Source organism: Impatiens glandulifera, chromosome 5 (assembly GCF_907164915.1).
Source record: "Impatiens glandulifera chromosome 5, dImpGla2.1, whole genome shotgun sequence".
NCBI classification, from domain to species: Eukaryota; Viridiplantae; Streptophyta; class Magnoliopsida; order Ericales; family Balsaminaceae; genus Impatiens; species Impatiens glandulifera.
In genome coordinates, this window is record NC_061866.1 from 18,786,451 (window position 1) to 18,858,539 (window position 72,089).

The 72,089-nt window shown below is 34.7% G+C and overlaps 4 protein-coding genes across 4 annotated transcripts; all 4 read right to left on the bottom strand.

The window, feature by feature from the left end:
- Positions 1-3,846: 3,846 nt before the first annotated feature.
- Positions 3,847-4,392, bottom strand: LOC124939091 (agamous-like MADS-box protein AGL62). The gene has a single exon (XM_047479602.1). It carries the CDS (start codon positions 4,390-4,392, stop codon positions 3,847-3,849), a length of 546 nt encoding a protein of 181 aa, XP_047335558.1.
- A 22,863-nt stretch (positions 4,393-27,255) lies between these two features.
- On the bottom strand, positions 27,256-28,575 carry LOC124939092. Its single transcript, XM_047479603.1, has one exon. The coding sequence runs from the start codon at positions 28,573-28,575 to the stop codon at positions 27,256-27,258; it is 1,320 nt and encodes a 439-aa protein (XP_047335559.1).
- A 3,212-nt stretch (positions 28,576-31,787) lies between these two features.
- LOC124939093 (agamous-like MADS-box protein AGL62) lies at positions 31,788-32,333 on the bottom strand. Its single transcript, XM_047479604.1, has one exon. The coding sequence runs from the start codon at positions 32,331-32,333 to the stop codon at positions 31,788-31,790; it is 546 nt and encodes a 181-aa protein (XP_047335560.1).
- Positions 32,334-65,634: 33,301 nt separating this feature from the next.
- On the bottom strand, positions 65,635-66,180 carry LOC124939094 (agamous-like MADS-box protein AGL62). Its single transcript, XM_047479605.1, has one exon. The coding sequence runs from the start codon at positions 66,178-66,180 to the stop codon at positions 65,635-65,637; it is 546 nt and encodes a 181-aa protein (XP_047335561.1).
- Positions 66,181-72,089: the final 5,909 nt, after the last annotated feature.

A 72,089-nucleotide genomic window follows, 5' to 3' on the forward strand; every position in this document is an offset into this window, starting at 1 on the left:
TCTTAGTGCTTTGATGATTGTCTCCTTTTTGTTGTAAGTTTTTCCCATAAGGGAAAGTTCATTCACAATTCTTGTAAAACGATCACAAAATTCATTCATGGTTTTTTTAGGGCGCATCTTTATGTTTTCAAATTTCTGAGTGGCCACCATGATTTTGTTTTCCTTGGTTCGCTCGTTTTCCTCATTAAGCTGGTTGATTTTCTCCCATACTTCCTTGGCAGTAGCACATGCTCTGATTTTTGCGAACGTATTTTTATCTAGGGTGTTGTAGATGGCGTTTCTGGATAGATGGTCAAGATTGTTCTTCCTCTTATCCTCATTTTTCTACTCGCTTCGTTCCTTATCAATCTTTATTAGACCTTCAGAGATAACGTACATCTTGTAATTGTCTACTAAAGCTAAGTACACTTGCATGCGTAGCTTCCAATCAATGAAGTCTTCACTTTCGAACATTTGGGCCTTGTTGACGATAGACATGCTGAAATCTGATTACTTGTGAGTAGAGACACCTTGCTCTGATACCAATTGTTAAGAACGAGATCTCCGAAGGAGACGGGGGTCTCACAACGTTGAACGCTTACACATACACGATTTGATAATAACCCTGTTAGAGGTTGATTATCTCATCTTCAATCTACATAAACCGTCAAAAACTCTTGACAAAGTCAAGTTCTGAAGTGTTTGTTTGGGTTTGAAGTAACAGATGATTGATATGAATGATGAGATAAAGAAGAACACACAACACAAGACATAGATTTTATAGATGTTCGGAGATAAAGCTCTTACGTCACCCCTTCTTCTCAAACCTTTGAGAAAGATATTCACTAGAATATTCAGTCTATTTACAACATGTATACAAACTCAGTCGAACAACTAGGGCTTAGTTGCTGCCTATTTTCGACCTTCCAATACACTCACTTTGTTGAGTATAAACGAATTCTGTCAACTTGTAATGCTCACAACTCACACAGAATCGGTAGTATTGTAATACACTTGAAATTCTAACACACTTGAAAGGCTTGTAGAACTTTTAAAGCATGAAAGATTTGATAGAAAAGATCAATAGCGGGTTGCCAAAAGGTTAAAGGTTGCCAAAACGTTCGTTGCTTAGTTGCGGGTGCTGAAGAAGATTAACTTATGTCTTCTTAAGTAGGCAAAAATATCAACAGATATACTTGCAATTTCAACGGCTATATTTGCTTCATAAGACCATTGTCTTCACTTTGATTGGTTGAAGTCCAAAATAGTACAACGTATGGGATATTCTTTGACATTGTATGTACTTTGAATGATAAGAAGCCAAATTATTCACTTTGATTGGTTGAAGTCTAGAATAGTATAGCGTATGGTATATTCTTTGATCTTGTCTGTACTTTGAATGATAGTAAGCCAAATTCTAATTAATGCGATTTCAATCTTTAATGAATGTATGATTCAGACTATTGACCTGTCTCTGGTTCTGCTAGAGTGAGAAGATCTTCATCAGTCTTTGAATTTAAAAGGAAATGCTCATCTGGGAAGTGTAAAGATGGTGTCTGACTTTTCTAGAAATATCCAAATATATGTTCCCCAGATTGCCTAAGTATGGAAATTGTGAGATATCGGGTGCTAAAATATGGAGTGTCGAAGTGTGGAAAGCCGAATATGGGAAAGTTGGATTGGGAAATGACGGATGTGGAAAGTCGATCTATGGAAAACTGGAATATGGGAAGCCGATCTATGAAATACCGGAATGATCCATATGCCGATTTGTGGAAAACTGGAATGTGGGAAGCCGGTCGGTGAAATACTGGAATGGTCCAAATGCCAATTTGCACAAGAAGCCGATATGCTACAAATTCCGATGTCTCCAAAAGTTGATATCCGCCAAATGCCGATATCTCCAAAAACCGATATCCGCCAAATACCAATATCTCTAAAAGACGATATCCGCCAAATGCTGTTATCTCCAAAAGCTGGTATTTGTCAAATGTCGATATCTCCAAAAGCCGATATTATGACAAAACCGACTTTAATTTAAATACTGATTTGGTTTAATCCTCACATAATTATTTTGACACAATTAGATTTTCATTTAAATAGTTAATTAATACTACTATTTAATTAACTATTTTTAGTTATCAGAAACAATATTTAGAAGCAAACTTACTCCATTTTTACTTATGATGAGCAACCAACTTCTAAACTCACAAAGTGCAAGTTAAGTGGAATGTTCTTCAGAACTAGTATAAAAATATACTTTTTCGTCTAAGGCCTTGTTTGATTAGATATTTATTTTAAAATTGCCTTGATTTATGTAGGTTATGAAAAATCATATTATTTGGATATGTGAAGTATCATTGCAGCTATTTTTCAGTTGTGTTCATTTGTTATATTTTATTGTGTGAATATTAAAATTTATGTCAAATATTGTAGCAATAGATGATAATGATTCCTTCACAAATAAGATTCAAATTTTGTGGTATCAAAAAAGTAGATAAGGATAATATTGAGGCAGTTAAACTAAGTTTGTATTTCATTTGTTAAATGCCCGTATATTTTGCTCATTGTATAAAAATTTATATTAATTTTTTTATCAAACTAATTGTGTATTATCTTGAATTCATTGAACACGATTACAGGTCTTGTCATTTTGTTTCTGGTACATATGTGAAGCATTTATTATTTCATGAGGTAATTTTGAAACTCTTATTTGTGGAAACTAGTAGTACCCTTAAGCTGAATAAGTATACAAAAATATTTGGTTGGTTGTGGTTAGTTGATCTTATTGAGACTAAATAATTTTGACCATAGTTAGAGAAAAAGACTAATCTTTTATTATTATAATTTTCTGTTATGACTTTGTAATTTTTACTTTGGTTATACTTTCATTGAACGACATTTATTTTTTTATTTCCATTCAGGTCACATGCAAGTTGAGCTTCTTTTTTTTGTTTAGATTGCAATTAACTTTACTACCGATAATAATTGCATTAAATAAATCTTGATTTGCTTTCCATGTGATTTTATATGTCTGAAAATACCTTTTAGATTTAAAACGAATTCAAGAGAATTTATCTTGATAGAGAAAATATATTCAAAATTATACAAGAATCAGAATAGAAGGAGAAGGAGAAGGAGAAGGAGAAGGAGAAGGAGAAGGAGAAGGAGAAGGAGAAGGAGAAGGAGAAGGAGAAGGAGAAGGAGAAGGAGAAGGAGAAGGAGAAGGAGAAGGAGAAGGAGAAGGTAGGAAGAATTATTACAAAAATAAAATTTTGAATTATTGGAAACCATCGTCATTCACTAGTACTTATTAGAGCTGATGAAAGACAAAAACTTGCAAAAGTGTAGTACTTATTAGAGCTGATGAAAGACAAATACTAGCAAAAGTGTAATACGCATAAAGAGAGTTAGTCTTCTATAAGTGTAATATTTCAATTGATTAACAAATTTTATACCATCTTATTAGTTTTAGGAAGAGATATTTACATTGATTAACAAATTTTCTACCATATTAAATTAAAAATAGTTTTTATTTATATTATATTAAATATGAAAACGAACTTGTGATATATTAATTTTCATACTGGTAAAAATGTCAATTTAAGCGCAAAAAATAAAACAAATGAACCTATGTTACTTGAAATTCATATTAATATTTTATGTTGTTTGTAATAAAAAGCTCATTCAAAAATCCATTATAAGTATTAGTAACAAGAAAATATAATATATGTTTCATTCATATCGCATTTTCATTCTTAACACATTACAATTGTCTTGTTGTTTAATAATATCATTTAATTTAAACTTAATCCGATGTCTCATTTTATCTAAACAGAGACAAACACCTTTCAAAAATAACGCACCTTAGTTTCCGCTGAGTTGTTTCATCCTTGTATTTAAATCACTCTGAACTTTCTTGAGCCAATCCTTTAACATTTGAGCATCACCCTCATTGAGATCCGAAACAGGCGTATCAATAATTGATTTTATTTTACGTGCTCTTACCATTTTATCTATTTGTTTTTCTCTTTCTTTTTCCTTATCCAAAAGATTCATCACCACTACAAGTTGGCTAGTTAGTCTAGCCATATTTTCTCGAAATGACTCATCCATAAGAGAATTGGTTACCGTATTCCTCTCGAGTTTCTTGTTATTAAGTAATTTCATTGCAATTAACTCCATGTTCGAAGAAGAAAAAGAGAAGAGCTTCCCTGATGGAGATAAGATCATGACAATAAACTCGATAGCACAAACGATGCTCAATTCGCTGATCTTTTTGTACAATCCACTGCGGAGTTTGGAGAAAGTGATTTGTTGATCTTCTTCCCTTTCCCGACGTCGGTCCTTGAGAATTCTCTTGCAGCCTTTTGAACGCTTGGTTGCTCTAGGGTTGCTAGGGATGTTCTCCATTACACTCTCAAATTTCAAGATATTTTCTATGTGTCTCCAGTTCACTAAATACGAATTCTATTTTATAGATAAGAATGCAGAAAAAATTTCGATAAATAGTACTTTAAAAGTTGACACAAAAAATATCATTCGCAATCTAATTTGATTATATTCTACAAGTTTCAAATATAGAAAATTAGATAAAAAAAATACTATGTTATTGTAACGCTTTCCACTAAATTGACCAAAATCAAATAATTTTTTTCACCATCATTACCTATTTTTATTGTGAGTATTGACCACGAAAATTATTTGCATTCGTGTTGGTTTGACTAATATATATTTTGTAAATCTTACTAATATATTTTATAATATAAATATGAATTATATTTAATATTGTTTTTTATTACTTAAATTTAAATTATTATACTTTCTCTCATTTTACTCAAACATACAACATAACCATAGTAACAATTTATTCAGATAGTGAGCTAGATTGTTTTAACATATAAGCAAATATAGTTGCGATTGCCTTACTAATACTTCATTATTATTCAATTAGAGTAAATATCAAACATGCTTGCAAATAATTGAGTGAATTAATAAATAATTTTCTTAAGAATGAATAAATATTTGGAGTATATAAAATCATAATATTTTTGTTAGATTTTACATCTTTTGTTTAAATTTAACTATTGGGGTGCACATTTTTTTAAATTACGTACCTAAATTCCTAATAAATAATATTATGAAAGAAACAAATAATATCAATTATTTTAATACTTTGTTTTAGTATTTAATTATAAAAACACTATAGAGATATGGGCTTCAGTTTTCGATACAATATTGTTTCCAATAAAAAATGAATTTATTTATGAATCTACCACTAAGAAGCACGTTGTTTCTTTATGGACGCAGAAATAATACCTAGTAATTTTCTGTTGTTCTTAGTTCTTGTAACCATTTGGGACATGTTTAGGAGGGAAATATGTATTTTGATAAGATGGTGAATGTTGACGACATTAGCCCCAAAATAGAACATTATGGTTGCGTAGTCGATATACTCAGATGAGCCAGGATGATTGTAGAAGCGTATCAGGTAATCAAGAACATGGATGAGGAACCCAACTTCATTGTATTGAGGAGCTTTGTATATGCTTGTAGAAACAATGATAATGTGGTATGGGTAGACAAGAATATAAGGGAATTGATGATTGAGTTAGAGCCCGAAATTGGAGTGAATTATGTAATGGCTAGGAGTGTTTCATATATATTAGAGAATTGGAGTGAAGTTACTAGAACAAGGATCACAGTGAAAGGAAGAGAAGTAAAAAAAGTTGTTGGTCAAGTTCGGTAGAACTAATATTATGTTAAGATTGAGAATTTGGGACATTGATGGTTGATCATGCAGTATGAAGAGAGAATGTCAAAGTTTAGAGTTTAGGGTTAAACTTAAAATTGAGAGTGATATATTATTTTTTGCAATTGGCATATGATTTATTATAAATCATTATTCAAAGTAGTGCTTTGTTGATGTGGTTGATCTAAGATTATTTATAGGAAGAAAAAGTATTTGAGTGGAGAAGAAGATGAAAAATCTGGTTTAATTGCATATAGTTATATTGTTGGTTTTTTTTATAATTAATATTTATTGCTAAATTCAATTAACAAAAATTTATTTCAGGTTATTTTATCTTACGTTGAGTTGATGTTGGTGAAGGTTTTATAATTAATATTTAATGTTAAATTCAATTAATGAGAAATTTTAATTAATGTTAATATAGATAATTATATATATATAATATATATATATATATATATGGTATTTGTTGGAGATTTTGTTAATTAATATTTAATATTAAATTCAATTAATGAGAAATTTGAATTTATATTAATATAGATAATTATATGTTAATATAAATAATTATATAATATATATATATATATGGTATTCGTTGGAAGTTAAATTCAATTGAATTATTGTTTATATAGATAATTATATATATATATTATATATATGGTATTTGTTGGAGGTTTTGTTAATTTATATATAATGTTAAATTCAATTAATGAAAAAAATTGAATTAATATTAATATGGATAATTATATATTGTTAGGATCGGGATCGCCGAAGTTGACTAGGGGTCTCGCTAGAGAGAACGCTTACACAACATGCCGGGTGATACTAACCCTATGTTAACTCAATACTACGAAAGTTGTCACAAACTCTTGAACCGAGTTCAAGTGCGAAACTGTTTATTTCAATTTGAAGTAATACACACATGGTTTAGATAGTGATAAGAAAATATGATGTAAGAAGAAACACAACACATGGTTTATGGATGTTCGGAGATAAAGCTCCTACGTCAACCCTTCTTCCTAAACGTTGAGAAGGATACTCACTTAAAATATTCAAAATAGTTTATAATACGTCGAACAATCGAGGTTTATCACTACACGTTTTCAACTTACAACAGTCACTACTCACACAGAATAGATGAACTTGTAATACACGTGAAATTCTAACACACTTTGAAATGCTTTACACAATATATCAATAGAGATGATTTGAGACTTCTAGTCCGGTTCAAAGGTTGGTTCTGTGTTCGTTCGTGTATGTTGTTGTTTCTTCTGGTAGTGTTATGTTCTCTTAAATAGTAAATATGACAACGGTCAAATTTTAATCTTCAACGAATACTTGCATGGTAGCCCTTTATTTCTTGAATCTGATTGGTTGATTTGGGAGGTACATCAAGTACCTTGATAGATCAGCAGGGCATTTAATGAGTTTAATACTTCCCAAGGAGCATATCAACACGTATCTTTGACTTCTACTATTTGATTATCTGGAGTAATGTGACAAACATCTGCTCCAAGTAAACTGTTGTTAGACTTATACCAAAATTAGTATGTGAATATTTTGACAGTCTTCTGCTTCCTAAAAGATATTATCAGACTTGTATTAAAATGGCAGTAATACAGTTTGTACGTTTGAAGGATCTTTTCTGTATTTTCCGAAAGTGTTCTGTATTGCACTGAAATGGAAATTGTCGGACGCTCTTAGTTTAAATTTCTCTTAGAATACAACTAGTTCCGTCTCTTGGATCTGATCGGTCAAACTACTGATAATTTTACAGAATGTCTTGTATGATAGCTTAAGGTTATACCAAGTAGTTTATTGGGCAAACCATCGGTTGTGCCGTCTTTCTAATATCGGTCAACCGGTCATACTACCGAAGTATAGAAGCCATTTTCTCTTTATATGGAGGGAGACCGATTTCTCTTCCTGAGACATAACTGATGAGTTTACCGATCATGAAGCTGAGCGGTAAAACCATTTTCACTAAAGAGCCGATCCTCTACTGGTTCCGTTTCTTATAAAGATAGATGAAAATAAAGTTTATTTAGATGATCTTGGTTTGCGCCTTCTTTTTAATATCGGTCAATCGGACTAAGTGCTAAAACCGATATTGTAGATATGGAGTAAAATCGATTCCTGCATTTCTGAGCTTCTTTGGTCTTTCCAGATTTTTTTATCCTGCACAGACAGTGGATTTGGTTAAGTTCTTTAAATAGTTAATTACTTACTAATTAACTATCTATTTTATCTAACAATTTCTCCCTTTTTTATTATTTAATTTAAATATTAAAAACTTATAATTGTTGGCCGCTTAAGTTTAGTTTTGATTCAAAATTTTGTGAGTTGATTTCTTTAGCAATTTCTCCCTTTTTGATATTTTTAACTTATAAAATTATCAAAACCAGAATATTAAAAATAAAACAGGATCATCAAGTGGCATTCCTGTTTAATAGTCATAAGTTTAGTGAATATACTTGAAAGTCACGAAGCTACGCATAGAACCGACAACTGGTTGTCCAGGGGTATTGCATTTAGGACTCCTTTACGGTTGACCAGGAACATTGAACTCGACATTTCTTTCACTTGGAATAGCATTATCAACCGAGCTCCCACCACCTTTATGGATTCTCTGGTTTTACCGAGAACTGTGGGGAACAACTTGTGGAGGTTTTACCGGGAGAGGTTGGGACATTGTTCTAGTTCTTCGAGTCAGTGATTCTTCATCTTTTTCATCTTTCTCAAAATTCGGCCTTTTAGTTTTGGAACAGTAGTCACCGGTGTTTTAGTTTCCGGTATCAATTTTAGCGCTTCAGACTTCATAGTTCTTTTTTGTTTAGCCTCCCTAGTCTTCTTGGCAGTAGGAGCAGGCACATTATTTTCTTTATGAATGTCCTCCTGAATTTTTTGTGCAACTTCTTCATTGGCCAGTTCAACATCTTTAGCTTTCGCATCTTCTTCCTCTTGGAACTGGCGGGCAGCCTCTTCATGCACCCTTAACCTTTCAGCACCGGCAGCACCTTGAGACTTTACTAGCTCATAGAGCTATGAGGACATAAGTTTCACTGAAGTTAGTGTCTTAGAGATGATAGGTTGTATTTGGCCTACTTCCTCCCATACTTGCACCAATTTGTGATCGTGGGACTTTGATGACGATGCGTGCTCTTTGAGTGCTTCGGTTACTTAAGCTTCCATGGATGCTTGCCATAAAGCTAAAGCTTTTTGAATCAACTGATCAATGATCACCCTTAGGAATTCTTCAAAAAAGGGTCGCGGTGAGTCGAGAGCTCGGGATTCCAAAGGAATGGCCCCATGAGAGTTTACGTGGAGGGACATTTCAGTGATGGCTGGTCTTTCAATGCTATTCACTATTGTTTTAATTTGGTCACAAGACTTACACGATGGAGATTTGTCCGTTTCATTTCCTGAAAGAGATGGGTTAGAGTTTGCATTGTCCTCCCCTTCTTCATTATCGGACTCATTGTCAGGTTATTACGGTGAGCCAGAAAAGTGATCTTCTTCTGACTCAATTCGATGTTGTTCTTCTTTAGCGTCGAACCCGTCAAACATTTCTCTTTCTTCTGATGGAGTCCATGTAGGTTTAGAGGATTGACCTTTTTCAAAACATGGCTTCACGACTTCATCCTTTCATGTTTCATCTTGTTTAATATGCTCTTCTTTAACCGGTATTTCCTCAACCGTTACAGGCATGTTCTCAAACTTGGATATAGACGCCAGAAGGTCCTCCATAACGGTTTTTAGCAATGTGATTACAATTTCATCCACTCTCGTGTTAGCCCCACTCGAAATAATATCGTCCTCCATTTTTTCAATGATTGGAAACAATGCTCTCCGTTTGACATTTGCTTCGGCAATATTGATTCTAGATAGAGATTCATGTACATATGTAGTTTTTATTAAACCGAAAACAACCTCCTCTAGGGACAGAATTGATGACCACTTCTTATCTTCCGGAACTTCAGGGAGTACTTTTTTAACCAATCTTACGTTTGCCCATGCATAGAAGAAATCGATGGTCTCAATTGCCTTCTCATCAACTTCTTTCAGAATATTATTCACAATGTTCTCAGCTTCTTTCTCATCTCTGTGGAGTTCCGGTGTTTCATCAGAGTCTGGAACAATTGTTTAAATTTCCTCCTCACTTAGACTTGGAATGGCCCCGGTTTCGGTCTAGACTTTTTCTCGATTTCCTTCATTTGAGTGATCAGTGAAATCGTTCTCTGGATGACCGGTGACATCATTATTGGCCAACTGATCTGCTTCATTAACAAAATATGTCCGGTCGGTTTCAGCAATCCGACCGGTCTCACAGATATCATTTATCTGATCGGTCTCAGTCAACCGATCGATCCCAACCACAACACAATTTATAATGTCAGATACTACCGATTGAGCTTCTAAAACCGCAAGCTCAAGCGGAAGTACTGAGGCATCCTTGTGAGCGATAACAGGAGATGGAGTGGGTATATTTACCTTAGGTAGAGCGGTTTGTTCAAGAAAAAAAGTCCCCTTTGTCTTCTTTTATTCTCTCTTAGTTAGACTGAAAGCGCTGAAAGTGGACTCGGCATTAGCTTGAAGGTTGAGCAGTGATTCATAGAGGTTTTCTAGAGGGGGGAGTTTGGAGCCAATATTGGTATTATCACTTGCAGTTCCATTAAAGGTCGGTTTTCTCACAGGTACCTTGGACACGGATCCTTTATCCTTTCTGGCTTTAAAAAAGTATTTCCAAATATTACTAGAGTTTAAGATTTTGCAGTTCATGAGGGGAATACCTGGACCAGTAGGGATGTTCAGATGACCTAGAATCTTGTCGGTCTTGAAAGCATAGCCAAAACTCTAGGTGAACTCAGGAGTGACAATTTCACAAAGGTTTCTGAATAGAATGCGCCGCAATTGATTCGGTCACCTCTCAGAATACCACCAATCATGTCAAATTTTAACCGAGTAAGACTGTCAAAATTTCCTCCTCTCGCCTGAAGCGACTTAGATATGACATTGCATAGAACCATATATTCTCATCCCAAGGATTTCTTCTTTCTATTGAACTGTACCGGCACACTAGTGTCGGAGAGTATCATCTGAAGGTTGTATGTTGATGCGTTTGATAGATCCATGGAGAAATCTCTTCCCTTCGTCGGAAGTTTTAAGGAATCTGCAAATACACTTTCAGAGATTGAGAACTCTACCCCGTTTACCTTTGCATTGATAACCTTGTTCGTTAGCTTTGTTGTTTTGAAGAAATCTCGAACAGCCTCCTAAAAGTATATCATTGGTTCGTCAAGAAAGTGCTGCAATCCGAACTCCTTGATATCCTCCATAACCTTCTGTATCTCGATCGAACCTATATCCTCGATGGAATTGAAATCCACCTGAACAATATGGGTAAATAGTTTATTATCCCTTACCATGGTGATGGATTGAAATGAGATTTTTACAAAGAGAGTTGAGCAAAGTCGAATATCTAGGGTTTTTGAAGAGAAGATAGTGATTTGGGATTCGACGGTTCTGCCTTTTTAAAGGATAGGAGTGTCGGTTATTTCTTTAATGATCACCGAACCATCACTTATGGTTGTACGATCCCACGTTCCCCCAAAATAGGCAATAAAGGCGCGTTATTCAAAATTTTGTCCCTTTTCAATGTATAAATGGAGGTTAAAATAATAATGATGATTTAATGAGTAAATAATACTTAATATGATAAATGACCGTTTTGAACAGAGCCAATTTAAATTCTAAGTATTGAAAGACATTTAATAAATTCAACTAAGTGTTAATTTTATTACTTCTAAGATAGGACATTCGGTTTTATGATGCATAGACCGGTTTTGGAACAAAATAACCGCTTTTCATCACCAAGGATTAATACAAGATGAAGTTAATTAAGACAACTTTCTCATTTTGTATTTAAAAATGATACTACCGAAATGTTCACATAAATAACCGGTCGGCTTTCTACATATCCTTTACCCAAGGGACTGCTCATTTTCTTGAAGAAAAACCGAGCCGAGCGGTTTTTGTTTAACCTTAAAACGATTGGTCGGCTTGAGCTCCAGATTGTTTGAACTGTCCAGTTTGTTTTAAATGTATCTCGATTGAATGATTTTTATTAATTTCAAAGGTGGAAAACTGTTTGGTTTTATCTGCTTAGGATTTATTTTCTTCTGTACTTATGCATGTGAGAGATTTTAGAAAACCGAAAATCTGAAAAACCGACCAGTTTAATAAAATACTAAAAATTTGAAAAGCCGATCAGTTTTTAAACAAATACTAAGATTAAAACTTGAATGCAATTGAGACATTTTCAGAAGCGAAGGCTTCTACCTAAAAATATGCCCAGTTTTTCATGAAAACAAATGTGATGAACCCTTTTTGAAAAACGAGAGAGGTTCTCCTTAAGTGCATAACGTACTTTAGAAGTGTTTAGTTAATATCTGCAAGACACAAAATATTTCTAAAGTAATAAAACTTAGTCTCTTGGAGTGGCTTGGTAAAGATAACAACCACTTGTTGATCAGTTGAGACATATTCTAGCCGGATATGTTTTTGTGTCACATGATCTCGAATGAAATGGTGTCTGATGTCTATGTGCTTGGTCCTTGAGTGCAACACCAGATTGTAGGTTATGGCAATCGCGCTGGTGTTATTACAAAAGATTATGGACTCCACATCCTCGATATCGAAGTCTCTTAGCTATTGTTTTTTTTTTTTTTTGGGGAAAACGACTTAGCGTCATTTCATTAAAAATTCCTAAAAACGGGAAAAAAAACCACGAGTTTAAGAGATCATTCTAGACAGGCCTAGAATGATTTTGAAGTAGTAACATTCTGAATAAAAACTAAAAACGTAAATGAATTATCTGTTTACAATGCTTTTAATTCTAGTGAGTTTAAAAAACGGTAAATTCCAGTTCTTGCAGATATTCCAGTTCTGCTCCGTGCTTGGAATTCCTCTCCACGTTCCCGCGAGGGCGCTGCAATCCGATACAATATCTTTCCATAACTCGTCAATGCTCCTGCGGGTTCTGTCATATACCCTTGCATTCCGTTCTTGCCAAATGTTGTACACCACTGCTCCAAAGCCGCACTTGAACACGCTTGTTGCAAATCTATTTCCCTTGGCTTTGAGTAGTGCCGCTTCTTTGATTTTATTCCATTCGCTCGGGAAACTGATCAGCTCCAGGCTTTTATAGAATCTGTCCCAAAGCTCCGAAGCAATACAACAGCTCCCGAATAGGTGATCTATGGTTTCTTCATTTCCTATGCATAGAAGACAGCTCGCGTCCGGGATGCTCATATACTTACTGATACGATCACGTGTGTTGAGTCTTTCCATGAAGGCGAGCCATAGGATGAACTGGTGTCGAGGGATAATCTTCGTTGACCATACAAGAGGAGCTCATTCTACTTTCTGTGCTTTTTCCCGGATTACCTCCCATATTTTCTTCAATACCAGCTTCCCATTGTCCTCAGCTTTCCATTCATGAATATTCGGTCTGTCGTGTAGTTGTATGTTACTTATATGATCAAATATCCTCTTTCCTTCTGGAATTCTTCTCAAGAGCAAGTTTCAATTCCCGTATTTGATGTCTCTGATTTTCGCTTTTGTGCAGTCCCTTCTGATACGAGTATTTTGAAACTGCTCCTTGTCGATGATGGGCTGGTTTTCAAACCAAGGGTCGTGCCAGAATAGAGTGCCTTTCCCGTCCCCTAGTCGGATGTCATAAAGATCTGCAATATCGCTTCTTAGTTTAAGAATCTTTTTTAGAGACCAGCTCATACCTTCGTGAATTTTGCAGGTCCAGATGCTGGTTTCGTGTTTCATAAATCTCGTATGCACCCATTTGATCCATAGTGACTCCTGATTGCGCTCCAAAGCCCACAAATGCTTGAAGGTTAGAGCCTTGTTCCACTCGATACAGTTCTTCAAGTCGATGCCTCCCTCGTCCTTCGGTTTGCAGAGAGCGGTCTATTTGACTTTCTTTCCTCCTCTTTCACTATTTCCCCAGATAAAGTTTCTCATCAGTGTGTCGAGTTCCTTCATTACCTTCTTCGGAATGACCATTTGCTGCGCCCAATAGCCAACTATGCCCATAACCACGGTTTTGATAAGTTCGATCCTCCCTGCATAAGAAAGTTTTTTCGCTGCCCAGCCAGATAACGTGTTTTTTTACCTTTTCAATCAGCGGCTTGCAGTGTGAGATCTCGATCTGCTTTGCAGTTAACGGAATTCCTAAGTACCTTATGGGAAATCTGCCTTCCTTGATGCCCATGATGTTGAAGATGTCCTGTTTTGTTTCGTCCTTCACGCCTCCATAAAATGCCACACTTTTGCTTTCATTAATAGTTAAACCTGTTACCTCAGAAAAGAACGTTAGTGCAGCCCTAATAGTTTTAATGGAATCAACGTCTGCGTGCGCTAGAATGAACAAATCGTCAGCAAAGCATAAATGTGTTACCCCCTCTACCTCACAGAATGGGTGAAAGATGTATGGACGATTCTTTCGGAACATCGCGAAGATGCTCTCAAATATCGCCATGATAGCTACGAAAAGGTAAGAAGAGAGGGGGTCCCCTTGCCTTACCCCGTTTTCACCTTTGAAATAGCCTCTGTGGACTCCATTGACGCTAACAACAAAGCAGGATGATGAAACGCATTGCATAATCCAATCGATAAAAATCATAGGAAAAGCAGAAACAACCAGAAAGTCTCGAATGGCTTCCCATCTAACAGAGTCAAAAGCTTTCTTGATATCTATTTTGAAAGTCACTCTCGGGGATATTTTCTTTTTCCTGTAGCCTTTTAATAGGCTCTACATGAGAAGAATATTATGAGAGATTGTCCTACCGGGGATGAATGCAGATTTATTAAGATTTATTATTTTTCCTATAACATTTTTAAAACGTTTAGAAATGATTTTGGAAATTATTTTATAAATCACATTGCAGCAGGAAATTGGTCTGAAATCTTGTACTTTCTCAGGTACCGCAGTTTTGGGGATCAAGGTTAGGACCGTTGTATTCCATTGCTTTAACATCTTCCTGTTTTTGAAAAACTCCAGAACCCCATCAGTAACATCTTTACCCACAACCGACCAATTATCTTTGAAGAACTGTGCATTAAACCCATCAGGACCCAGACTTTTATTCCCATCAATACTAAACAGAGCTTCTTTAACCTCAACCTTCGTGACCACCCTTATCAACTCGCGACTATCTTCTGCAGAGATTTTCCTATCAATAATTTGATACAAGGTATTCAGGTGACTTTGATGCTGCTTTCTTGTACCCATAAGCTGCTTATAGAAATCAATAGCCAGATCTTGGACACCCTTTTGACCCTGAACATATTCACCATCATCATTCTTTAGCCTGTACACATTGTTTCTCATGTTTCTAGCCTTGCATTTTCTGTAGAAGAAAGCTCTGTTTTTGTCACCCAACGAAAGCCAGCTCTGTCTTGATTTCTGTCTAACAAAATTCTCTTCAAGCAGACTCAGCTTCCTGAAGTTTTCAAGCGCATATCTTTCTGTTTCATTGAGTTGTTCATCACTATCATCCCTTAATAACTTTTTCTGAACCTCTTCCAGTTCTTCTCTAGCAGCCAGAACTCTATTGGAGATATTGTTGAACTTCTTCTTGTCAAAGCTTTGGAGATGATTCTTCAGGAGCTTAAGCTTCTCAGAAACCCTGTACATGTTGGAACCTCTGACATCTGTTGACCATACACTTTCGAGGATACCCTTGAATTTATCGTTATCCATCCAAAAATTGAAAATTTTAAAGGGCCTTTTGAACCTTTCTTCCTTTTCCCAGAACAATTTAATCGGGCAGTGATCAGATATACCCGGATTCAAAACATGAAGTTGACTTCTCGGAAATTGGTTAATCCAGTTCTCATTTACCAGACATCTGTCAATTCTACTTTTTCTAATTTGTTCATTCCCTCTCGTAGAAGACCAAGTGAAGAAGTTCCCAGAATTGGTAGGCTCGATACAACCCATATCTCTGATGCAGTCATTAAATTCAATCATATCCCGAGTAATTTCAGATTCTGGGCTACGATCAGATTTGTTTCTAGTTACGTTGTAATCACCGAGGACAGCCCAAGATTTATCAATACCGATCCAGTTTCTAAGACAATTCCAGAGGAGTCTTCTTTCCGTGCTTGAGTTGCTACCATAGATAATAGCAAGATTAAACACGATTCTTGTGATTCTGTCTTTAACCTCCACCAGGATTGCTTGATCATTCGAAATAAGAGTCATCACCTCAACAACTTTGTTATCCCAAATAACCCAGATTCTGCCCGTTTTGTCATTTGAGTTATGAATGATTTCCCAGCTACTATCAATACACAGTTTGCTAACCTTCTCAACGTTCCGACTTTTGACTTTTGCCTCAAGAATACCCATAATAGTGATCTTCTGATTCTCAATGATCCTCCTGATTTCTTTACATTTTAGAGGGTCATTGAGTCCCCTTATGTTCCATGTCACTATATTCATGAATGAATATAAGTGTTGGGTTCCTGACTTTCCAGACTGTCCTGGACCTCTTCATCAGAGAAATCATAAGCATCACTTGCCTCACTATCCTCAATGGCTACAGTTTGATTACATGGAATACTATTGCCATTGAGTGAGGGTTGCCTCATGTAGATCTCATCTTCTCCCGTGATAGATTTAGTAGCTTCTGGATCCAGGATCTTTCTGCTTTGTCTTCGATTTTCATCTTGTTCTGATTTAGTAGATTTTTTCTGACTTTGAACCTCTTCACTACTAGATTCATGTTTGTTATCGGTTTTTATTCGCCCTACTTCAGAATTAAGGCTCACTGCCTTATTCAAGACCAAACTGTCTTCTTCTGCACTTGATCTTTTGATTTCACAAAACCTAAGATTTCCCAGTCCATTTTCAAGAGCTTCTTTATTACTTATTCCAAGATTCTCCTGTTCATCATCTCGAAAGGTGGCTCTGAGCCCAAGGGTCAGGTCATTTCGAATTTTGATGACATTGTTTTTTAGGTTCCTGCTTGCATTCCTAGAACTGTGAAGAGTAGACTCACGACCTATTAGTGTGCCTTCAGATCCAATTTTGCTTGTTTCATATGGGCCAAGTATTCCCCGTCCCATAGATCTTTGAATTTCAGAAATTTTGGAACTAGGACATGTAGTTACTTCAAGACTAGTTCTTTGATCAGTATTGGGATCGGTGGAGTTAGGACCAACAATAGTATCATCCACAATAATAGGACTTGTGCCAGTATTAGGACCAATATAGCCGGGATCAGCAATGGTTGCACATTTTTCATCAGGACCTGTAGTAGCAAGTCTGGTAGCTTGAGTAGTTTCATGATCAACAAGTCCAAGACCAGACTTAATATGGTCAATATGGCTAGGAACAGTAGCTTTATGAGAAGCTCTAGGACCGGTGTGTCTATGTCCAGCTTTATCAGGACCGATACCCTGACCAGGACTGACATTTTGAATAGGACCTATTCTTGAGAAAACAGAATCCCTAGGACCGGTGCCCTGAACATGACCAATATGATCAACGTTAGTAGGGCCAGCTTGTACCCTTACCCACTTCATTCTTTTTCCTATCTTCTTCCTTACCCTTATCTGTTCTTGCTTTTGGTTGCCCATCTTATCATCCTTAGTGCGTTCATTGCTCTTAAGTTCAGACCTGTTCACATTTCTCTCAACCTGAGCCTGGTTAGAGTCATTGATATCGCTTACTTGAGTGTTGTTATTGGCCTTCGATTTTAGATTATTATTGACTGGACATTTATTCGTAGCGTGTGTGAAAGTGCTACACCATATACATCGATTTGGTTTCCATTCGTATTGTACTCCAATGTCAAATAAATTTCTCAGTCTATCTTTAAGTTCAAGCTTGATTGGAAGAGAGCTACTTGGATGGATTTCGACACTAACTCTGGCCACAGATGCACGCTCATAACCTTCCATTGCTGGGTCAAACATAAGTGGTTTGCCTATAATGCTTGAAATATAGGCCAGGCCCATCGGGTTGCACATGTGTGGTGGAACATTCTTGAGATTTACCCAGATTTGTTCAAGTTCAGGCGGTCTATGATTAGTATTAAGTTCCTCGCTCCACTTGTACAACTTGAATCTTTTTTCCCCTGATAAAAGTATATTCGCTCTCTATGATCGACTTTATTTCGCTTCCATTCCTGAAGGATAGAAAGTAGAATCCGTGATCATTGATTGTGATCCTCTCTAGACCAGAGGATTCCCACTGACCCATCAACGTTCTTTTAACCTCAGCAAATGGTGCTTTCATGTTGCCCATAAAATGACCAACTATGACAAACTCCCATGCCTTGACACATTTTTCTTCAATTTCGGGTGGGAGCTCAAATCGGTGAGGATGATCATGTGTAATTACCTTTGGGAATAAGGAGTCTATCTGGAATTTTCCCTTTTCTGGATCGCTCATGGCATTTCCATTCCACACCTTTCCTTCTTGCCAAGTTTTATTTGGGTTGCTCATGATAGTGTACACCTTTGTTTTATTACATTTCGAAATTTCCTTCATGGCGTCAACCGTCCACTTGATCACTTCATCATATTGGTCTTTGTTGAAGAGATTCCAATTCTTTAGATAGTGAGTTTTGAATTGAGCATTCAACTGATCATTTCTTTCTTGGGGCATCGTAATCTCTTGTTTATTAATTTGGAAAAATAGCTTCTTCATCTGGTTTCTCAGTCCTGCCAAATTTGCTATTTCGTTTTTCCTCATTGACCACGTTGGACCAGCAGTAAGATCCTTGTTATCAGCCTGAGTATTTTCTTTGCCAGGAATTGCAGCAGTAGGAGGAGCTGAGGAGGTGACTGTTTCAGGGATGCTATCTTTCCTGACTTGTTTGTTCTTTTCGGCCCATCTAACCCTTATATTTCCCACAAAACCGTTGCCTTCAATTGTTCCGATCTTCTTTAGAATATCCCCTTTAGTGCTCTTCTCTTGTGTATCAGTTTTCCTCTTTTGAATACTATCAATTGGCATTTCAGGATCCAGATTAACGAGTGGAGAAAACGCACCAGGTTCAATATCTCAGGGTTAGCCTCGGGTGTCACAGTTTCCTTGGGATTTACTTCAGCATTCTTCTTAGAACTTGAGTTATTTGCCTTCATGTTTTTCCTTTCTTTGATTTTCGATTCATTCTTACCCTTCTTAGCTGTTTTAGAATTATTCGATCTAGTTTCTTGATCGATCTTTTCAATTTCAGCACTTGTTTTGGAAGAATTATGCCTCTTTGCTTTTGGTTTGATCTTTGTTGCCGATATCTTCTTCATGGATTTATGATATTCGAGGTCGCATATTATTGTTTCATCATAGTCAGTGCTATCGTCTGATTCCAAATCAACATCTATGCTTTGGTTCTTTTGATTCGACCGGTGGCTCATAGCTTTGTTAGTAGATTTATTATCTTGGCAATTAGGACCGGTATAAGGTGGATATGTGATGTCAGGACCGACATTTAAAGAGATAGGACCGGCATTAGAAGAGTTAGGACTGAAATTAGAAGATCTAGGACTGGCATTAGAAGAGCTATGACCAGCATTTGAAGAGCTATGAACGACGTTTGAAGAGCTAGGACCGGCATTTGAAGAGATATGACCAATGTCATGAGTAGTTTTAGTGTATCCAGGACCGGCGTGTTCAGGATCAATGACTTGAATATTCATGTTATCCACCCTTGTTAGACCCAACTTTTTTGCAACCAAATTATCTTTTTCAGACCCAGCCAAGCGAAAACCGTTGGCTAACCCCATATTAGACCCGGCCAAGCGAAAACCGTTGGCTAACCCCTCATCAGACCCGACCAAGCGAAAACCGTTGGCTAATTCTTCTAGTTTCATACATTCTTCACCTCTTATACCCTGACTTAAATTCTGACCCAACTTATTTGTAGCTTCCATGAGATCCATACCCAGACCCAGATTGTCATTCATGATGTCATCAATCAACGAATCAATATAATTTCCAGTCAAGCTTTCACCATTGGCAATACCAATCAAGTTCAGTTCATCATCCTTTATATCTGTATTATTAGGCTTTTCTAATTTAGCTGAATTTATTTCCATGAATAGCTCTAACTCAGATCCAATTTTTTCAGTGTTTCCAGATTTTGTTAGACTATGTCCTTTAATAGTTTCAGCTAGATGTGCATGTTGTTTAGAAGATCCTGCAATTTTAGCCTCAGTTTCAAAATCCTGGGCGCATTTAGTGTCTTCTGTCCAACCTTTTTCAAGTCTAGTACATAGTTTGGATATCTGACTTTCCATTTGATCCTTAGCAGGACAGGTAGACTTAGAATTCTGATCATTAATGGAACCTGAGACTTTTAGATTTGTAAGATTTCTCATTGTAGAACAAGACTCTGAAATTATATCCTTCTTTGGACCTAATGGACTCTGAGCAGCTGATATCTCCAACCCTGTAGAGGCAATTTCAAAATGATCTATTTTGCCCAGTTTAGCATCCTCTTTAGTAGGACCGGTAAAATTTGTTTTCTGATCTTTCTCTGCACCTGAATTACCCAAACTGTCATGTTTTCCTGCTTCTGACACTGACCCCGACCTTGTAATATTCTTTGAACCTATTAATTCTCGATCAACAGTCTTATTCAGCTCTGTCATACTTACCTCAATAGGAACACCAGTACCAACTTCAGTAGGATCATTCAAAACAGACATAAATCTCAGCATAATGTTTTCACCCGATTCAGAAACAGACCCCAATTTTGAGCTTTCAATAGGACCCAATAAACCTGTACAATTTATGTCATTTTCCTGCATTATCTTAGAGCCTTTTTGACAGATTATCTCCAACATTGGGACTGAATTTTCAGCACAAGCGACCCGATTGTCATCAATTTTAACAAGACAAGATTTCAAATCCAATTTCCCAACAGAATGACCGGTCAGGTCTAGGGTACCAACCAGCGACTCTAACGGTCCATTCTGTGCAGCAAGTCCAGTAACAACAGAATTTTCTGGAATTAAAGTCCTATCATTTCTATATGCAGTAATGTCTTTTCCTATCAATTCAATCCTATCATTTCTATTATGAACATGCATATTGTTACAGTATGAATCCCAATAGAACTATTCTCATGTAATTCATCAGCATGTGGAAAAGAACACATACCCGATGATGTATTTGGCATAGAATCAATAGGCGCATCTTCTCCGTTGTTTAGGACTTCATCCATGATTTCTGGCTTCTTCTTCCTGGGATTGTTAAGAGACCTGCGAGTTCGTCTATCAGACCTAGCCTTGCTGCTTGTCGACGGCCCCTTCAGCACCTTCTTGGGATCATCAGGGCGGACTTGAAGGACGTCCCTTGCCCGAGTAACTACACTGGACGGGCGCGTACCAGTCATTGGAAAGATCAAGCGCAAACTGCCTAATCTTCAAAGGAGCCACAGAGGTTGGAATTCTGCAGCAAAGGGTGGGCGCAAACAGCACGATTGGAAACCAATCGCACCGGAACAGGGGCTTGAAAATAATTGCTCAAACAAGAAAGGGTTTAAGCAATTTTGGAACGGTCTGTAGCTACGAAAGCTTCCTCTAGACCGAACACTTGATTCAAACGGCGATAAAGAAGTTCAATGGAGACCTACCCGCGCCTCGCGGTGTGGTTTGATGTCCCGACCGAGGTCCGAACTAACCTGTAAACGAAAAGTGAGAAGAGGAGGGCGACCGACGCCGATTTGACGTCAAGTCTCTATAGAAGGGGGTTTGACGAAATGTTCCGGTAAACGGTAAGAGAAGATGACCGTGACCGTTCCTTGCACAACAGAACACGTTCCAGAGGGCGCACGACAACCGATCGAAGGTGCTGGAGGATGGCGGCTGACTTCCAATGTAGAAGCGCGGTCGCGGCAAGAATCCGTGTCGTTTGTGTTGTTCGTGCCGATCGTGCCGAATGTGCTGATCGTGCCGATTGTGCCGATCGTGCCGAAAACGACCTAAATATCCGATCTAGAAACTATAATCGTGATTTCTCCCGATTCCTCCGTTCAAATTGAAATTCCTTCAGTCAGATTGTAGGGGGGAAAGAGACGCACCTACTGGAGAAATTTGAGATCATTCCGACGTCAAAAGCTCCGGCGGCATTGATGTGCCGGTCGTGCCCGATGTGAGAAAAAAATCTCCAGAGAAAATTTCTCTCTCTAAGTGCGTTTTTTTCTAAAACTCTCTCTTAGCTATTGTTGAATCAAAAGCATTTGGACACAACAACTTCCTGCGGCGAGGTACTCTGCTTCAGATGTTGAGGTAGCTATTAAAGTTTGCTTCTTACTATGTTCCATAAAACAAGTCTATCCCCATAGAATTGACAAGTTCCACTTGTACTTTTTCTGTCCACTTTACAACCTGAGTAATCTGCATCAGAGTAGCTAGTCAAATTAAAACTAGAATCCTTCGGATATAACAATTCCACATTTTGAGTGCCCATACGATATTTTAAGATTCTTTTAGCAGCTACATAATGAGATTGTTTAGAATTAGCCTAGAATCTTCCACAAACTCCAACAGCGAATAAGATGTCTGGCTTGCTTGCGGTTAGATAGAGCAGAGCTCCAATTATCCCACGATAGGCAGTTACATCAACACTTTGTTCATTTTCATCCTTTTCAAGATTTACTAATGTACTCATTGGAGTTGAAGTAGCAGAGCATTTTCCATGCTGAACTTTTTGAGTAGCTCCTTTGTGTACTTTTCTTGGTTGATGAATGTGCCTCCTTCAAGTTGTCGAACTTAAAGGCCCAAAAAGAAACTTAGCTCCCCCATCATTCTCATTTCAATCTTATCTGTCATTAACTTAGAGAATTTCTCACACAGTTTGGGGTTAGTTGACCAAAATATAATATCATCCACATAATTTTGTACAAGTAAAATATGATCGTTTTTCTTAAATTTTAATAATGTCTTATCTATAGATCCTATAGTAAAGTCATGATCAAATAAGAACTTTGTAAGAGTATCATACCATGCTCTAGGAGCTTGTTTAAGACCATAAAGTGCTTTATCCAATCTATAAACATGACTAATTAATGCCGAATTCTTAAAGCCTTGGGGTTGTTCAACATAAACTTCTTCATTGATTATACCATTAAGGAAAGCACTCTTAACATCCATTTGAAAAACTTTGAAATTTTTAAATGCAAGAATTGATAGAAATATTCTAATAGCCTCGAGTCTGGCAACAGGAGCAAATGTCTCATCAAAGTCAATTTGATAGGATCGGCTTTATCGATAAAGACGGGGGTCTAGCTATTGTTGAAGGCTTATGAAAAACGGTTTGAAAGAAATCTTGTTAAGGATTTCATTCGCTTTCTATTCTACGCAAACCTTTGGAAACACTTGAAACAGATTCAAGGCGGAATTGTTTACTTGGGTTTGAAGCTGAAGATGAAGAATGAAAAGATGACAGGAATGAAAGAACACAGCAGTTTGTTTATGGATGTTCGGAGAAACTCTCCTACATCACCCCTTCTTCCAACCACCGGAAAGATTCACTATAATATTGTTCGAATCAAATACAGTTTGCACACATTTAGCTCACTATTGAACAAAACACACTCTGTTCAATTTACTAGATGAAGAGTATCACTCAGCTAACGGTATTTTTGATTCTAGCTCTCTCTTGATTCACACATAGTACAATCAGGAAAGCAACTTATAGTATGAATATTCAAAGGCTTGATTTCTCTGTAATTTCAGCAAGCAATATCGATTAGTTTCTCTTTGTAAATTTCCGGCTGTTCGTCCATTGTCCTTAGGATTTGATAAATACTGGGCAGAGACTAACGGTCGAATCTTTAGAATGATGTGTGGCACTCTTCCATTGGAAAGCCTCCATAGTACACATCAGGTTCTGAGCACAAGGATGGTGGCCGTAAACCAACTGGTAGTGCGTCGAATATTCCATCAGAGATGTACCTGCAAAACAAGTAATTATGAGGAAAATTCTCTTACGTGGCATTCGTTGATTGGTTGCATATAGCTATCGTACTAATCTTCACTAGAAAGTGGAGCATGAGTAGAGTACAACTATAGCACGTGGGTAGGCGGGTGCTAGCTTCAAGCATACTACTTCAGCTTAGCATTAGACGTATTTCAGTTAGACGACCTCGTCTAATGAAATCAAACATCCCCGTCTAAGTGCAGAATCCATTAAACCGCCTAGTTTAATGGGATTAAACTTACGTCTAGTTACAATCACTTCAGACTAATCTGAAGGAGTTAGACTTACATCTAACTTTCACCAAATAGACTACACGTCTAATTGTTACAAACCATTAGACTACACGTCTAACTCCATTAAGTTAGACTGCACGTCTAATTCCGGTTCTACTTCAGACTAATCTGAAGGAGTTAGACTTACGTCTAACTTTCGCTAATTAGACTTCACGTCTAATCATTCACAAACCATTCGACTGCACGTCTAACTCCACTGAGTTAGACTGCACGTCTAATTCCGGTTTTACTTCAGACTTGTCTGAAGGAGTTAGACTTACGTCTAACTTTCACAATCCATTAGACTGCACGTCTAACTCCGTTGAGTTAGACTACACATCTAATTCCTTATTTATTAAACTACACGTCTAACTCCGCTGAGTTAGACTACACGTCTAACTCCGCTGAGTTAGACTGTACGTCTAACTCCGCTGAGTTAGACTACACGTCTAATTCCGAGATCTATTAGACTACACGTCTAACTGCACGAGTTAGACTGCACGTCTAATTCTGAGATCTATTAGACAGCACATCTAACTCCACGAGTTACACTGCACGTCTAATTCCGAGTTCTATTAGACTGTACGTCTAACTCCACTGAGTTAGACTACACGTCTAATTACAAGATCTAATAGACTGCACGTCTAACTCTGCTGGGTTAGACTGCACGTCTAATTCCGAGATCTATTAGACTGCACGTCTAACTCCACTGAGTTAGACTGCATGTCTAATTCTGTGCATCTAATGCAAAATCGGTCTAATGAGCCTCATTAGAGCCAAGTCTCATGAAATATGATTTCGATACACCTGCATCAAAATGCATAAATCATTTCATCATCAAAATCCCAATAGTCAAACTATTTCAACACATAGTCAAAATAATTTGACCCAACACAATTCCTCCCTCCTATTTATATCATTAGGCCACTAGTCTAGCATTGTTCCTCGTGACCAAACCATCTTCATTGAGTTTGTTTCGAAAAACCCATCTAGTTTCAATGAGAGATTGATTAGCTGGTCTTGGAACTAGATGTCATACTTTGTTTCTTTCGAACTGGTTCAGTTCGTCTTGCATTGCTATGATCCAATCTGGATCAAATAATGCATCATTCACCTGCTTAGGTTCAACTTGTGAGATGTAAGATGAATTTGCATATTCTTCTAACAATTAATTTCTGGTACTAATAGGTTTAGAGGGTTCACCTATTACTAGCTCTGGAAGATTATTTTTGTTCCATTTGAAGTTTGGTTCCGAAATACTCTTTGAGCGACCGATTATTTGGTCAAGATTTGTGTAATCGGTTGATTGATCAACATTTGACCGACCGATATACTCATTGTTAACCAGACTATCCGTCTGTTGAGTTATGGTCTAAATTTTTTTTGAGATACAACATTTTCAGTCGATTGGTCTGGAGCAATATTTCGGTTGACCACTCGAACTTCATCATCGCTATCAGATTGGAGATAGGAATCATCCATTCTGTTAGACAAATTAATGGATATAGGGTATTACTTTCAAAAGATTCATCAAACACAACATGGGACGATTCTTTAACAGTTAGAGTTTGTTTATTGTATACTCTATATGCTTTACTGACAGAAGAATATCTTAACATAATGCCTACATCAGATTTGGCTTCAAAGCGGTCAAATGATTTTTACCATTATTATGAATATAGCATTTGCATCCAAAAATCCTAATGTATTTAATATTTGAAACTTTACCTTAATAAATTTAATAAGACGTTTTATTAAATCTTTTGTTTATCATTTACCGATTTTGAGTATAACATGCTGTGATGATAGCCTCTGCCCAAAGCTTTTGAGCTGCACCGAAGTCAGCTATCATTGATCTAACTGCCTCTTTTAAAGTTATGTTTCTTCTTTCAGCCAAACTGTTTTGCTGTGGAGTTCTGGAACTAGACAACTCATGTCTAATTCCATATTCCTCAAGGTAGAAAGACAGAGTCCTATTAATAAACTCAGTACCCCTATCACTTCTAATTTTATTCACTTTTATTGATTTTTCATTTTGTACTCTTTTGAGTATTTTAATCAAATTATGAGCAGCTTGATCTTTTGATGGTAAGAAAATAACCAATGTAAACCTAAAATAATCATCAATAATTACTAAGGTTTATTTCATTCCTCCTAATCTTAATATCTGAACTGGGCCGAAAAGATCCATATGTAACAACTCTAAGAATCTTTCAGATTGAATTTTTCCTTTACATTTGAAAGTTGATTTAATTTGTTTACCCATTTTACATGTAGAACATACATTATATTTTGAAAAGATTAGTTTAGAAATGCCTTCAACTAGTTCGTTAGAGCAGATAGTGTTAATAGTTTTAAAGTTTACATGATTTAGTCTCTTATTCCAAAGTAATTTTTGATCATGTTTAGCTATCATGCAAATAGAGTTAGTCGGCTTATTTTTCCAGATAACTTTGTATACATTTCCTATCCTATGCCTTGTCAGCAAGGTATTGCCTTGTTGATCCTTGACTATGCATGCTTGTCTATGAAATTAAACAATGTATCCTATATCACACATTTGGTTAATTCTAAGTAGATTAAAACATAGATTTTCAATAAGTAGCACATTGTTTATGGTTAGATTACCATGGACAATCTTACCCATTCTCACAGTATTACCATTGGAGTTGTCACCGAATGTGACTATTGATCCATATTTCCTTACAATGTTTGTTAGAAGTTTTCTATTTCTGGTCATGTGCCTTGAACATCCCAGTCCAGGTACTATTCTGATTTCTCCAAGCAGTCAACCTACTTTCCCTGCAAATAAAATTATATACACATTTGGTACCCATATTTAATTGGATCCACGGTTAATCAATCCTTTAGGGATCCATACTTGTATTATTCTTATGGATCTCTCGATGTTAGTCTTGATTATTCTACTCGCATTAGGCTTGACATCTCTCTGTCTGCCTTTAAATGATTCATCATGTTTTGAGGGTGGATTTTCATGATACCCCTTTGGCATTTTATCATGTTTACGTCTAGCCGACCGATTGGCTTTCCCTCTCTCAAGATTAAGCCACTGTAACTTATCGATTGGCTCCACATACGTCAGTTCCTTTTTAATTGCTAACTTATTTGAATCGTGACTTGTTTCATTGTACCCTTGAACAAGTTTATGAAAGGAAACTTGCCTTTCTTGGGTTTCAACTCTTTGCATGAGGTACCTGGATTGTTGTTATCATAGCCTAGGCTGAACTTGCAGTTAGCAGAGGTCTCTGATGACTCGTCATCTGACTCACATCATCTCCAGATCTCGTCCATGTAGCAATCACATACTTTGTTCTTTCATTTTCCTCAGTTAATAATTGAACTTTCTCCTTGAGCTTCTTATTTTTAGAGGATAGTTCAGTTGTACTGCCACTCGCTTTGGTAGGTTGGTTTGAGACGAGCTCGGACAGATTCTTATACTTAATGACCATGTCATTAAGTGCAATAATTAAATCGTCTTGAGTAAACTCTTCAAAGGTAAAGTCAAATACCTCTTCTTCGTTGGCCATTAAACATTTGACTTCATTATCGTCACTGTCGCTTGACTCAAAATCACTTTGAGCCCATTTGTCTATTCTTTCCTCTACCACCATTGCCTTTTGATCTTTGTTGGATGATTTTTTATCTTCCTTATTATTTTGATCGGTTGGCTTTTTATCATCTCTTCTTGGCTTTCTACATTCTGACTTGTAGTGACCAAGACCATCATAGTTGAAGCATCGTACCTTAGCCTTGTAGTCATTGTTGTTGTTGTAGGATGGCTGACTCATCCTCATGAATCTTTTAAATTTCTTTGCGAGCATAGCCATTGCATCTTCGCTGAACTGTTCAGCTGACTTGATAGGGTTAGGGGCTGCTGGTTCCACAGAGGACAACAAAGCTTTGGTCACATTTGAAATTAAAGGCTCATCTTCATTTCTTGAGTTCATCTCGAACTTATATGCTTTCAGATCTTCAAATATATCGTGCAACTGCATCTTATGAAGACTCATGGATTCACTCATCACCATTGTCTTGACATCCCAAGCGCTGGGAAGAGCTCTTAGTGCTTTGATGATTGTCTCCTTTTTGTCGTAAGTTTTTCCCATAAGGGAAAGGTCATTCACAATGCTTGTGAAACGATCACAGTATTCATTCATGGATTTTTTAGGGCGCATCTTTACGTTTTCAAATTTATGAGTGGCCACCATGATTTTGTTTTCCTTAGTTCGCTCTTTGCCCTCATTAAGCTGAATGATTTTCTCCCATACTTCCTTGGCAGTAGCACATGCTCTGATTTTTGCGAATGTATTTTTATCTAGGGTGTTGTAGATGGAGTTTTTGGATATATGGTCAAGATTGTTCTTCCTCTTATCCTCATTTTTCCACTCGCTTCGTTCCTTATAAATCTTTATTAGACCTTTAGAGATACCGTACATCATGTCATTGTCTACTGAAGCTAAGTAAACTTGCATGTGTATCTTCCAATCAATGAAGTCTTCACTTTCGAACATTTGGGCCTTGTTAACGATAGACATGCTAAAATTTGATTGCTTGAGAGTAGAGACAACTTTCTCTAATACCAATTGTTAAGAACGAGATCTCCGAAGGAGACGGGGGTCTCGCAACGTTGAACGCTTACACATACACAATTTGTTAATAACCCTGTTAGAGGTTGATTATCTCGTCTTCAATCTACATAAACCGTCACAAACTCTTCACAAAGTCAAGTTCTGAAGTGTTTGTTTGGGTTTGAAGTAACATATGATAGATATGAATGATGAGATAAAGAAGAACACACAACACAAGACATAGATTTTATAGATGTTCGGAGATAAAGCTCCTACGTCACCCCTTCTTCTCAAACCTTTGATAAGGATATTCACTAGAATATTCAGTCTGTTTACAACACGTATACAAACTCAGTCGAACAACTAGGGCTTAGTTGCTGCCTATTTTCGACCTTCCAATACACTCACTCTGTTGAGTAGAAACCAATTCTGTCAACTTATAATGCTCACCACTCACACAAAATAGGTAGTATTGTAATACACTTGAAAGGCTTGTAGAACTTTTAAAGCATGAAAGATTTGATAGAAAAGATCAATAGCGGGTTGCCAAAAGGTTAAAGGTTGCCAAAATGTCCGTTGCTTAATTGCGGGTGCTGAAGAAGATTGACTTATGTCTTCTTAAGTAGGCAAAAATATCAACAGATATATTTGCAATTTCAACGGCTATATTTGCTTCATAAGACCATTGTCTTCACTTTGATTGGTTGAAGTCCAAAATAGTACAACATATGGGATATTCTTTGATCTTGTATGTACTTTGAATGATAATAAGCCAAATTCTTCACTTTGATCGGTTGAAGTCCAGAATAGTATAGTGTATGGTATATTCATTGATCTTGTCTGTACTTTGAATGATAGTAAGCCAAATTCTAATTAATGCGATTTCAATCTCTAATGAATGTATGATTCAGACTATTGACCTGTCTCTGATTCTAGTTCTGCTAGAGTGAGAAGATCTTCATCAGTCTTTGCATTTAAAAGGAAATGCTCATCTGGGAAGTGTAAAGATGGTTTCTGACTTTTCTAGAAATATCCAAATATATGTTCCCCAGGTTGTCTAAGTATGGAAATTGTGAGATATCGGGTGCTGAAATATGGAGTGTCGAAGTGTGGAAAGTCGGATATGGGAAAGCTGGATTGTGAAATGCCGGATGTGGAAAGTCGATCTGTGGAAAACTGGAATGTGGGAAGCCGATCTGTGAAATACCGGAATGGTCCATATGTCGATTTGTGGAAAACCGGAATGTGGGAAGCCGATCTGTGAAATACTAGAATGGTCCAAATGCCAATTTGCACAAGAAGCCGATACGCTTCAAATACCGATGTCTCCAAAAGTTGATATCCACCAAATGCCGATATCTCCAAAAGCCGATATCCGCCAAATACCGATATCTCTAAAAGACGATATCCGCCAAATGTTGTTATCTCCAAAAGCTGGTATTTGTCAAATGTCGATATCTCCAAAAGCCGATATTATGATAAAACCGACTTTAATTTGTATATTGATTTGGTTTAATCCTCACATAATTATTTTGACACAATTAAATTTTCATTTAAATAGTTAATTAATACTACTATTTAATTGACTATTTTTAGTTATAAAAACAATATTTAGAAGCTAACTTACTCCATTTTTAGAGAAACCAACTTCTAAACTCACAAAGTGCAAGTTAAGAGGAATGTTCTTCAGAACTAGTATAAAAATATACTTTTTACTCTAAAGCCTTGTTTGATTAGACAGTTATTTTTAAAATAGTCTTGATTTGATTTATGTAGGTTATGAAAAATCATATTATTTGAATATGCGAAGTATCATTGCAAATATTTTTCAGTTGTGTTCATTTGTTATATTTTATTGTGTGAATATTAAAATTAATGTCAAATATTGTAGAAGTAGATGATAAGGATTCCTTCACAAATAAGATTCAAATTTTGTGGTATCAAAAAAGTAGATAAGGATATTATTGAGGCAGTTAAACTAAGTTTGTATTTCATTTGTTAAATGCCCGTATATTTTGCTCATTGTATGAAAATTTATTATTAATTTTTTTATCAACTAATTGTGTATTATCTTGAATTCATTGAACACGAATACAGGTCTTGTCATTTTGTTCCTGCTACATATGTGAAGCCTTTATTATTTCATGAGATAATTTTGAAACTCTTATTTGTGGAAACAAGTAATACCCTTAAGCTGAATAAGTATACAAAAATATTTGGTTGTTGTTAATTGATCTTATTTGAGACTAAATAATTTTGACCATAGTTTGAGAAAAAGACTAATCTTTTATTATTATAATTTTTTGGTTATGACTTTGTAATTTTTACATTGGTTATACTTTCATTTAATGATATTTATTTTTTTATTTCCATTCAGGTCATATGCAAATTGAGCTTTTTTTTTCTGTAGATTGCAATTAACTTTACTACCGATAATAATTACATTAAATAAATCTTGATTTGCTTTCCATGTGATTTTATATGTCTGAAAATACCTTTTAGCATTGAAACGAATTCAAGAGAATTTATCTTGATAGAGAAAATATATTCAAAATCATACAAGAATCATAATAGAAGGAGAAGGTAGGAAGAATTATTACAAAAATAAAATTTTGAATTATTGGAAATCATCGTCATTCACTAGTGTCATTCACTAGTAGTACTTATTAGAGCTGATGAAAGACAAATACTAGCAAAAGTGTAATACGCATAAAGAGAGTTAGTCCTTCTATAAGTGTAATATTTCTATTGATTAACAAATTTTATACCATCTTATTAGTTAGGAAGAGATATTTTATTGTTTAACAAATTTTCTACCATATTAAATTAAAAATAGTTTTTATTTATATTATGTTAAATATGAAAATGAACTTGTGATATATTAATTTTCATACTGGTAAAAATATCAATTTAAGCGCAAAAAATAAAACAAATGAACCTATATTAGTTGAACGCTAATTCATATTAATATTTTATTTTGTTTGTAATAAAAAGCTCATTGAAAAATCCATTATAAGTATTAGTAACAAGAAAATATAATATATGTTTCATTCATATCGCATTTTCATTCTTAACACAATACAATTGTCTTGTTGTTTAATAATATAATTTAATTTAAACTTAATCAGATGTCTCATTTTATCTAATTAAAGACAAACACCTTTAAAAAATAACGCACCTTAGTTTTCGCTGAGTTGTTTCATCCTTGCATACAAATCACTCTGAACTTTCTTGAGCCAATCCTCCAACATTTGAGCATCACTCTCATTGAGATCCGAAATAGGAGTATCAATAATTGATTTTATTTTACGTGCTCTTACCATTTTATCTATTTGTTTTTCTCTTTCTTTTTCCTTATCCAAAAGATTCATCACCTCTACAAGTTGGCTAGTTAGTCTAGCCATATTTTCTCGAAATGACTCATCCATAAGAGAATTTGTTACCGTATTTCTCTCGAGTTTCTTGTTATTAAGTAATTTCATTGCAATTAACTCCATGTTCGGAGAAGAAAAAGAGAAGAGCTTCCCTGATGGAGATAAGATCATGACAATAAATTCGATAGCACAAACGATGCTCAATTCGCTGATCTTTTTGTACAATCCACTGCGGAGTTTGGAGAAAGTGACTTGTTGATCTTCTTCCCTTCCCCGACGTCGGTCCTTGAGAATTATCTTGCAGCCTTTTGAACGCTTGGTTGCTCTAGGGTTGCTAGGGATGTTCTCCATTACTCTCTCAAATTTCAAGATATTTTCTATGTGTCTCCAGTTCACTAAAATAGAATTCTATTTTATAGATAAAAATGCAGAAAATTTCGATAAATAGTAATTTAAAAGTTGACACAAAAAATATCATTCGCAATCTAATTTGATTATATTCTACAAGTTTCAAATATAGAAAATTAGAAAAAAAAATTTACTATGTTATTGTAACGCTTTCCACTAAATTGACCAAAATCAAAATAATTTTTTTCACCATCATTACCTATATATTTTTATTGTGAGTATTGACCACGAAAATTATTTGCATTCATGTTGGTTTGACTAATATATATTTTGTAAATCTTACTAATATATTTTTATAATATAAATATGAATTATATTTAATATTGTTCTTCATTACTTAAATTTAAATTATTATACTTTCTCTTATTTTACTCAAACATACAACATAACCATAGTAACAATTTATTCACACAGTGAGCTAGATTGTTTTAACTTATAAGCAAATATAGTTGCGATTGCCTTACTAATACTTTATTATTATTCAATTAGAGTAAATATCAAACATGTTTGCAAATAATTGAGTGAATTAATAAATAATTTTCTTCAAAAAGAATAAATATTTGAAGTATATAAAATCATAATATTTTTGTTAGATTTTACATTTTTTGTTTAAATTTTACTATTGGGGTGCACATTTTTTTAAATTACATACCTAAATTCCTAATAAATATTATTATGAAAGAAACAAATAATATCAATTATTTTAACTAGTAAAATATCTTACGTTGTACGCGAAAAAATATATAAATGAAGTTTTTATATGATATTTAATTCCATATGTTTATATATAATGAAAGAAAATATTTATATAAAATTAATAATAAAATAATATATATATATAAACTTACAATATTTTAATTTTTTATAAACGAACTTATATGAACTAAATATTCTTATATAAATATAAACATGAACTTACATTATTTTAATTTCTTTATTAATTTTATAAGTTTTGTTCTTTTTAATGTTAAAGAATGAAATTTTTTAATATAAATTTAGTGGTGTTCTGCAAAATGTGTTATAACAATCATTAAGAGATACTAAATCGTTGGAATAAGCTAAATTTAACCTCTTCAACAAAAACGGTGTCACTCCTTTACACTAAGTTTAGACAAAGACTTCTATACCCACCTGCTTCTAAGATGTGCTGAAATCTTCTTTTTAAATCTATGTAATTGTAATGAAAAGTTATCAGTTATGTTTACATGTTGTGTAGATGAAAGTTAAGATTTTAATTCCATTTAGGCCATCTGGTCCAGATCGTCCATTAGAGTCATTCCATGTCATCTCCATCTGCAAAATGTGTTTTCATAACTCAATCATTAAGAAGATACAAAATCGTTGGAAGAAGAAAATCATAAATTTAACCTCTCCAACAAAAACGGTGTCACCTCCTTTACACCAAAATTTAGACAGAGACTTATATACTCCACATACTTCCAATACGTGCTGAAATCTGATACAACTAAAATCATTTCATAACACACTCTTCACAATTAACTACATTATAACTGTAACTTTATTCTCGTCACTATATTTAACCTTAATACCTTTCTCTCTTGTATCAAAATCTTTTTTCTGAATCTATGCTACTGTAATGAAAAGTGGTCAGTTATACATTATCAATTCAAGTTTAGTAATGAAAAGAGAATCCAACATAAAAAAATAAAGGGTTTATGTTTTGTATCATCATCACAACCAAAAATATGTTTATAGGTTCATTCATAAACACGTGTGCAATATACTTGTGAAAAACTGCTAATAAATATATAAATATAGAAAGATGTCCCTAGTTGAGATACAATGAAAATTGAGACATCCCACTTTAAAAGACTCATCAATATTTGGAAACAATTTTGTATCTAAACATTAATATAAGATTTTAAATATTCTAGAAATATTAAGATTTCTTTTAAATAAAAGGTAAGAACTTTATTTATACTTGTCTTCTCTTTGAGCCAGTATGAGTTCATAAGCCGCAGGTATCACTTGGTGGGTACCCTTTCAAGTGGCAGCAATAATACAAAAAACATATAATGTCACGTCCTTTAATATTTTCCTTGAATGATGCCCATTTCTCATATGCTTCTAGAAGATCAATTTATTTATAATCTATCCAACATGGTTTTTCAGAAAGCTCTTGAATAAACAATTATATTTTAAGCCGAAATGAATCATATTCGTATTCTGGCTGTTTAGATGAACCATCAATAACTTGTACATGGTTTTCATAATGGTTATAAATAAGCAACAACACAGTATGATGACATTAATGAATATATATTTTCATTTTACCAAAACAAAACATCTTTCTGTGTGACTAAGAAATTCATAGATTAAACCAAAACTTTGGTGAGCTCCCTCGACTAAACCTGGAAAATTTGTGACAACCATTGTTATGTCATAATCGAATTAAACAATGCCTAGAGTTATAAGTAAAGTGGTGAATTTTTATATAATCTCATAATTAACCCTAGATTCAATTATAAAAAAAGTTTAAGTTTGGCTCAAACTTTAAGCAATTAGGAAGAATAAAATTTATTTAGACAACTTTTAGAAATCAAAAGTTGAGAAAATTGTGGAAGGTGCACTCTCCTCTGAAAATTATATATAAGTTTTATTTATTAAAGGAGATGAGAAAGTAAGAACATCTCTTTGTCATTTCGTCGAACACTTGGTATCCTACAACTATCACGTCACTCCTCTGATTCTTATCATCTCTCCTCTTCCTCGTCGTCTTCATCGCCACCGTCGTCTCATCGGGAGAAGAAGACGATGCACTCACCATCTACGATGTCCTACAACAGAACAATTTTCTGGTAGATCGTCTACCAAAAAATGTAATAGAATACAAGATCAATCGAAACTCAGGAAAATCAATGTGTACCTTAAGGATACATCTAGTTACAGCGTGGAAGGTTAGTAGAAGACGACGCGATGAACCATGAATGCCACATCCTCCTGTGCATCAATCTCACATTCTTGCACAACCAGTTTCTACATTACTTCTTTATCTAATCAAGCTTGGATTGAGTTAAACATTAAAAATAATTGGAGCACCGCAAAATATATCAAATGATATAAAGAGAAAATAAAAAATATTAATTAAGAAAAAAAATTAATATATATAAAACAGAAAGAAATAGAAATTAGTAATTATGAAATTAGAGTTAAATTAGTAATTATTATAATAGAAAATAAAATTAGGAAAGTAATTAATATATATAAATTTTAGGTGAGAGAAATGTTATTTGTTTTTAAAATATTTAATTTTTAAATAAATTAAAATATATATAATTTTTTCTTTTATTAAAAAAAATATATAATTTATTTGTGTGAAAATATATAAAAAAAATTATATTTATATAAAATTATTGATAAATGAGAATTATTATTATTATTATTATTATGTATATTAAAAATATTTTTACATAAAAATAAATAGATATTTAATATTAAATATAAAATTATTAATAAGGTAATATATATTTTATGTAATTTGTGTGGAAAATAATATATTTATATGAGAGAGAAAATAAAATAAGAAAGATAAATTAATAATTATGGTAAGAGAAATATATATATATATATATATATATATATATATATATATATATATATATATATATATATATATATATATATATATATATATATATATATGATGAGAGAGAAAGTAATAAAAATATTAATTAGGAAAAAAAATTAATATATATATATATTAACGGAAAGAAAATTATTATAAGAGTGAATTTGAGAATTATTATTAGTAGGTATATATTTGCAGAATATTTACGTTATATGAAAAAATATAAATAATTTTTTTATAAAATATTTAATTTAATAAAAGAGAATATATTTATATGAAAAGAAAATATATAATTAATTATTAGTAAATGTTTCATAATATAAGTAAATTTTATGAAAATAAATAATTAAATATGTAAACGATGAAATTCCTACAAAAAAAATATAATAATTATTAATTTATCTTTCAGTTTGTAATTACTAAATAATTATTAGAGATACAAACTTAATATTAGGTGTCTCCTAAATTTATATATATTATTTTTTTTCTTCCTAACTAATATTTTTATATAGAGTAATACATATAACACCCTTATACAACACTTTTACATTCTCTTTTATATATATATAAATTTGGTAACTCTAATAATTAATTTATATTTAATTTTCTATTTCATCAAAATATATATATATATATATTATATTTTATCATTAATTTTATAATAATAAAAAAAATCATATTATCTTACAAATAAATTTTTTTAAAAACTAATATATATATATATATAAATTTTATCATATTTTTTTTAAAATAAATATTTATTTAAAAAATAAAATTTTAAAAACTAATATTAAACAATACGTTCATATACTAAGCTTACCATATATCTAGAACAGTTTCCCAAACAAACATAGTTCACTTTCCCAAACTAACATAGTTTATAGTTTGTTCATTTATTCCCAAACTAACTAACCTAATTTATTATTCAAACTCAGTTTAGTTTTTTTTTTATATTTGAAATTTATTATATATATATATTGTTAGATAAATTCATACCGGTTCAAATAAACCTAACTTAAACAAACTTCCTACGCAGGAACAAGGAACCGGACCGGATGAACAAAAGAAAACCAACTGAAGAAACCAAACCGGTCAAGCTACCAAACCGATCAAGAGTATTCGGTACGTGACCGCACAGAGGAAGGATCGGCCAAAGCCTAAAAGCCAGATCCATCAAATAGCCGATCAATCCTCAAGACAAACATAACCGGAATAAGCCCGGTCACTTCACTATCAAAAGATATTCGGCCAAGTCAAGCGGCCAACCTAGGCCAAGTCAAGAGGCCGACCTGCACAAGAAGACACTTTGGGTATCTGTTGAGAATGATACCAAAGGAACAGACTGAATACTTCCATATCCATGCAAGTCTGAGGAAAGACTGTAGGCTGCAGAAAACAGTACTACCGGATCTTTCTACTTCGGGATAAGCCAGAAAGGAAATCTTCAAAGTACAGACAACTGTCCAAGCAGACAGTGCCTACATTGAGTAAAAGACAAACCCGGCAGGTTTGCTTTACAGACCGGCAGGTCTGAAACAGGATGCCAGGTCTGAGATTGACCGTCAGGTCTGAGGAGAAGACCGCAGGTCTGAGACACTGAATCACTGCATCTCTGATCAGCCAATCAGATTCAAGGCCTCGAAATATGACCGTTGGCATATTTCACCTATAAAAGGAGGCAGTTGCAGAAGAGTAAATGCGGGACATTAAGGCAGTTACTAAGTGAGACAAACATTGAGATAACAAAAGCTAAGTGCATTTACTACAAGTGATAACAGTGTGGTATTCTAAGAAAGCCTAAGTGCTAAATTCTAAGTGTGTGTGCTACAATTTCAGTGTGAATTGTAAGAGTGTTATCGAGCAGGAAATAAGTCTCGATCGAATTGTATTTGTATTCCTTAGTGAATATCCTTCTCGCGGTTTCGAGAGGAAGGGGTGACGTAGGAGTTTTATCTCCGAACATCCATAAAACTCTGTTGTGTTATTTACTTTCTGTTGGCCTCCTTACATAACCGACTAACTTAACCATACCGCTCCAAACCAACTCCATACTGACCATACCAAGTATCCAGATTGCCGAAACCGACCCACCATCCTTCAAATCTTCATCATCCGAAACCGACTCCGCCTATCATACACGTGTACCGCTTCAACTTGAAAGCAAACCTCTTCCGCGCTTGAACCTAGTTCAAGGGTTTGTGACAGGTTGTGTAGTATTGAAACCCCGGTGTTAATCTCTAACCGGATTAACCACCACCCTACGAGTGAGAACCGCTAACCGGTCCAACCCCCGGTCCACCAGCGGCGACCTAGATCCTAACAATTGGTATCAGAGCAGTTAGTTTCAATACTCAAGCAAACATGTATCAAGATAGGCCTCCAATGCTAGAAGGTGATGACTTTGCCAACTGGAAGGCACGCATGCACCTACATCTAGTCACCTTGGATGATGAAATGGAATCCATTCTGACCGAAGGACCGATAATCATTGATAAAGAAAGAAAAGAATGGACGGCTGAAGATAGGAGAAGGAACAATCTGGACAACCATGCAAGAAACCGGATCTCCAACAGCGTGGACAGAAATACATACTGCAAGATCAGAGATTGCAAAACCGCGAAGGAGACTTGGAACACGGTCATCCAGATCTTTGAGGGAAATGAAAGAACAAAGGAGAACAAAATAATGGTGGCCACACAGAGGTTTGAAAGCATCAAAATGAAACCAGGGGAAACTATGAAGGAATACAGTGACCGGTTCACTGGTGTATTAGATGAGTTAGCAAATCTGGGCAAGAATTACGACAACAAAGAGGTCATTATGAAGGTCTTGAGATCTCTTCCGAGTGCTTGGGATATAAAGACGATGGTCATGAGAGAATCAAAGAGCCTACGTAAGATGAAATTATACGATGTATTCGAAGATCTTAAGGCATATGAGTTCGAGATGAATTCCAGAACTGAAGAGGAAGTCTCGGCCTCAACGTCAACCAGAGCACTGTTCACATCTACGGAACCGGCTGCACCTGTTCCTGCTCCTATATCTACATCTGCACCGGTACCGATTCCTGCACCTGCACCGATCAGAACCGCCGAACAGTTTACTGAGGACGCCATGGCAATGCTTGCACAGAAGTTTGGGAGGTTCATGAAAAGGAGCCAACCGACAAACAACTACTATGGTGACAAATCCAATATAAGATGCTATAACTGTAATTGTATGGGACACTTTAAGTGGGAATGCAGGAAACCAAGGAGAGATACACAGAAACCAGACTACCAAAATAACCGAAACAACTATCAACAAACCGGTGAAGGAAGTGAAGTACCGAAAGCACTGATAGCCGATGATGGAGGAAGCCTATGGGCTCACAGTGACAGTGACGATGACCTCACATGTCTCATGGCAAATGAGGAACAGGTATTTGACTCTCCTTGTGAAGAATTTACTAAAGATGAGTTATATGAAGCATTGAATGACATGGTAGAAGAATATAAGAACCTATTGACCATGTTACCTAAGCACCTCAACATCAAAAACGATCCCATAGTACCTATCCCAGTAGAACCAGAGGTACCCATCATAACCGAACCGGAAGCCATACAACCTGATGATACTCATACCCTAGAAACCGAATTAGACCTTAAGATCGAACAACCTAGTGAGTCAACTAGAGAACTAACCGAGAAAGAGAATGCCAGATTTCAATATACGATGGCCGCCTATAGGAGATCTAGCGATATAGTAAAGAACCTGAATAAAGAATACAGGCATCCACGTTGTAAGAATGGCCTAGGATACACAGAGAACAGATCTAAAAACCGAAACTCCATATGGAAAGCAAAGCTTACAAAAGGAAACCTTCCCTTTATAAAATTCCTTAAGAGCACCTGTACAGCTGAAGAAGAGGAGACCGCGTATTATAGGGAAGAAAAGACAAAGTATGACTATGTTGGCCCAACCGATTCATGGCTTGACCTTGAGAAAAGGAAAGCAGAAATCCTCAAATATAAGAAAGACTTCCCTGAACCACGTAGATCAAACTATAGATCATCAAACCAAAGACCATCATCATTTAGGTCATCTGTAGGGAAACCGAAATACACCAGACCAAGTGTGAGGAGAACAGTTGAAACTTTAGCAAAGAAGACCGTTCGATTTATCAAGGTTTGGGTACCTAAGGGACTAATCGCATGTGGACCCAAGTAAATGTGGGTACCAAATAGTTGTAAATATGTACTTTTTACAGGATCCAAAGAAACGGCTAGGAAACTCTGAATGGTTCTTGGACAGTGGTTGCTCCAAGCACATGACCGGAAATAGCAATTTGATAATCGACATCAGATCAGTAACCGGTGCTCCTATCACTTTCGGTGACAACTCTAAAGGTAAAACCGTGGGCAAGGGTAAGATTGTCCATGGTAACCTAACTATTGATAATGTACTTCTAGTTGAAAACCTACGTTTTAATCTACTTAGCATTAGTCAGATGTGTGATGCCGGATACACAGTAGAATTCCTTAAACATGCATGCTTAGTTAAGAACTCTCAAGGAATAGTACTACTAACCGGAAATAGGATAGGTAACATCTACAAGGTAGACTGGAAAACTAGAGTAGAACATCCTATATGCATGATAGCTAAAACTGATCAAACCTGGCTATGGCACAAAAGACTAAACCATCTAAACATGAAAACCTTAAACTACATTCGTGGTAAGAAATTAGTTGAAGGCATCCCAGATATAGTATTTAACCAGGATAAGGTTTGTTCAGCATGCCAGATGGGTAAACAAACTAGGTCATCGTTTAAGAGCAAAGGAAATCTCCAATCTAGCCGATGCCTAGATCTTCTTCACATGGATCTATTTGGACCAATTCAGGTCATAAGCCTAGGAGGTATGCTTTACACCATGGTAGTTATTGATGATTACTCTAGATATACATGGGTAATATTTTTACCATCTAAACGTGAAACGGTATCAAACCTAATCAACCTCCTTAAGCGTTTGCAAAATGAAAAATCAACTCGTATTAATTGCATTCGAAGCGATAGAGGTACCGAATTTACTAATAGCACATTAACTGCATATCTTGATGAATCCGGCATTAGACACGAGTTGTCTAGTGCTAGGACTCCTCAACAAAATGGCCTGGCCGAGAGAAGAAACCGGACTCTCAAGGAAGCCGCACGGTCCATGATAGCCGACTCCGGCATTGCTCAGAAATATTGGGCTGAAGCTATCAACACTGCATGCCATACACAAAACCGGTCCTTGATTAACAGATTTCACAACAAAACACCATATGAGGTTTATTTCAACAGAGTTCCCAAACTTAAATACCTCAGGATTTTCGGCTGTAAATGTTATATTCATAATAATGGTAAAACCCAACTCACTGCTTTTGATGCAAAGACCGACACCGGCATTATGCTAGGATATTCGTCGGTAAGTAAAGCATATAGAGTATATAACAATAGAACTGTAACCATGGAGGAAACAATTCATGTTGTTTTCGATGAATCGGTTGAAAGCAACACTGCTTCATGCTTTGATCTACATAACAGACTGGAAAATAACGATATTCATTCTGATAGCGAAGATGAGACCCCGGTCTTCAGGGGATTTGTCCATGACCTAATGGGTAATATTGATACCCAGCCGGATCAAGCTGTTTCACAGCAGGAAGCTGACACCTCGGTCCAACCCGAGGAAGCCGGTCGGTCTGACAATCTCGGTCAGCCTACCGACATGTCTAGCCTTGATCAAATAAACGGTAACTTGGTAGACACCCTTGAACTGAATCTCAGAAGAAACAGTAAACATCCTCCTGAGCAAATTATAGGTGACCCTTCAGAACCTGTTCGAACTAGGAGTCAACTTCTGGAAGGATATTTTAACTCTGCTTTTATATCCCAGATTGAACCGAAAAGAATAGATGAAGCACTGTCAGATCCGGACTGGATCTTGGGAATGCAAGAAGAACTAAACCAGTTCGAGAGTAGTAAAGTCTGGTACTTAGTTCCCAGACCGAAAGATAAATCGGTCATAGGAACAAGATGGGTATTCAGAAACAAACTCAATGAGGACGGTTTGGTCACGAGGAACAAAGCCAGATTAGTGGCTCAAGGCTACAAACAGGAAGAAGGCATTGACTTTGAAGAGTCATTTGCTCCTGTAGCCAGGATTGAAGCCATTAGGATTTTTCTTGCATTTGCTGCTTTCAAAAATTTCAAAGTTTTTCAAATGGATGTTAAAAGTGCATTTTTGAACGGTGATATACGTGAAGAAGTGTACGTTGAACAGCCACCCGGCTTCAAGAACGCTGCATTTCCAAACCATGTATACCGGCTGAACAAAGCTTTATACGGTCTAAAGCAAGCACCAAGAGCCTGGTATGATACACTAACCGCATTCCTAGTAGAGCATGATTTCACCATCGGTTCAGTAGATAAGACCTTGTTCAAATTTGAAAAGAAGGAACATATCCTACTTGTTCAAATTTATGTAGATGATATTATTTTTGGTTCCACTGACCCCAAGCTTTGTGACAAATTTTCAAAAATGATGACTGACAAATTTGAAATGAGTATGATGGGAGAATTAAGTTTCTTCCTAGGTCTTCAGGTTAAGCAACTCAAGGAAGGAACATTCATCAGTCAACCGAAATATACCAAGGAGCTTCTAAAGATATTCGGTATGGATACCTGCTCCTCGGCGGCCACTCCAATGAGTTCATCCATTAAATTGGACAGAGATGATGAAGGGCAATCAGTAGATCAGATTGCGTACCGGGGCATGATCGGTTCCCTGCTATATCTGACAGCAAGTAGACCGGACATCCTGTTTGCAGTTGGTGTATGTGGGAGATTTCAAGCAAGTCCAAAGCAATCCCATTACACAGCCGCAAAGAGGATACTGAAGTATCTAAAGGGCACACCTGATGTCGGCCTGTGGTACCCAAAGGACTCATCATTCAATCTAACGAGCTACTCAGACGCAGACTATGCAGGCTGCAAGATTGACAGAAAGAGCACCAGCGGAACATGTCAGTTCCTTGGTGACCGACTAGTATCATGGCATAGCAAGAAGCAGACATCCGTGGCTACATCAACCGCAGAAGCTGAATACTTGGCGGCCGGAAGTTGCTGTTCTCAACTTCTCTGGATCCAACAGCAACTGAAGGATTTCGGCATCACAGCCGAAGAGTCCCCAATTTTCTGTGACAACACAAGTGCCATTGCGATTACATACAACCCGGTTCTCCATTCCAGAACCAAGCACATCGACATAAGGCATCATTTCATTCGAGAGCATGTCACGCTGAAGCATATCCGGCTGGAATACGTACCCACCGATCAACAAGTAGCCGATATCTTCACAAAGCCTCTACAGGAAGCTAAGTTCTCTCAATTTAGACTTACTCTCGGTTTAACCGACATCAGTCAGATCCTTCCTAAGGATACTTAAAAGGAAAACCGGCTTCGACAGATAAAACAGGTAGTTCTTCTTAAGCTGCTGATCTTTGAATTCTCAAGATGCCTATGGAAGAACCGCCCGGATCATCAGACAGAGTAAACCGACCGGCTACTTGGTGGAAACACCAACTAACCGCATCGGGATGAACAACTGATGACTGACCGGTTCGGAAGCAGGTCATCCCAGATTATTTGAATTTCACAGATGTGGAACAACTACCAATGTTTGTAGATATCTGTTCTGAAATGTTGCCTTTTCAAAGAAAACTGGTCGCGCCTAAAAAGACGTGAAGATCTTTTGATATCTTTCATGATTCAGGCCTATGACCGACACCTAGACTGCGAACATACCCATTTTGGTGAAAAACCTTTTATCCTGCAGTTAATACATGTCATTCCATTTAATGCCTGGACAATAGGTTAGCCCCTAAACTAGTATTTAAGAGAGGGAAACGCTCACCACAAAACTCACAAGTCACAATAATACTCTCTCACTAAGGCAAACTAACCATGTCTCAATTCCCAAACATCCTCCAAGTAGACTTTGAATCCTGTACCGGTACCGAACACTATGAAGTGTATCGGATGATTAAGAAGTTAGAAGACACCGGTCTCCAGTATTTTCTGGATGATAAGCAAATCATCTACCCTGCATCCGTTATGGAATTCTACTACAATGCCAGGGTATTCCGGGGAACACCCCATTTTGAGACCCACATCCAATCCAAAGTTGGGGGGGTAATTTTCGACTTCACCGAGCAGGACTTTGGTCGGTGTTTCAGTCTGCCCAAGCAAGGGATCACAGATCTCAATCCTCCTGCAGACATTAAGGCTGAGGTATCCCTAGCCTTTGCCCGATCGGATGAACCTGTCAATGATCATGGTTCTAAATCTCTCTTGAGGGCTGAGTACCAGCTCCTCAATGATGTGTTAGGAAGGGGCATCTTTGGAAGAGATGTCACTAACACCTACTGCGTGGCAAGCTTCAACATGATGGCTGCCATCGTTACTGGCACACCGGTAAACTGGTCCCGGGTGCTGTTCGACACCTTAGTTTGGATGATTAACGTTCAGTCAGTCGGTCTCATTCCCCAAATGAGCACCCTTCTGGTGGAACTCGGCGTTCCAACTTGCCCTGGCGAAAGCCTGAACCAGGCTCAGGTGCTAACTAGGGAAATGACCGACTCTTTCTACAGTCGGTTTGAAAGAGAATGGAGGAGGAGGAACTTCAACCCTCCTCGCTAAGTCACCTCGTCTGGCATCCGGTCGTTTTGCTGCATGTACCGGATGCATCATTAATCTATTCAACTCTGACCATATCGGCCACATCCATGTCCACTTCAGTTTTATTTGTGCTTTTCTTAACTTCATCATTTATGTATGTCATTTTCGGTGTTGTCTCTACCGTTTTCGGTCTCCATCTAATCTATATCATTATGTGTTAAATGCATTTAATGAGATAATTCCATTTAATGAGATAACTCCCAACCACTAGCATATTTAATTCACAACTAATCTGGTCACTTTCCAACTACCATTTACCTCGAGATCTGCAAACCGCCACTTCCCAATGCACTTTTAAAAGGAAAAGATTCTCTTCCTTAATAAAACAAAACTGACCATCAATGCACAGATTTTCCCTCCAAAAACGATTCTATATAAGGAGCCATCCTCCTTTCATTTTCTCACATCCACAATCACTAGTATTTCTCTTGAATCTCTCTCTCTCTACATCATAATCATGCCAAGCCGAACTTTGGGAAATTTTCTAAGTGTTGACTTCGGCTCATGCTTGGCCGAATGGGACTATGACCACTCAAAGAAACACATGTTTGAGAGTCTCATTGTTACCGGTCTTCAAGCCTTCCTTGACGAATCCGGTCCCATACTGACTGAGGATGTCAAGGAATTTTTCAGAAATGCCGTTAACTGGGGAGATCGCATTGTAACCACGGTAAGGAATCATACCTTCCGGCTTGATGAAGCCGAATTTGCCTCCCTCTTTAATCTGCCTAAAGAAGGGTTCTCTGACTTTCCGGTCATGGAGGGAACTGATGAATACTACTATGTGTTCCGCTGTCTTGGAACCTTCGATACGGTGGAAACCTATGGGTTAAAAACCCGCCTCGGTCGTAGTACTCAGTTACTTCTTGAGATTGTCACTCGGTCCATTCTGTGCCAATCTGTAAATCAGCGGTTTTCAAAGAATACCTACAATATGATGACCCACATCTACAACCACACGCCCATTAATTGGGCAGCGGTCCTCTTTCAAACTTTGAGGAAAATGGTGCGGACCAAGAAGGGTCTCGGCTTTGCACCCCACATCAGCAGGCTGATTCTCAAGTACCGACCAGATTTTGGACCGGGTACACCGGCATCCCCCTCAAATATTCTCGATAGAGATGCCGTGGTGGAAAAGTATTCCAGAATGGTGTTTACTGCTTAAACATCTTTATTTAAATGTCTTTCTTTCGTCCTATCGGCTTCCTTTCTAATGAAATATCGTTTCAGTTTTGATCGCTTCTCTTTACTCTATGTATCTATCTAACATAACCGGCTTGATATCGTTCGTATCCGGTTTCATAAAATCTGCTTAAAACTGTTAAACGCCGATCAATCAAAATATCTGAATAAGCTTGAACATAATCTACCATTCGGTCTCGTAGAAAAATACGTCACCGATGACATAGGCAAAGTTTTGGAGGGAAAAACTCCCGCTCAAAGACACCGCACACCGTTTCGCACGAAACCATGTCCTTTCATTTTGGAGGGAAAACTCCCGCCCATTCATGATGGGACGGTTTGGCTTCCAAACCGTGCCTATAAAAGGAAAGCCTTCATCACATTTGTCATTTTCACAGAAATTCACTTTCTCTCTCTAAGCTACTAAATCCTTCGAAACCGATTTCTCTCATTCTCAAACTATTCAAACATGGGTCGTGATGCGGCATTGTTCAAACTATACTCTCAAGTGGACTTTGATGAGATTCGGCAAAATGGAACAACCGAGGCAAAAGACGTAATTGACCGACTCATTAAAACCGGTCTGGGATATTTTCTGGAGGGACCTCACGTAATCTACAAGAACGCGGTTGAAGAGTTCTTCAAAACCGCAACCGTTTCCTACGACAGGATCCTCGCAACGGTTTGCGGCTCCCAAATAGAAATCACCGAAGCCGTAGTGGCCGAAAGTCTGCATCTCCCAACCACCGGTATGGACGCAACAGCAGAGATGGACGATGACGTTTTTAAGATGGCTTGCCGCCGTGTATCAGCAACAAACAAGCCGGTTCCCACATCCGGAAAGAAACAACTGCTGAAACCGGAGCTCATCCCGGCGTGTGACGTTTTTGCCAGGGCGATACTGGCAAGAGGGGGAAATTTCAGCAATCTGACCAAAGACAAAATCAGAATGATTTTTCGTCTAATGGAAGGCACAGAGATCAACTGGGCAAGATCGGTCTTCGGCAATCTTATGGAAATGGTGAGACCGGACTCAGATAGGTCTTGGAGGTATGCAGTTCAACTCGGTAAAATCTTCTTACATCTGAAGATCAAAGTCGGTCCCGGTGTTGGAATACTAAAACGCAGCATCATCCGATCGAGGCATTTTCTTCCAAGAAAGCCATCGGCCTCCAGTTCCTCAGGTGGCCCGCAAACAAAGAAGAAAGCCGCGAAGAAAAATACCCCGGCAAAAGCAAGCACCGGAGGAAAGAGAAAAGAAAAAGTAATTTTCGAAGATCCACCTCAACAAACAGAGGATGAGGAGTGGGACGATGAGGACGCCGATACAGAGGGAACCGAAAACAGAACGGACCATGACGATGATCTTTCGGCTCGGAGTCCGACCGATGCCGAACAAAGCTTCAATCCTAAGACCACCGAGGGTGAGGACGGGGTTGATGAAGGAGACAATGATGAAAGAGCCGATGATGGAAACTTCAACAGAGAGGAGGCCGACGAAGCGGAGGCCGAAAGACTAGCCCAGAATATCTTTCAGGGCATTATCAGAAGAGACGAAGATGTCATTGACCTATATCTGGAGTGGCATGAGTACCGGTTTAATACAAAGTATAAAGACATCCTATCGGACCACTCGCAAGAACACTGCATCGCCAGATTGGAGGAAGTGGAGGACAATATCCTACGTCTCACCAAATCCAATACCATTCAGGAAATACAGTGCCGAACTTGCCTACTGATACCGAGAAGTCATCTTCGACAGATAAGAAGGCGTATCAGAAAGATTAAGGAAGAATATGCCGAAGGGGGATCGGTGTCTACAGTAGCACCGCTAGTATTAGAAAAGCTTGAAAAGGGCAAATTGGAAATACGCCAAGAGATAGAGCGGTTAGAAGCTGTATGCAATCAGAAACAAGTTCCGGTGTATACCGCTCCGGTCATCGAAGATTTTCAAACAGACTGGACAACAGAGGACACTGTGACACCAAGGGACATTGAGACACCACTGCCAGAAAATGATGAGGTACCGACTTCAAAGACTGTTGAGGTACAAAGTTTAGAAAATGTCGAGGTACCGATCTCGGAAGTTCCGGCTGCGAACTTGGAGGAGGCGGTCACATTAGAAACACCTACTGAGGTTGTTGACATAACAGACTCCGATGAGAGAGCCGATCCTGATCCAACCAAGCAGTCCCATTCTACTCCACCACCGGCAGCCACCATTTCAGTTCCCCCTAAGGAATGGATTGAAGACCGGCTCCAAGAGTTTGAAGCATCCGTTTCGGGGCGGATTGATGAACAATTCAAGAAATTTGAAGTGTCCACGTCAGGGCAAATGGAAGACCGGCTTCAGAAATTTGAGGCATCAATATCAGAGATGATTGATGACCGGATAGTTGAACACAACGTCTCTAAGCTTCAACCATTCAAGGATAGCGCCGATAAAATATTTGACTCGGCCATAAAATTCGCCAATGCGACGAAGCTGGTTGTGGATCACACTCAAACACGCCTGGAGCAACTCAGCACCGGACTATGGGAAGAAGCCGGTGAGCGAGAAAATTGTGCTCAGCATATTGTAGCTCTGGAGGGTCTCACTTCGGAATTAAAGAAGGATTTCGAACGGGTCGACCCAACAATTGAACGGGTCTCGGTACTGGAAAAGAAGAACGAAGATCTCGTGGCCGAAGTAAAGGCACTTACTGCACAAATGGCCGAAATCCTGAAAGCTAAGGAAGCCGCGGATGCCGCTGCCATAGAGGCCGATGCTCTGGTTGCTAAGAGAGTCCAGGAAAGGCTGGACGCCGAGGTTAGCAGAGACAAAGAGGCGCCACGAGCGACTCAGCTGACCGAAGAAGAAATAGAGGCCGAGAGAATAAGAAGGGCTGAGAGCATGTATCCAGGGTATGCTGAGCAAATAGCAAGACAAGCTGCGGATGATGCCGAACGGCTGGAGAGACAAAAACGTGGGCTGGAAGAGTTCTCCGAAGCGAACAAGAAGAAAAAGAAAGTGGCCCCCTCCGCCTCAGCACCGGCCGCCTCTGCCTCAGAACCGAAGAAGAGAAAGAAGCCGGCTAGTAAGAAAGTTCGGATTGTGGAGACGCTCAATGTAATTTCTGACCCGGTCGAAACGGGTACTTCGCAGCAAGACGACCAGGTCGAGGATGTGCTCGAAGAACAGCTGCGGTACCGATCTAAAAGACCACGACACTCCACGCAACCGCAACCGCAACCGCCACCGCAACCAAAGAGAAAGAAGAGTGCCTACGAATTCACGGACTCAGAATAGGGACTATCCTTCTTTTTCTTACTTACCTTAGTATTTTTACTTAGTACTTTCCGGTTATCTATGAATATATAAAGTTATTTTTGAATACCGGCCTTATTTTGCATTTCTACATGATTTTGATAATTTTAAATAAAATAATCAAAAAGGGAGAAATTGTTAGATAAAAGATAGAGATTCCTCCAAAACCCCTCCCCCAAAATTTTTCGAAAAATTCTCTAAATCTTTTTCAAAATCGGCCAAACAAAACAACCGGCCTACGGTTGCAAACTTACATAATTTTGATAATTTTAAATAAAATAATCAAAAAGGGAGAAATTGTTAGATAAATTCATACCGGTTCAAATAAACCTAACTTAAACAAACTTCCTACGCAGGAACAAGGAACCGGACCGGATGAACAAAAGAAAACCAACTGAAGAAACCAAACCGGTCAAGCTACCAAACCGATCAAGAGTATTCGGTACGTGACCGCACAGAGGAAGGATCGGCCAAAGCCTAAAAGCCAGATCCATCAAATAGCCGATCAATCCTCAAGACAAACATAACCGGAATAAGCCCGGTCACTTCACTATCAAAAGATATTCGGCCAAGTCAAGCGGCCAACCTAGGCCAAGTCAAGAGGCCGACCTGCACAAGAAGACACTTTGGGTATCTGTTGAGAATGATACCAAAGGAACAGACTGAATACTTCCATATCCATGCAAGTCTGAGGAAAGACTGTAGGCTGCAGAAAACAGTACTACCGGATCTTTCTACTTCGGGATAAGCCAGAAAGGAAATCTTCAAAGTACAGACAACTGTCCAAGCAGACAGTGCCTACATTGAGTAAAAGACAAACCTGGCAGGTTTGCTTTACATACCGGCAGGTCTGAAACAGGATGCCAGGTATGAGATTGACCGTCAGGTCTGAGGAGAAGACCGCATGTCTGAGACACTGAATCACTGCATCTCTGATCAGCCAATCAGATTCAAGGCCTCGAAATATGACCGTTGGCATATTTCACCTATAAAAGGAGGCAGTTGCAGAAGAGTAAATGCGGGACATTAAGGCAGTTACTAAGTGAGACAAACATTGAGATAACAAAAGCTAAGTGCATTTACTACAAGTGATAACAGTGTGGTATTCTAAAAAAGCCTAAGTGCTAAATTCTAAGTGTGTGTGCTACAATTTCAGTGTGAATTGTAAGAGTGTTATCGAGCAGGAAATAAGTCTCGATCGAATTGTATTTGTATTCCTTAGTGAATATCCTTCTCGCGGTTTCGAGAGGAAGGGGTGACGTAGGAGTTTTATCTCCGAACATCCATAAAACTCTGTTGTGTTATTTACTTTCTGTTGGCCTCCTTACATAACCGACTAACTTAACCATACCGCTCCAAACCAACTCCATACTGACCATACCAAGTATCCAGATTGCCGAAACCGACCCACCATCCTTCAAATCTTCATCATCCGAAACCGACTCCGCCTATCATACACGTGTACCGCTTCAACTTGAAAGCAAACCTCTTCCGCGCTTGAACCTAGTTCAAGGGTTTGTGACAGGTTGTGTAGTATTGAAACCCCGGTGTTAATCTCTAACCGGATTAACCACCACCCTACGAGTGAGAACCGCTAACCGGTCCAACCCCCGGTCCACCAGCGGCGACCTAGATCCTAACATATATATATATATACATATTTAAATTATTATTTATAAAAACTAAATTATTTATATTTTTATATATATTTTCAATTATTATTTTTATAAATTTGATTATTTATATTTTTGATATATAATTTAAATTATGTTTTTATAAATTTAATTATTTATATTTTAATATATATATATATATATATATATATATATATATTTACATTTCAAATTTATTATATATATATATTTACATATACATGTGGCGGTATGATTTTCATCCCCATAATTATTATTTATATCTACATATTTTATAAGAATTTCTCTCTCCTATCATAATTACGTATACATAATTACTAATTTATTCATCTTACAATAATTATTAATTTAACTTTCCTAATTAAATTTTATATTATTTTATTAATTTTTCTTTCTTAATTATATTTTTTATTATTATATCTTATATATATTATTTTTATTTATTAATTTTATATAAACTTATATTTAATATTTTTTATTTTTTATTTTTTATATAAATATTTATGATATAATAATAATAATATATATAATAATAATATATATAATGACGTTTAATATAATTAATTAAACTCATTCTAAAATTACAAATTTCTCTTTCTTAAATATTAAATATTCATTCTTCTTTCATATTTTTCCTAATTAATTTCATTTTTTTATTTTCTTTCTCATCCTCTCTCTATATGACTATATGACGAAAAAGAAAATAAAAAATTAATTAATTATTAAAGTTACAGGATATATATATTTATATATATATATATTTATATATATATATATATATATATATGTTGTGTCAAATTATTTTAAATAAGTGTTGATATAATTTAACCACTAAAATTTCGATGATGAAATAATTTATGAGTTTTGATACATGTGTATTGAAACAATATTTCATAAGACTTGAATCTAATGAGGGTCATTAGACTGATTTTTGACATTGAATGCAAAAAATTAGACGTACAGTCTAACTCATCGGAGTTAGACGTGTAGTCTAATAGACGTGTAATTAGACGAATGGTCTAATAGATACACGGAATTAGACGTTACTCTAATGCATAGAATTAGACGTACAGTCTAACTCATTGGAGTTAGACGTGTAGTCTAATTAATGCACAGAATTAGACGTACAGTCTAACTTATCGGAGTTAGACGTGTAGTCTAATGAATGTAAAGAATTAGACGTAAGTCTAATGAATACGAAATTAGACGTACAGTCTAACTCATCGGATTTAGACGTGTAGTCTAATAGAATTAGACGGGTAGTCTAATTGATATTCGGAATTAGACATACAGTCAAACTCATCGGAGTTAGACGTGTAGTCTAATAGACTTGTAATTAGACGGGTAGTCTAATTTATGCGGAATTAGAAGTGCAGTATAACTCAGTGGAGTTAGACGTGCAATCTAATAGAAAGTGAAAGTTAGACATGCGTCTAACTCCTTCAGACAAGTCTGAGGTAGAACCGGAATTAACGTGCAGTCTAACTCAGTGGAGTTAGACGTGCAGTCTAATGGTTATTGGATAATTAGACGTATAATCTAATTAGTGAAAGTTAGACGTGCGTCTAACTCCTTCAGACAAGTTTGAGGTTTTACCATCAAAAGATAAAACTGCTGAAAACTTGATTAAGATATTTAAAGGGATTCAGAATCAAAAATCTTTAAATATCACATGCATCAGAATTGATCAGGGAACTAAATTCACTAACAGATACCTATCATCTTATCTCGAGGAGACTGGAATTAGGCACGAGTTGTCCAGTGCCAAAACTCTACAACAAAACGGCATTGCTGAGAGAAGAGTGAGAACTCTGAAGGAAGCAGCGAGGTCTATGCTTGCTAAATAAAATGTAACTCAGAGGTTCTGGGCGGAAGCCATTAGTACTACTTGCTATACACAAAATCGGTCAATAATTAACAAAATCGGTCAAAATCGGTTTTGATAAAACTCCATATGAGCTGTATTATTGGAGAATTCCCACAGTTTCTTATTTTACGATATTTGGGTGTAAATGTTTTATCCATAACAATGGAAAGGTTTATTTGACTGCTTTTGATGCTAAAGCAGATGAGGGATTCATGTTGGGATACTCATCAGTAAGCAAGGCTTACAGAGTATACAATAAAAGAACACAGACGGTTGAAGAATCCCTCCATGTAGTGTTTGATGAGCCTGTTGAGAGCAAATCTAATGAACCCATTGATCTTGCTGACAGACTAAAAGCGGCTAGTCTTGAGTCTGTAAGTGAAGAAGAAGAATCCTTGGACAAGCGGATGGCTCTATCTGATCCCTTGGATAATCCGGTTGAAGTTCAACAAGACGTGCAAACTCCTGTTCAACAAGAAGTTGAGAGTTTGGATGATGCGGTGTCACCGGTTTAGATGACCAATCCCCTTGGATCCAACTTTAGATGGAACAGAAATCATCCACCAGAACTGATAATCGGAAATCCTTTTTCTCCTCGAAGGACAAGACGTCAACTGATGGATGAAATGGCCAACTCTGCATTTATTTCTCAAATTGAACCTAAGAAAATTGGTGAAGCTATAGTTGATCCAGATTAGAGCAATGCTATGTAGGAGGAGTTAAACCAATTTGCCAGAAATAAAGTGTGGTATCTTACTCCTAGACCAACTGACAAGTCATTCATAGGAACAAGATGGGTCTTTAGAAACAAGCTTAGTGAAGATGGATTAGTCATTAGAAACAAAGCTTGTTTAGTTGCTCAAGGATACAGACAAGAGGAAGGTATTGATTTTGATGAGTCTTTTGCACCGGTTGCAAGACTAGAGACAATTAGAATCTTCCTAGCATATGCATCATTTAAGAATTTTAAAGTCTTTCAAATGGATGTGAAAAGTGCATTCTTAAATGGAAAATTAAGTGAAGAAGTATATGTTGAGCAACCCCCTGGTTTTGTAGATCATGTTTTGCCAAATCATGTTTATAGGCTTAACAAAGCATTGTATGGTCTGAAACGAGCTCCTAGAGCTTGGTATGACACTTTAACCAACTTCTTGTTTGATCATGATTTTGTTGTTGGAACAGTGGATAAAACCCTGTTTAGATTTACTAAAGATTCTCACATTCTACTCAGATATATGTTGATGACATTATTTTTGGCTCAACTAACCCCAAATTGTGTGAGAAATTTGCCAAGGTGATGCAGGACAGGTTTGAAATGAGCATGATGGGAGAACTTACATTCTTCCTTGGGATTCAAATCCGTCATCTAGAAAATGGAACTCTTATCAACCAGGCCAAATACACCAAAGAACTGGTAAAGAAGTTTGGTTTGGAGAACTATTCTGCAGCAGCTACTCCAATGTGCTCCTCAATTAAATTGGATAAAGATGAAGGTGGCCAAATTATCGATGTAACATCATATAAAGGAATCATCGGTTCTTTGCTGTATGTAACTGCTAGCAGGCCAGACATTCAATTTGATGTTGGTGTCTATGGCAGATTTTAGGCTGATCCAAAACTCTCTCATTTTACTGCTGCTAAACGTATTCTTAAATACTTAAAGGAAACTCAAAACGTGGGACTGTGGTATCCGAAGGATTCTAGTTTCAATTTAATTAGCTTCTCAGATGCAGATTATGCAGGATGCAAAATTGATAGAAAAAGCACAAGTGGGACTTGCCAGTTCCTTGGAGATCGTCTAATCACATGGTTCAGTAAGAAGCAGACGTCGGTCGCCACGTCTACAGCTGAAGCAGAGTATCTTGCAGTTGGAAGTTGCTGTTCTCAAGTTCTGTGGATTCAACAACAGCTCAGAGATTATGGGATTGAGGCTGATGAATCTCCAATTTTCTACGACAACACAAGTGCTATTGCAATCACCTACAATCCAGTTCTGCATTCTCAGACAAAGCATATTGAAATCAGGCATCACTTCATCCGAGAACACGTCAATCAGAAGCAAATTCGTCTTGAACATGTTCCTACAGATCAACAAACTGCGGACATCTTCACGAAACCCCTACCGGAAGCTAAGTTTTTTCACTTCAGAAACATGTTAGGTCTTGTTGATCTTGATTGATGTGATTATGTGCATAAATTAAGGGGAATTTATTGTTTAAAACAAAACTAAACAGACATGAAAGACAGAGGTCTTAATTTGTCCTAAGGATTCAAAGTTTGAGAAATATAGCTACTTAGACAAACGTCTACTTTAGCAGTTTCATCTTCATCGGAAATTATCGTCTTGGTTATTCTAACCTGCTTGGTTAGACGGATGCGTCTAATAGACGGACACGTCTAATAGACGTTACACGTTTTTACGTCATGAGCAAGAGGATGCTCACGTCTAACCAGACATGCGTGTCTCACGTGCTATTATTGCATAATTAGACGTACACGTCTAATAGACTGATTTTCAAAAGAAAGTTGAAAATGTGAAAAGGAGAATAAACGTCTAACTACTGATGTAATTAGACTCTTCATCTTCTGGCTAGTTGGACAACTGTCCTTTACTGGTTTCTGATCAAGTTTATTTTCCCGCCGAAAATCAAATCAGTCATTTCTCAAAAGAATTAAAGACACGTGTCTCTCAATATACAAAGAATGACTAATATTTCTGACAACTTTTACTTGTACACTTAGTATTAAACGTTCGGTTTCATGCTAACATTAAATGTTGTGTTTATTGGGAACTGACTTCTGAAGTTCTTGACGATAGGAATAATCATTAGTCTTCTTCTATATGATTAAAAACACTGATACTTATAGGATTATTCACTCTAAAAGACAGAAGATCTTTGAAATCAATCTCTCTCTCTTTAGAATTCGAATTGTTCTAACCCTTGCTCATCAAAATCGTAATGTCGCCTTTCCGTCCAAAGCCGATTCAAGTGGACTTTCAATCTATATCCACCTTACAATCTCTGGGAATGCAAAGAATGTTTGAATCGTTAAAAGCTTCTGGGCTGAGACGATTCCTCACCCCTCATGAAACCTATCACGAACAGTTAGTTAACGAATTTTTCGAAACCGCCGACTTCTATCAGGATAAAGATATTGTTGGAGCCGTAATGGGCTAGATGATCTGTATCACCGAAGAGTCCTTCGATACGTTTTTCCAACTCCCAAAGGAAGGCAAGGAAGGCATTGATGATTTCTCAATCACTCCTCCTGATCTAATGATTTCTATGATGAAAGTCTTTTCCGATTTCCCTCAAATAGACATTCATGGAACGAAAAACCTCTTGAAGGTTGAATATGCTCTTTTAAGCGACATTGTATAGAAATTCTATCTTTCTAAGGAGTCTTCCTACAAGTATTGTACAAAGGTCTTTCAGATAATGGTGGCTATCACCAGGGGTGTTCCTGTGAACTGAACAAGCTTCCTCTTCGGAAATTTTGTCAGAATGGTTGTTGCTCGAAAGAAAATCTTCGGCTTTGATGATCCTCTCAGCTCTCTTCTTTGTTTCCTTCTAAATGAACCCGGTAAGAGCTTTCTCTTTCGTTCTAAGATCGTGAACTACCAGAAAGTGGTAGATTACATTCAAAGGGTGGAGACGCTTAAGTCCAAGAAAAGGAGAAGAGAAGACTCCAACTCCCCTCTAACCGCAGTCTTAGAGATCTCTTAGGTTGAAGTCTATCCTTTCTAGAAGTTATGACTAGGAAGAAGAAGAAGATTATAATAGAGATTATCTTCATTTAAGATGAATTTTTTTGAAACATGTGTCTTTAATGTTTTGATGTTAACTTATTCTGGTTACTTTTGAGAACAATGTTTTGTGTGTTTCTTCTGAAAACACTCATGTTTGATTGTTTATTCACATGATAATTATATGATGAATCTGCAAGTTCTTTGTTTATTTATATGATGAATGCATGTTTTGATATATGTATGCAGGTTTGCAATTTCATCATTAAAAAGGGGGAAATTGTTGGGTCAAATTATTTTAACTAAGTGTTGAAATAATTTAACCACTGAGATTTGATGATGAAATAACTTATGAGTTTTGATACAGGTGTATTGAAACAATATTTCATAAGACTTGGATCTAATGAGGGTCATTAGACCGATTTTTGGAATTGAATGCATAAAATTAGACGTACAGTCTAACTCATCGGAGTTAGACGTGTAATTAGATGGATGGTCTAATAGATACACGGAATTGGACGTTAGTCTAATGCATAGAATTAGACGTACAGTCTAACTCATCGGAGTTAGACGTGTTGTCTAATCAATGCACAGAATTAGACATACAGTCTAACTCATCGGAGTTAGACGTGTAGTCTAATGAATGTAAAGAATTAGACGTAATTCTAATGAATACGGAATTAGACGTACAGTCTAACTTATCAGAGTTAAACTTGTAGTCTAATAGACTTGTAATTAGACAGGTAGTCTAATTGATATTCGGAATTAGACGTACAGTCTAACTCATCGGAGTTAGACGTGTAGTTTAATAGACTTGTAATTAGACGGTTAGTCTAATTTATGCGGAATTAGACGTGCAGTCTAACTCAGTGGAGTTAGACGTGCAGTCTAATAGAAAGTGAAAGTTAGACGTGCGTCTAACTCCTTCAGACAAGTCTGAGGTAGAACCGGAATTAGACGTGCAGTCTAACTCAGTGGAGTTAGACGTGCAATCTAATAGAAAGTGAAAGTTAGACGTGCGTCTAACTCCTTCAGACAAGTCTGAGGTAGAACCGGAATTAGACGTGCAGTTTAACTCAGTGGAGTTAGACGTGCAGTCTAATAGTTATTGGATAATTAGACGTGTAGTCTAATTAGTGAAAGTTAGACGTGTGTCTAACTCCTTCAGACAAGTTTGAGGTAGAACCGGAATTAGACGTGTAGTCTAACTCACTGGAGTTAGACGTGTAGTCTAATGGTTACTGTAATTAGACGCGAGTCTAATTCTATTAGACCATCTGGTCTAATAGACGTTTTCTATTAGAAGGAGATGTTTTATTTCATTAGACTGATTTTAACAATCTGTCTAACTGAAATACGTCTAATACTTAGTTTAAGCAGTACGCTTGAATCTAGCATTTCACCTATCCACGTGTTATAGTTGTACCCTACTCCTGCTCCACTTTCTAGTGAAGATTAGTACAATAACTATATGCATCCAATCAAGGAATGTCACGTAAGAGAATTTTCCTTACATTACTTGTTTTGCAGGTACATCCCTGATGGAATATTCGGCGCACTACTAGTGATGTACGGCCACGATTCTTGTGCTCAGAACCTACTGTGTACAATAGAGGCTTTCCAATGGAAGAGTGTCACGTATCATTCTAAAGATTCGACCGTTAGCTCCTACTCAGTAGTTAACAAATCTCAAGGACAACGGACAATAGGCCAAGCCTTGCCTTACGAATTTTGCCGAACGAACAAGCAATCTGATTTTGCAGAGATAGATACTACTCAATCATCTTGCTTACTGAACTCATACTGTGAAGCTTCTTTCTGATTGTACTGTGTGAATCAAGAGAGAGCTAGAATCAAAACACCTTTAGCTGAGTGATATTCTTCATCTTATAATTGAACAGAAAGTGTTCTGTTCAATAGTGAGATAAGTGTGTGTAAACTGTATTTGATTCGAATCATATTATACTGAATCCTTCTGGTGGTTGGGAAAAGGGGTGACGTAGGAGAGTTTCTCCGAACATCCATAAACAAACTGCTGTGTTCTTCATTTCTGTCATCTTTTCATATTTCATCTTGTGCTTCAAACCCAAGTAAACAAATCTGCCTTGAATCTATTTCAAGTGTTTACACAAGTTTGCATAGAATAGAAAGCGAATTAAATCTCTAACAGGATTTCTTTCAAACCGTTTTTCATAAGCCTTCATCCTTAGTCAGACCCCTGTCTCTATCGATCAAGCCGATCCTATCAATATATATTTATATATATTATATTTCACTTTCTCTATATATATTTCATATATTCTTACACATCATTTTTATATTTTTTAATAAAATAAAAAATTATAAATATTTTAATTTATTTAAAAATTAATATTTAAAAAATTAATATTAAACTGTTCTCTCTCTTAAAATATATATATATATATATATATATATTATTTTATCATTAGTTTTATATAGTTAGATTTCTTGAATTGATAAAATAAACAAGAACTATTTGATTGAGTTCTTGAAGAGAAAGATTGAAATAATATTATTGATTGAATGAATTTACAATACGTTTATCTATTTATAATAGTAATAGAGAAATAACTAAATTGAGAAAATATAGGATTTGGTTATTATATTTAGCCTAATTAATAGGAGATAAATAAATAATTTCTCTTATTTATTTAATACTTTATCATCCCCCTTCAAGCGAAAAGGTGAGGCACAAACCGTGAGCTTGCTACGTAAAAGAGCAAATCGATGAGAAGAAAGACCTTTGGTGAAGATATCAGCCACTTGATCTTCAGTAGGAATATATTGGATGAGAGTTGTTTACGAGCAACTTTTTCCCGAACAAAGTGAAAATCGATTTCAATATGTTTTGTGCGAGCATGAAATATCGGGTTTGCTGATAAGAATGCAACACCAATATTATCACACCATAGAACCGGGGAAGAAGAAAGTGAAACTCGAAGTTCACTAAGTAGAGATTGAATCCAACAAAGATGAGCAGTTGTATATGCAAGAGCACGGTATTCAGATTCAGTACTAGAGCGAGCAACTACTTGTTGTTTCTTAGAATTCCAAGAAACGAGGTCGTCACCTAAAAAAATACAAAATCCAGTTGTTGAACGACGATCATCGGGACATCCTGCCCAGTCAGCATCAGAGTAGGCAGCAAGAGTGAATTGTGAATTTGGACGAAGAAAGATCCCATGACGAGGAGTATGACGAAGATATCAAAGAATACGTTTAACCGCTCCCCAATGAGAAGATGTGGGAGTTTGTATGAATTGACAAGCTCGATTGACAGCAAAGGCTAACTCAGGACGAGTTAGTGTAAGATATTGTAGAGCCCCTACTATACTACGATAGAGAAACGGATCAGATAAAGGATCACCATCATGTTTAGAAAGGGATGAGCCAGCAGAGACGGGAGTGTGTAATGGCTTTGATTGAATCATATCAGCCCGAGTGAGAATATCGTCAATATACTTGGATTGAGAAAGAAATAAGCCATCTTTGGTACGAGTGGCTTCCATTCCAAGAAAGTAATGTAATTGACCTAAATCTTTAACAGAGAATAATTTATTTAATTGAAATATAATTTTGTTAGAAACGATTTAGAGTTTCCTGTGAGAATAATATCGTCCACATATACTAAAAAGTATGCTATTATTTGAGGTGCATGATACGTGAAGAGAACCGTGTCAGATTTTGATTCTATGAAATCAAAAGATAGTAGAGCAGTCCGGAGAGTAGCATACCAGGCACGAGGAGACTGTTTAAGACCGTATATTGCTTTATGAAGTTTGTATATATGATTAAGAAAATCTGGATGGACAAACCCGGGTGGTTGTGCCATGTAAACTTCTTCTTGTAGAGACCCATGAAGAAATGCATTGCTAATATCAAGTTGATGAATGAACCATTGATAAGATATTGCCAAAGAAAGAATAACACGAATAGTAGTGGGTTTTGCCACAGGACTGAATGTCTCTTCATAATCAATACCTTATTGTTGATGGAATCCTTTAGCCAAGAGACGTGCTTTATGTCGATCAATAGACCCATCAACTTTATGCTTGAGTTTGAAAACCCATTTACATCCAACAATATTATGAGATTGTGTACGAGGAATAAGAGACCATGTTTTATTCTGAATAAGAGCATTATATTCATTTGTCATGGCAAAACGCCATTGCGGATCCTTATTAGCTTTGGTAAAACATGTAGGTGTAGTAGCGGAAGAAGTAGCAATGAGAGCTGATGAGGACATAGACCGTGCTTTATTGCGTGTGATCATCTGATGAGTAGAAGATGTAGGTGCATTAACTGTTGTGATAACTGGTTGTGTTGAAGGAACAATCATAGTAGTAGAAGAAGATGTTATAGTGTTTGGTGATGTTGTTGAGGTCGAAGAGGGTGATGATGAAGACGGTGAAGTGATATGAGATAATAGAGGTGGTATTGGTAAATTAAGTATAGTTGTTGGAAGAGATGTCTCATTATCTTCTTGTGGTTTAGACAAGCGCACAAGGTCCTTATTTTTGAAAGGAAAAGTGAGTTCGTCAAAAGTGACATGTCGAGAGATAAATATTCGTCCAGACGGAATGTGAAGACACTTATAACCTTTATGAGATGAGTGTAACCAAGGAAACTGCATTCAGTAGTATGAAAATCGAGTTTGTGTTGATTGTACGGCCGTGTGAGTGGATAACAAGAACACCCAAATGTCTTCAAAAAACCATAATCAAGAGAAGAGTTAAATATAATCTCGAATGGTGAACGTTGATGTAATGTCGGAGTAGGAAGACGATTGATAAGATATGTGGCTGTTTCAAAAGCTTCACTCCAATAATGTAGTGGCAAAGATGCATGAGCCAATAAAGTGAGACCAGTTTCCGTAATATGACGAATTTTTCGTTCAGCAATGCCATTTTTCTCACTAGTATGTGGGCAAGATAAACGATGTAAAATACCATGATTATCTGTTAATGATTTGAAATTTCTATATTCTCCTCCCCAATCAGTTTGCAATATTTTGATTTTACGACTAAATAAATTTTCAACAAGTCGAAGAAAGTTGATAAACGTATTCAAAACATCCGACTTTTTCTTTAGCGGATATATCCACGTGAATTTTCTAAAATCATCCACAAAATGTACGAAATAACGACAACCATTAGATGAAAATTCAGGAGCAGGTCCCCAAACATCTGAATGAATTAGGTCTAAAGGAGCCATAGATGTAGATTTTGAAGCTGAAAAAGGTAGTTTATGTGCTTTCCCATATTGACATGATCCACAAAAATAAATAGTATTACTACTTGAAACTAGTAATTTAAAGTGTGATATAACTAAAGATATAGTAGCGCTAGAAGGATGTCCAAGTCGTGAATGCCAAATTTGAGCCGGAGATCTAATACCAATAAATGCTTGTTTATTAGAACATGTTGAAAACGAACTTTCAGTAGGTTCAACGCAATAAAGTCCGTCCTTGAGTAATCCCTTAAGAAGCACTATCTTCGTATCTCGGTCTTTAATAAGACAAATATTTGGGTGGAATTCAAAAAATACGTTATTATCTGATGAAAATCTCGCGACACTCATCAGATTTTTAGTAATATTCGGAACGTGTAAGATATTACGTAAGTAGAGAGATTTTTGTTGATTTAAAATTTTAGTCGTACCAATATTATAAATATTCAGAGGCATACCGTTTCCGACTTTGATAGTTTGAGTACCTGTATAAGGAGCATGTACATTTAGATTATTAAGATCGGAAGTAATATGGTCGGTAGCACCTGAATCTGGACACCAAGTGGGATCTACAATAGTAGATGATGTAACTAACATTGTCGTAGGATTTGTAGAAGGATTAAAACGAGGGCACTCGAGAGCACTATGTCCTTGTACATTACATATTTGACAAGATGGATTACAAAAACAACTTTCGGAGCGATGACCAATTTTATGACAAAAATTACATTGCGGACGATTATTGTCTCGGTTCTGTCTTTGGTTCTTTCTGCCTCCATGCCTATAAATATAAGCAACATTCGCCGAAACGTTTGAACGCGAAATATTTTCATAATGGAATTTTTTTTCTTGAATATGAGTCGTTGTTCATAATTTAGAAGGATGTCTATCATCTCATTAAACAATAGATCTTGTCCGGAAGTTAGAGTACATATCATCGGCTCGAACTCGTCTCCAAGCCCGTTGAGTAGAGTTAGTTGCAGATCTTGATCAGAAACATATTGTCCGGCAGCAATAAGTGCATCTGATAGGTTTTTGATGTGTTGAATGAAGTTAAGAAGAGAATCACTACCTTTGTGTGCGTTTAGGAGTTGACTCCGTAACTCAAATAGTCGGCTCTTAGATTGAGAAACATAGATTTTCTCTAAGGTTTTCCAAAGTTCTTGTGCCGAAGATGATTTTGAGACTTGTTGACGAATCTCGCCGGTCAATGTTGAAAAGAGCCATGCAAGTACCCTTTGATCTTGGATACGCCATTGTTTAAACTTTGGATTCTTGATTTGAATTGCATTATTTTGACCATCTGTTTCTTGAAGAAATTTGGGAGGAGTTTCAAGATTTCCTTCTACTATATCCATAAAATCATAACCTATCATGATTGGAGTAACTTGTGATTTCCAATAGATATAATTATATTTATCAAGCTTTACGTTTCCAGATATTATTGATAGAACTGAGGAGTGATATTGTTCTTCCATTGAAATCGTTTTCGGGAGTTTTCCCTTATACGATCTGATACCAAGTTAGATTTCTTGAATTGATAAAATAAACAAGAACTATCTGATTTAGTTCTTGAAGAGAAAGATTGAAATAATATTATGGATTGAATGAATAATTATAATAGTAATAGAGACATGACTAAATTGAGAAAATATAGAATTTGGTTATTATATTTAGCCTAATTAATTAATAGGAAATTAATATGAGAAATAATTTCTCTTATTTATTTAATACTTTATCATATATAAATATAATTTTTTATATCCCATAAATAAATTTTATACTTTTTTTTTAAATAAAATAACATATTATATATATTTTAGTTTATTTAAAAAATAAACATTTTAAAATCAAATAGAATTTCTCTCACCTAAAAAGAATTAGGTTAATATATAATTATATTAAATTAAAAAGAGTTAAAATAATGTTTTATATAATAAATATGAAAAAAAATAAATATATATATTTTAATCAAAATAAAAAAAATTATTTTAAAATCAATTTAATAAATATGGAGAACATTTATTATTTTATAGCCTATTTTTTTATTAAATAGTGAGACTCATTAATATAATTGATGAAAAAAAAATATATTTTATATATATGTGGTAAAAGAAAGAAAAATAACTAATTAATAAAAATAATTAAAAAAAGAATAAGAAAATTAAATTATCGATGTGGATCATTTTGGAGAGATTGTACACCTCCAACATTTAAAATTAAGCGTTATTAAATATATATAAAAATTAATATTTAAAAAGTTAATATTAAACCGTTCCTCTCCTAATATATATTTTATCATTAATGTTATATAAGAAAAATTAATGTTATATAAATACAAATTAAGAAAAATAAATTAAGAAAAATAAATTAAGCTTCATTATATTTTATCATTAATGTTATATAAATACAAATTTTTATCATATTGTTCCATAAATAAATTTTATATTTTTTTTAATAAAATAACAGATTATATATATTTTAGTTAATTTAAAAAATAAATATTTTAAAATCAAATAGTATTTCTCTCTTATAGTAGTTTTTTTAATAAATAGTGAGACTCATTAATAAAATTGATAAAATATATATTTTATATGATTAGTGTAAATATATATATGGTAAGAGAAAGAAAAACAATTAATTAATAAAATAAATGAAGAGAGAATAAGAAAAATAAATTACCTATGATTGATGATGTTGATTATTATGGATCAAATTATATAAAATTTTACTTTGATCTAATATTCATTTACATTTTTTTATTCATAATCAACCTCCACAGATATGACTTACACTAATAAGGTCTAAAAATAAATCATAAACTAAATTACTAACTATTTTTTTTCTTATTTGTCATAAACGGACTATTTGTGAGTCTAATTGTTATAAAACAAAGTGCAGCTATAAATAATTATTTTAATTCGGAAGAGATTAAATAAAGAACTTTTGTCATTACATGATACTTTGGATTATAAATCAAAGCTTCACATAATATAGATCAAGAATAATGACAAACTTATTTAAAGTTATATGAAATTGGAAATAAATTGTAAGAAATTATAACTAAAAAACTACTCTAAACAATTTGAACCACAATGAGAAACTATGGTTCAAGAAATAAGCCCTCAAACGAAACACATGTTAGTTTTCTAATATATTATGTTCATACATTTGAGTAAAATTTTCATATTATTATATAAGCTTTGGAGTGTAAAAGATAAATAGTTTAGGGTTCGTAAGATATATGTTGTTTGTTTTTTTGAAAAAGAGAAGGAATAGAAAACTTACCACAGGTCGTGGAGAGAGTGAAATTGCCTTTAAAATTCATCATTCACTAGTGTCATTCACTAGTGTCATTCACTAGTAGTACTTATTAGAGCTGATGAAAGACAAATACTAGCAAAAGTGTAATACGCATAAAGAGAGTTAGTCCTTCTATAAGTGTAATATTTCTATTGATTAACAAATTTTATACCATCTTATTAGTTAGGAAGAGATATTTTATTGTTTAACAAATTTTCTACCATATTAAATTAAAAATAGTTTTTATTTATATTATGTTAAATATGAAAATGAACTTGTGATATATTAATTTTCATACTGGTAAAAATGTCAATTTAAGCGCAAAAAATAAAACAAATGAACCTATATTAGTTGAACGCTAATTCATATTAATATTTTATTTTGTTTGTAATAAAAAGCTCATTGAAAAATCCATTATAAGTATTAGTAACAAGAAAATATAATATATGTTTCATTCATATCGCATTTTCATTCTTAACACAATACAATTGTATTGTTGTTTAATAATATAATTTAATTTAAACTTAATCAGATGTCTCATTTTATCTAATTAAAGACAAACACCTTTAAAAAATAACGCACCTTAGTTTTCGCTGAGTTGTTTCATCCTTGCATACAAATCACTCTGAACTTTCTTGAGCCAATCCTCCAACATTTGAGCATCACTCTCATTGAGATCCGAAATAGGAGTATCAATAATTGATTTTATTTTACGTGCTCTTACCATTTTATCTATTTGTTTTTCTCTTTCTTTTTCCTTATCCAAAAGATTCATCACCTCTACAAGTTGGCTAGTTAGTCTAGCCATATTTTCTCGAAATGACTCATCCATAAGAGAATTTGTTACCGTATTTCTCTCGAGTTTCTTGTTATTAAGTAATTTCATTGCAATTAACTCCATGTTCGGAGAAGAAAAAGAGAAGAGCTTCCCTGATGGAGATAAGATCATGACAATAAATTCGATAGCACAAACGATGCTCAATTCGCTGATCTTTTTGTACAATCCACTGCGGAGTTTGGAGAAAGTGACTTGTTGATCTTCTTCCCTTCCCCGACGTCGGTCCTTGAGAATTATCTTGCAGCCTTTTGAACGCTTGGTTGCTCTAGGGTTGCTAGGGATGTTCTCCATTACTCTCTCAAATTTCAAGATATTTTCTATGTGTCTCCAGTTCACTAAAATAGAATTCTATTTTATAGATAAAAATGCAGAAAATTTCGATAAATAGTAATTTAAAAGTTGACACAAAAAATATCATTCGCAATCTAATTTGATTATATTCTACAAGTTTCAAATATAGAAAATTAGAAAAAAAAATTTACTATGTTATTGTAACGCTTTCCACTAAATTGACCAAAATCAAAATAATTTTTTTCACCATCATTACCTATTTTTATTGTGAGTATTGACCACGAAAATTATTTGCATTCATGTTGGTTTGACTAATATATATTTTGTAAATCTTACTAATATTTTTTATAATATAAATATGAATTATATTTAATATTGTTCTTCATTACTTAAATTTAAATTATTATACTTTCTCTTATTTTACTCAAACATACAACATAACCATAGTAACAATTTATTCACACAGTGAGCTAGATTGTTTTAACTTATAAGCAAATATAGTTGCGATTGCCTTACTAATACTTTATTATTATTCAATTAGAGTAAATATCAAACATGTTTGCAAATAATTGAGTGAATTAATAAATAATTTTCTTCAAAAAGAATAAATATTTGAAGTATATAAAATCATAATATTTTTGTTAGATTTTACATTTTTTGTTTAAATTTTACTATTGGGTGCACATTTTTTTAAATTACATACCTAAATTCCTAATAAATATTATTATGAAAGAAACAAATAATATCAATTATTTTAACTAGTAAAATATCTTACGTTGTACGCGGAAAAATATATAAATGAAGTTTTTATATGATATTTAATTCCATATGTTTATATATAATGAAAGAAAATATTTATATAAAATTAATAATAAAATAATATATATATATAAACTTACAATATTTTAATTTTTTATAACGAACTTATATGAACTAAATATTCTTATATAAATATAAACATGAACTTACATTATTTTAATTTCTTTATTAATTTTATAAGTTTTGTTCTTTTTAATGTTAAAGAATGAAATTTTTTAATATAAATTTAGTGGTGTTCTGCAAAATGTGTTATAACAATCATTAAGAGATACTAAATCGTTGGAATAAGCTAAATTTAACCTCTTCAACAAAAACGGTGTCACTCCTTTACACTAAGTTTAGACAAAGACTTCTATACCCACCTGCTTCTAAGATGTGCTGAAATCTTCTTTTTAAATCTATGTAATTGTAATGAAAAGTGATCAGTTATGTTTACATGTTGTGTAGATGAAAGTTAAGATTTTAATTCCATTTAGGTCATCTGGTCCAGATCGTCCATTAGAGTCATTCCATGTCATCTCCATCTGCAAAATGTGTTTTCATAACTCAATCATTAAGAAGATACAAAATCGTTGGAAGAAGAAAATCATAAATTTAACCTCTCCAACAAAAACGGTGTCACCTCCTTTACACCAAAATTTAGACAGAGACTTATATACTCCACATACTTCCAATACGTGCTGAAATCTGATACAACTAAAATCATTTCATAACACACTCTTCACAATTAACTACATTATAACTGTAACTTTATTCTCGTCACTATATTTAACCTTAATACCTTTCTCTCTTGTATCAAAATCTTTTTTCTGAATCTATGCTACTGTAATGAAAAGTGGTCAGTTATACATTATCAATTCAAGTTTAGTAATGAAAAGAGAATCCAACATAAAAAAATAAAGGGTTTATGTTTTGTATCATCATCACAACCAAAAATATGTTTATAGGTTCATTCATAAACACGTGTGCAATATACTTGTGAAAAACTGCTAATAAATATATAAATATAGAAAGATGTCCCTAGTTGAGATACAATGAAAATTGAGACATCCCACTTTAAAAGACTCATCAATATTTGGAAACAATTTTGTATCTAAACATTAATATAAGATTTTAAATATTCTAGAAATATTAAGATTTCTTTTAAATAAAAGGTAAGAACTTTATTTATACTTGTCTTCTCTTTGAGCCAGTATGAGTTCATAAGCCGCAGGTATCACTTGGTGGGTACCCTTTCAAGTGGCAGCACTAATACAAAAAATATATAATGTCACGTCCTTTAATATTTTCCTTGAATGATGCCCATTTCTCATATGCTTCTAGAAGATCAATTTATTTATAATCTATCCAACATGGTTTTTCAGAAAGCTCTTGAATAAACAATTATATTTTAAGCCGAAATGAATCATATTCGTATTCTGGCTGTTTAGATGAACCATCAATAACTTGTACATGGTTTTCATAATGGTTATAAATAAGCAACAACACAGTATGATGACATTAATGAATATATATTTTCATTTTACCAAAACAAAACATCTTTCTGTGTGACTAAGAAATTCATGGATTAAACCAAAACTTTGGTGAGCTCCCTTGACTAAACCTGGAAAATTTGTGACAACCATTGTTATGTCATAATCGAATTAAACAATGCCTAGAGTTGTAAGTAAAGTGGTGAATTTTTATATAATCTCATAATTAACCCTAGATTCAATTATAAAAAAAGTTTAAATTTGGCTCAAACTTTAAGCAATTAGGAAGAATAAAATTTATTTAGACAACTTTTAGAAATCAAAAGTTGAGAAAATTGTGGAAGGTGCACTCTCCTCTGAAAATTATATATAAGTTTTATTTATTAAAGGAGATGAGAAAGTAAGAACATCTCTTTGTCATTTCGTCGAACACTTGGTATCCTACAACTATCACGTCACTCCTCTGATTCTTATCATCTCTCCTCTTCCTCGTCGTCTTCATCGCCACCGTCGTCTCATCGGGAGAAGAAGACGATGCACTCACCATCTACGATGTCCTGCAACAGAACAATTTTCTGGTAGATCGTCTACCAAAAAATGTAATAGAATACAAGATCAATCGAAACTCAGGAAAATCAATGTGTACCTTAAGGATACATCTAGTTACAGCGTGGAAGGTTAGTAGAAGACGACGCGATGAACCATGAATGCCACATCCTCCTGTGCATCAATCTCACATTCTTGCACAACCAGTTTCTACATTACTTCTTTATCTAATCAAGCTTGGATTGAGTTAAACATTAAAAATAATTGGAGCACCGCAAAATATATCAAATGATATAAAGAGAAAATAAAAAATATTAATTAAGAAAAAAAATTAATATATATAAAACAGAAAGAAATAGAAATTAGTAATTATGAAATTAGAGTTAAATTAGTAATTATTATAATAGAAAATAAAATTAGGAAAGTAATTAATATATATAAATTTTAGGTGAGAGAAATGTTATTTGTTTTTAAAATATTTAATTTTTAAATAAATTAAAATATATATAATTTTTTCTTTTATTAAAAAAAATATATAATTTATTTGTGTGAAAATATATAAAAAAAAATTATATTTATATAAAATTATTGATAAATGAGAATTATTATTATTATTATTATGTATATTAAAAATATTTTTACATAAAATAAATAGATATTTAATATTAAATATAAATTATTAATAAGGTAATATATATTTTATGTAATTTGTGTGGAAAATAATATATTTATATGAGAGAGAAAATAAATAAGAAAGATAAATTAATAATTATGGTAAGAGAAATATATATATATATATATATATATATATATATATATATATATATATATATATATATATATATATATATATATATATATATATATATATATATATATATATATATATATATATATATATATATATATATATATATATATATATATATATATATATATATATATATATGATGAGAGAGAAAGTAATAAAAATATTAATTAGGAAAAAAAATTAATATATATTAACGGAAAGAAATAGAAATTAGTAATTATAAAATAAGAGTTAAATTAATAATTATTATAAGAGTGAATTTGAGAATTATTATTAGTAGGTATATATTTGCAGAATATTTATGTTATATGAAAAAATATAAATAATTTTTTTATAAAATATTTAATTTAATAAAAGAGAATATATTTATATGAAAAGAAAATATATAATTAATTATTAGTAAATGTTTCATAATATAAGTAAATTTTATGAAAATAAATAATTAAATATGTAAACGATGAAATTCCTGACAAAAAAATATAATAAATATTAATTTATCTTTCAGTTTGTAATTACTAAATAATTATTAGAAATACAAACTTAATATTAGGTGTCTCCTAAATTTATATATATTATTTTTTTTCTTCCTAACTAATATTTTTATATAGAGTAATACATATAACACCCTTATACAACACTTTTACATTCTCTTTTATATATATATAAATTTGGTAACTCTAATAATTAATTTATATTTAATTTTCTATTTCATCAAAATATATATATATATATATATATATATATATATATATATATTATATTTTATCATTAATTTTATAATAATAAAAAAAATCATATTATCTTACAAATAAATTTTATACTTTTTTTTTTAAAATAAATATTTATTTAAAAAATAAAATTTTAAAAACTAATATTAAACAATACGTTCATATACTAAGCTTACCATATATCTAGAACAGTTTCCCAAACAAACATAGTTCACTTTCCCAAACTAATATAGTTTATAGTTTGTTCATTTATTCCCAAACTAACTAACCTAGTTTATTATTCAAACTCAGTTTAGTTTTTTTTTTTATATTTCAAATTTATTATATATATATATAGATATACATATTTAAATTATTATTTATAAAAATTAAATTATTTATATTTTTATATATATTTTCAATTATTATTTTTATAAATTTGATTATTTATATTTTTGATATATAATTTAAATTATGTTTTTATAAATTTAATTATTTATATTTTAATATATATATATATATATATTTACATTTCAAATTTATTATATATATATATATTTACATATACATGTGGCGGTATGATTTTCATCCCCATAATTATTATTTATATCTACATATTTTATAAGAATTTCTCTCCTATCATAATTACATATACATAATTACTAATTTATTCATCTTACAATAATTATTAATTTAACTTTCCTAATTAAATTTTATATTATTTTATTAATTTTTCTTTCTTAATTATATTTTTTATTATTATATTTTATATATATTATTTTTATTTATTAATTTTATATAAACTTATATTTAATATTAAATATTTTTTTATTTTTTTATATAAATATTTATGATATAATAATAATAATATATATAATAATAATATATATAATGACGTTTAATATAATTAATTAAACTCATTCTAAAATTACAAATTTCTCTTTGTTAAATATTAAATATTCATTCTTCTTTCATATTTTTTCTAATTAATTTCATTTTTTTATTTTCTTTCTCATCCTCTCTCTATATGACTATATGACGAAAAAGAAAATAAAAAATTAATTAATTATTAAAGTTACAGGATATATATATTTATATATATATATATATATATATATATATATATATATATGTTGTGTCAAATTATTTTAAATAAGTGTTGATATAATTTAACCACTAAGATTTCGATGATGAAATAATTTATGAGTTTTGATACATGTGTATTGAAACAATATTTCATAAGACTTGAATCTAATGAGGGTCATTAGACTGATTTTTGACATTGAATGCAAAAAATTAGACGTACAGTCTAACTCATCGGAGTTAGACGTGTAGTCTAATAGACGTGTAATTAGACGAATGGTCTAATAGATACACGGAATTAGACGTTAGTCTAATGCATAGAATTAGACGTACAGTCTAACTCATTGGAGTTAGACGTGTAGTCTAATTAATGCACAGAATTAGACGTACAGTCTAACTTATCGGAGTTAGACGTGTAGTCTAATGAATGTAAAGAATTAGACGTAAGTCTAATGAATACGAAATTAGACG

Bases quoted from the DNA above. Each gene is read 5' to 3' on its own strand.
- LOC124939091 (XM_047479602.1), bottom strand. From the start codon at position 4,392: ATGGAGAACATCCCTAGCAACCCTAGAGCAACCAAGCGTTCAAAAGGC.
- LOC124939092 (XM_047479603.1), bottom strand. From the start codon at position 28,575: ATGTCTATCGTTAACAAGGCCCAAATGTTCGAAAGTGAAGACTTCATT.
- LOC124939093 (XM_047479604.1), bottom strand. From the start codon at position 32,333: ATGGAGAACATCCCTAGCAACCCTAGAGCAACCAAGCGTTCAAAAGGC.
- LOC124939094 (XM_047479605.1), bottom strand. From the start codon at position 66,180: ATGGAGAACATCCCTAGCAACCCTAGAGCAACCAAGCGTTCAAAAGGC.